At 33.3% G+C, this 72,089-nt stretch overlaps 1 protein-coding gene across 1 annotated transcript; it reads right to left on the bottom strand.

Moving 5' to 3' along the window:
* Positions 1-26,599: 26,599 nt before the first annotated feature.
* Positions 26,600-60,853, bottom strand: LOC128987924 (uncharacterized). The gene is made up of 9 exons (XM_054409019.1): positions 60,794-60,853; positions 60,232-60,273; positions 52,748-52,777; positions 49,029-49,124; positions 44,810-44,953; positions 43,720-43,746; positions 30,238-30,372; positions 29,178-29,330; positions 26,600-28,220 (listed from the first exon to the last, which is right to left on the bottom strand). The coding sequence occupies exons 1-9, from the start codon at positions 60,830-60,832 to the stop codon at positions 28,164-28,166; spliced, it is 723 nt and encodes a 240-aa protein (XP_054264994.1). The 5' UTR covers positions 60,833-60,853; the 3' UTR covers positions 26,600-28,163.
* Positions 60,854-72,089: the final 11,236 nt, after the last annotated feature.

Here is a 72,089-nt window from a genome sequence, read left to right as displayed (position 1 = left end):
GAAGAACATTTTACAGTCAATACTAACTCAAATACTCAAATTTTAAAAATTCTCTCAAACATTTTGGAAACGTTGATTCTTATTAATAATAACCTACACCAATATTCACCTACTCATTAATATAAACTGCAAAAGAACTCTCCTTAAATTGCCATCTCCGTCAACGACATTCATCAAGAGACATTTCCATTAAAAATGGCATTGCATTTTGTTGATCTATTTCCTACCTCCCCTAAGCTGGAGTTGGAGACTTAAACCACTTCAATAGTCAAATAAAAAAAATTTTCTTGGCCTATAGAGTTACTACAGGGTCCATTATTGTGTTGATGGGATTACAGTAGTTAGTTTTAAGAGAGTTTGTCATTAATCCAGTTTGATTAAAGCACAATTGTTTTATTTTTAATTTTATTCGTAAAATAGATTGGCTTGACTAAATCAAATTTGTATTTGTTATTTTGGTTGAATAAATGTAGTTATTGAGTTAAACGTTGCATCATTTTACATCCTAAAATGTAACGGAAACATGATAACAAGTATTTTTGGAAGTTTCTTTAAGAAATTCAAATGTGTAGGATCCAATAATAAAACAAAAGTTAGCTACCTTGATAGTAGCAAACTCACGTTAAAACCGAGATTCCCTAAAAATGTACCCATGGCATTGACTGAATATATATCATTAGTTAATGCCCATTCTAAAACTGCTAACAACCTTACTCTTTTCTGTCAGACAATTTTTATATAAACCTAAAATCTTTTATCACCACGTGGTGTCCCACTCGCTTGCACCACCGTTCCTCCACAATACACCACCAAATATCTATTATCACTTTAGGTACTTGGGTTTCTTTAGATTGACAGATTGCTGGCAACCTGTTTATATAGCTTAAAGGAAATACGTATTATAAAAATAGAAAACTTAAAGTTGTATAAGACATTTCGTTTGGTTAGTATATAGTTTCGCTGTTTAACTTAAAAACTTGATAGTTTAAAACTCTAACATTCATTAATGATCATAGATTTACTATGTATAATATACAGAGATAAGATACAGAGTAATTATTTTATTGACAATATTTTAAAATTCCAGTTTTGTTTAAGAGATTTTTCAGTCAGATTCCGTCTCAATATAAAACGAATCTTGAAGAGACGCCTAAGTGTATCATAATTGAGTCAGTTGTCCTTACAAAGAATGTATCTCCGACCAAAGCAATAATTTAAATATAAAATAACACACTTTTGGCCTAGATTATCTTTATTAGAGCAATATTGACTTGAAATTCGTCGCTTTCCAGACTCTGTTTATATAGTTTTACGTAATAATATTCTTATGCAATAATAAATAATAATAATAAATTATTGAAAACCTTCAACCAAGAGTATCCAAATTGATTAAATGTCATTAAAAATGGTGTTATATCAAATAATTTTTTTTTGTGTCAAACAAATCAGAAGTTGATATGAAGTACTAACAAGATGTGCATAAAACTTCTATTGCAATTATATATTTCTTTTTACCTTACCGTGAAATTTTTTTTCCAATAGTATGGTAAACCTGATCTTATTACTATGGTATTTGGTGTTGAAAGCTAACTTACTTTGTACACAAACATAAAGATACTTTGCTCGAAACTGATTAGTATGTATTTGTACACATATTAAATATATGATAATTTAAAGCATGTGTTAATGAAAACAACCCATTACATTTCTGTTGCTGTAATTTAAAATAAATCTAGATAAATTCCACTTTATCAATAAAGTTTCCATGACAAATGTGCATGACTAACGTAAGCTTGAATCAAAAATGCGGTAGAAAATTAATAAATTATATAATATAAATATCAGAAACCTGAACAAATTTGAGAAATAGAAGGTATAAAGAGTCAAAGAAGGAAGGAAATTATTTTTCAAGAGCCTCGTAAAAGTTAAACATTAGATCCTTACAGTTTTCATTTGCAATCCTTTTAAGAGAGGGCAAATATTAAAACTAAGCAGTGTCATTCCACCAACTCAAGTAAAAAAGTCACTAATTAAATTAGTTTGACATTTCTTCTATAACTTTAGTTAAGAAGTTTTACAAGTTTCTTCTGTACCAAGTATTTATTAATGTGACGCATTTTGTATTTTAAACATATCATGACTTCTCTACAGAAAATACGATGTTTTTTTTATTATTTTCGAACGATAATGAGTTCACTATACCACGGTATATTTAAACAATGTAACCAGTGTTAAACATATAGTTTTTGTATAAATATTGTTACTTGAAAAGCTATTCCCTAGAGATTCAGTAAATTAACATCTCTTTGTTAATTATTAACAAAGAGATGTCAATTCACTGAATCTCTAGGGAAAAGTTAATAACGCAATTTTAACAAAATAAAAACCGATATCGATGCGTAGGTGATTATTATTTAAGCTCTTCAAAGCGTGTTATTTAAATTATATCGCAGTTTGTTAGTAGCTGAAAATCTATTATACTTCAAGGTATTTTATCAATTGTTAGTATTATAACAGTAGTGTGAGATATATGTTGAGTATTATGCCTTTAGGTGTGTACTACGCTTTTGGTGTTTAATTTTCTTTTTTTGTTACTTTCCTTTGGATGACAATGTTGTCCATCCGTCATTGTCGTAATATTTAAAGTGCAAATTAACTAAAGAAAATAGAAATTTCATGAAATAATAGTTTTCGTTTAGTTTATAAATGTTTTAATACGAAGATGATTAAAAAATAACTTCAAACAAAAATATAAGTAATCATGTTACGTTTCTTGTCAAACATTATTATCAAAGTAATTATTACCAGGTGTTTGCATTTATCAAGTGACCCAGTGTAGTTACTCAGTTATTGGAGGATTCCCACCATTCCTAAGGCACGATACCTTCTCGGCGGGTTCGTATTGGTTTATTGATTGAGGAATTTGACGCATTCACGTGAAATAATCATTTTATCCCAGGTTAAATTACAGTATAACCAAATACCATATAATGTATCAAGTAAATTACATCAGTATTATTTTTAAATACTAGAGTAAAGTTTACTGTTGGATTGTTGTATTAATATAGTATAACATAACTTAATTAGCAAGTGCATAAGTAGTTTAAAACACTGTAGCCTAAATATCACACAAATCGGCAAATCAAGTTTTAAATCAATTACAAAAGTGTCATTACCTATCTATTCCTTTTGATAAATTACGTCATGCTTATCAATTCTTCCCGTAAATCAAATTTATATAAAGGCAGGTTCTGCCCTTCATACAGCTTTAAGTAATACTCTTAAACTATTTCACGAGGTAATGTTTTAAATATTGAATTAATAATTTAATTGATAAAACCTCGTTTGGGCTTATGCTTTACAAATAAACTCAATGGATAGTTATGTAATATAATCTGTAGGTCAGTATACTAATCGTTTAATGAAATACATTGATTGAAAAGATTGTCTTCTATTAGTATTTAGTGGTGTATTTGCGTTGTGTTATATTAATGTACTGTGTAATGATTCCTTACCAAAATGTCAATAAGGACATTGAACAGAAGGTGATGTAGCAAAATTAAGTGACAATCAATTAAACTGGCATTAAGAAAGTTGCATTTTTCAATTGCAATAACAAACATTTTTTTGGAGTTACGTTATTCCATTAGATTTCTATTTCTATTTCAAGGAGTTTTACTATGTAACCCATCCCATTTATCTTAGGATATCTTAATTAGTGGTATTGGTAAGGTAGGTATGCAACTAAAGTATAAAATAATAATAATTTTAACACATTATTAGTTCTTTTCAAAAAACAAGTCAGTTTCAAGTGAAAACAAAATACGAAATAAGCCTAAATATTTGTTTACATAACCTTTTTAAAGCTTATGTCATAGCTTAGGTATAAAAATAAGAAAAACGAGGTCCTACAAAAATGTTACAATAAGATAATATGATATAGATAATATGAACGTCAGTTTTAGTATTATCAACAAATACATTAGTAAACATTATTTTCAACGATAGAGTAATTAATTATTAATTTAGATATACAATACTTATCTTATTTTGTGTTGTTCATTTACACTTGAAGCTATTTATATTATATATTGTTAGCCTATGGATAGTTTATATAAAATTACTATATCTACAAAAAAGCTTGGATATCATTTTTATCGTTGAATCAAATAAAAAATTTCGTTTTATGTTAACAATATTGATTGTAAGGTGAGTGTAGTGTAACAAGACATTCAGTTTGGCCACTGTTGCCAGTCAATGCAGTTAATTAGTTTAGACGTACAAATCCTCTGTAATCCCCGCATTTCTTCAACTAATTTGTAAAATAGTTCTGAAAGTTTCTGCTATATTAGTACTTCCATTAAATTAAATTAATTATATTACACATTAAACCTGAATCTTTATCTACATATAATTTAAGTAGATTTTTTTATCTGTTATAGAGATTTGACAATGTTTTGCACTTATTATACAAAACTTTTAATTTATCATAAAATGTTGGATGGTTGGGATTTTGATAAAATATATTGATAAACACTTTCCGGATATTTCATTAATCTGAAAGTAAATAATCTCACGGTTTAAAATATTTTATTTGAAACATATTGTTTGGAAACATTAATGTTTATCATAAATATAGTCATTAGTGGAATATAAATCATTAATATAGTGGACTCTTTAAGGATACTATTTTCCAAAACAAAAACTTGTTCAACTTTTACTAAATTCATGTTATCTATGCAAAAATAAAAATAGTAGCTTGGAGTTGCGTATGAGTACAGCAAAAAAAGCTAAGAAAATCTAATTATGACTGAGAACGACAGATCTTGTCCAGGGAAAAGCAATTTTAACAACCTTTTAAAAGAAGGTTTACGTTCACATCAAGTGTATGTTTTCAGTTCGTCTTTGTATCTTGTTAGGTGATATTAAAAATCTGTTTAGAGATTTTTTCGTGTTAATAATTATAATATTTCTCAGACTACAACTATTTCATATTATTTCATAACCACATACTTAGTTTCATTACTTTTACACCATTTTTTATAAACGTTACATTTCCTTTCCATCATAGAAAACTTTACGAAACATAATAATGGATTATGTTTTTGAGCTGTGTGTAATGCAATTGTGACCTGTTTCTCAAGACACATTAAAGTACTGAATGGTGAGAGAAAGGTGGTGTCGTCTTCATGACAACCGTCTAGGCAACATTAGACCATTAGAAATGGACCTAGAACAAAATCTTGCGAAACATATATATTAATGGTTAGTGTTGAAAACTGACATTTATTTAAAGAAACGTATTGGTTATTAACTATACGGCTCAATAAGTATTCGAATTCAATGCATGTATTTAATTTTAAAAAGATGTAGCTTTTATAGAGCCTAGCCTTGACAAAGTTCCATAAAAAAATACTACATTAACGAGAAAGAAAATTGATAGGAGTAAGTATTTTTCTAAGAAAAAATAAATTTATAACAACTTTATATCAAGTAACCTTTGTATGGTGAAATAAATTAAATATTTCTTACAAATAACTTAATTCTGTTGATACAATGCTTATATTTATAAGGTTTTAGATTGTTAACGCTAGTCAAGCCTGAATATACAATAAGAACAATAAGAGCTGAGAGATAGTTGTATCGTGGCGATGTTCACAAAGCAGTTCCATCAGTTACAATAATGATCCAATTATCTGACTTGGACTTGAGTGACTTCAGTAATTAGTGAGGCTCTTCTCAGCTGTTTGTAGAACTTACAAATAGTTTCAACATTTTTTTGATTCCCTTCCAACCAGTTTGTGGGTGGCTATTGTCCAGAAAACTTGGCTGGCTCAAACCAAAGGAATCAATCTAACATAAAACTCCGAAGTAATTGGAACTTTTGTGAAACAGTCGTACATTTTTTTATTGAACTATTTACTATGTTAACATTTTTTAAAACTATTTATTAAAGTGTATAAGTCAGATAAAACCTAAGTCAATCATCTATACAGTTTTACTAAACGATCTGCTCTTTTGTAGTGTAATGACATTGCTTATTTACCTTTCGACCCTAAATTCTATGGTTGCATACATTTATATGGAATTCAGTACACTGTAAAAAGTAGTTTTTTTTAAACATTATCTTAAGAGTTCATCATATTTAGGGTCAAATACTGTCCTTTTCATTAATTTGATAATTGTGCCTAAATACGGTTACTTGAAAACCAGTTTAAAACGTCTAGTGTTTTATATAGTTAACTTATCTTACTAATATTATAAATGTGAAAGTTTGTGTGTTTGTTTGTTTATTTGTTCGTTCGTTTGTTTGTTTGTTTGAAGTTCAATCACACATAAACCACTGGACCGATTGGGCTGAAATTTGGCATGATGATAGCTCACATTCCCGATTAACATATCTAGGCACATTCTTATCTCAAAAGTCCTTTCGGGCTCCGCTCCAGTGGCTCTGTAGTTCCCCATGTTAACCTTATGAGTATTCATATTTAAAGGGATCCAAAGAATTTAGTCAGCTGTTTCAACTTAAAAAAGTTGGTTGTATGATATACAAAAGCATTAAAAAGTTATAAGATTTACCAACAGGGTGCAGCGCTATATTTTTTTGCATTTATGTAAACAGCTAATTTGAACTAAGCAGCAACAAAAAACTGTTATACGCAAGGAGAACTGTCAAAGAAGTATTGTTTACAGTTATGTTTGTTTTTAATGTTATGAATAATTTGTGATTTTTTGTGAATTCGTAATATTTTCTTTTTCTTTATTGTTTAGGTAAAGTGGTAGAACATTTTGGCTATGGTAGATGTGTAATACCATTAGTATACTGTCAATTTAAAGAAGCAAATTTTATCTAACTTTGTCCTCCCACATTGCTAACGCAAAGCTTGAGTGTAACTGCAACAAGCATTTTAAACTTATATGCCAATCCCGTACGAAGGACGGGTACTCTGCTAGTAACTAAATAGATAGCTGTCTACTTGCAAGTACAAAAATGCTCTGTCGTTTATTCACAAAATATCTGTTTGCAGTACAATATCACACTACGGAAATTAACGAGAGTTACGATGAAACTTTAGTGCAACTGTCAAAAGTACAACTGTTATTTAATTTTTAGATAGATAGTTAACGCAAATACACTCCATAACAGCAATAAATAGAAATAAAAATATATGCCCAAAAAGTACATAATTTTAATTTGGTGACATTTAAATAAACAAGGTTTACAATGCTGCTGGGAATCAACATGTGCTTGAACAACTCTCATTCGATAATTTGCATTTGTATTTTAAATAATATGTGTTTGTTTCGGTTACGAGGGCTGTTTCAAAACATGTTCGTCTAAAAAAGGCATCATATTTTACAAATGTCACTGTACCAGTTTATTGATATATTCATTTATGAGAATATCCAAATGTTATCGAACGACTAAATTACTTCATGATAATGCATAATAAGTTCGGAATTTGGTTAGGGATTGCGTCATCTGAGATTGAAGTCCAACATTACATTTTCAATTTTTAAGAGCGATACTTAGCTTTCCTCTAGTGACCGTATGCATTTATCCTATTCACAATTAGAAACCATTTTCGCGTTTTACAATATAACATAGCATGCTATGTCAGAAGTTTGAATTATACCTTATGTAAGCAACTTTTTTGTTGGAATTGAAAGACACTATAATATGTATCATATAGTTATGAGATACGCAATTTATTTCAAATATGTTTTTATTATTGAAAACCTCATACAAATTACTCAGCCTCGATGTGTTTATACTTTTTTATAATTGTATTCAGAATATTTTAATAGTGCCGTGTTACAATTTCTTTACATTATGGCATAGCTTAGCTTATAACTATTATTATTATTAGACTATTAGAATTTACATAAGATTATTGATGTAGTTTAAACATATAAACCTACTCATAAAATACAAAGATAAACCATAAAAATTTGATCGATGGTATTAAACAAAATGTAGTTATACTATGAAGCTGACAAATGGGAAACAGTAGATCCAACTAGATTGTAAAAACATAATCTACGCGAAAATGTTTAAAAATGTTTAATAAACAGTAATTATATTTAAATATTATCTTACCAATTGATTTACATTGAATATGCAGCATATATTTCTGGAATTATCCATGTAACAAATCTTTACCAATCTGACTGAATTTATGTTCATAATCTTATATAATATAAGGTTCCACATATATAGTTATGAAATGAAGAATAACCACGAGAAGTTAAAGTGATTATGTATACCGATTGAGCCAAATGACGCGAAGAATATTACATGAATATTGAAGCGATTCAACAACTTCCGTTCCATCTGCAAGAGTAATCAATTATTGATCGATTGAATCTATGTTCGGAGCTAAGTGATCGTGCATTAATAATATTATCACCATGAGAATTAAATTTGATAGTATTACAATAACTTCTGTCAAAGCATAACCATTGGGTGTTGAATTGAGTAAAATATTATATCGATACTAGATTGTATATTTTAAACAATCATAATTGCCTCCAATCTTAATATTATCCTGGTTTTACATACTTTAAACAATGTGTATATATTAGATTTGAATAACTGAATCTAGGGTTTCAAAAAATTCTCACGCCAAAACATTATGAGGTCCTGTATTAGGAACTCTATCATTACCTTATAAATTTAGTAATTCCTAATCCAGGCAATTTAATATAACTTAAAACTTTCATTTGAGGGAAATAACAAATTGAATAAATAATATCAAATATTTGCACGACACTATATGTATAAATATGCAAAACTCACAACTCAATTTTCATTGCAACCTTTTTAACCTTATTTCATTTTAAGTTTCTACTGTCTATTTACTGTTGTTATTCAGAGATTTTTCTCCATACAGTTTTGAGCGTAGAAGGAAGAAAACATGGTTCATACATTTTTATATAGCGACAATACGTGGTGGGTCAGCATCAGCTGAATTATTTGGTATTCATTCAGTGTTTTGAATAAAATATTCCACTCAGGTAAAATCCGCATGTCTCATATTTTTCTTGAGTTGATATTTCACCCAATATACTTGGAAGCTGTGATATAACCAATCTATCTCATTCTTATTAATTATGTTTAATCAATTTAATTTTGATTCTTAGTTATTGGTAAGTATAACAATCAATTTTAGACCTAAGTATTTGTATACTTATAAAGCACTATTTCAAAGTTAAATGGTCAAAAGGTGTTACGTATAGTGGTGCTTCAATGTAGAGATATACGTCCTTTTTTTAATAACTAAATGAAGTTCTTGTCTTTTTCTCAAACAAATGAACCTACGATAGTTTAAGGATTGCCTTCCAAGTCCTAAATAATTACAACAGCCCTGTGATCGCTGGCAAGGGAGTCATGCAGCACAAGCACCGTTGTTACTAACAGTCACAAGACAAATGCTTCTCATTGGTCCACTTAACCAACGCGTCAATCTTGGGCTGATCACTCCCGTATGTTTAGCGTTGTCTCACCTGTAAATGTGGGTGTTTTTACTTTCTCACCTAATACATATAGTATATGGAGAAAGAGCTTTTTAATGTTTTAAGTTTGAGTATTGCGGGAAATATTCTCATATTAAATACATACATTCACATATTAAATATGTTTTAATTCATATCCGCCGTAAGAACTTGGCTTTTATCTATTTTCACTTTGAAATAATTCTAGCCTTATATTTTAAAATGTATATTATATTCATGTACTTGTTGTGATCAAATCAAAGTCTTATTTACAGCGAGGGGAAGCAAAAAACATTTACCACTTTTTTATGATTTTTCCCCTTTGAAGAATATGAAAATCAATAACAACATGAAAAGGCAATTCCATTGAAGTCATTTTCTTATGTTTTCTTTTTCAAACAAAGCCTCTCAACCAGAACAATAAAGAGCTTCAGCAGACACTTGTAGTATTGTGTTCACTAATCAGTTTCATCATCTGTTTTGTCTGTAGTTCTCTACAGGTTAAATCGTGTTTACTTTAATACCTTAAACTCAACTTATTTCACCCATCTACCGTAGATAAGAAATATCTAATCTTATTCATATACCTCTATTAAGTTTATGTTAAATACATGAGCGAATCTAAAGCTAAATGTCTGTCAAATCCAACTGCAACTTCTGGCAAGCTTGTTATGAATAGTTTAATTGTAAACAAGTTTTGTTAAATAATTGAAAAAACTAATTTAGTTTCACAATTATGTTTATTATGATTAAATGAGTTTAAATAAACGCATTATAGAATATTATAATTAATCGTATTTATCATGATAAGAAACATGTTTAAAGCATTGATCAATAATAAACTAAACAACGTATGTTTTTAAAGGGAAGATATTTTAAATAAGTGATCCAAAAAAATGTGTGCATTGTAAATTTACCCAAACATATATTTACCTACTGTACCACAAAAGTATGATTATTATGCCACCAGATCGGTAGTTGTTAAGTCTAGGTGTTGAGGTGTTTGATACAATATTACTGAATAAATTAACAAACTAAAGAAACTTTTATAATCAATTTATAGTTATGCAGCAGTATTTTCGGTTATGAAAATAAATGTATAATTTTCAATGATACCCATGTAGATATAAAGAGGAAACGCCTTTATTTAGCCACAATAAATTTTTATAAATTTACAATTAGGTTTCAAATATTAAAACGTTACGTGACCAGCAACATATACAACAGTAATATCAAACTTTTAATACACTTACAACGTCTATTGTAACACTAAACGAGCTTTCCAGTTAAAATTAAGTTGGAAGTATTAATTGGATCCAAGTAACATCTAAACTCTTAAACTCGCCAATATAATGACCGAAGTTTTAAACGGCCAATTATAAACGAATGTAAAGTTATATCAAGCCAAATAATGACCCTAATTTTATCCAGAGATTACAAAGTCAAGAAAAACCAGAGAAAACTATAATCCTAGATAATTTTTATAAGCTTTGTAGACATAAAAAGTACTATAATGACGTTTGTTGAATAATTTTCATAGACTTAAAGTGCATTTAGATTAAATATCAAATAATTACTATAGAATAATAGTTATTTGTGGCACAGGTAATTTAATAATTTCTCTAGAACTAAAATATCAGCCAGCTGTTATGCCTACGCTAGAAAAGAGAATGTTTGGATATTAATGGCGAGTTGCATGGTGTTGTGGGTTCTTATCAAACAAGAACAATAGTTACCTTCTTTCGAGGCTCTCTTTCAGGGAAATATTTTTTGGCAGAGACACTAACGTGGGAAAATTAATCACTTCCCCAATAACAGAATGAAGATTAGAATGAGTTGCTTAATGAATTCAGACAAGTCCAAAACTCTACAATAAACTTGTTCAAGTGGTTATGAATATTAAAAAGTAAAGAGTCATGAAGAGATAGAGGATGCCTTTTTATTCCTGAAAAAGTAGGCACCTGGACCTGGTGGGGTATTCGGTGAGTCCCTCAAAAAGGTGTACCAATACTCTAATCCTTTTGTGCACGATTACGGCCTCTCTGGCCAAGGTGTTTCCCTTTTGCTGGCAAGGGAGACCCATAAGTTCCACCCTCTAATATACATCTTTGTATGTTGGGCATAGCTAGGAAGGGCCTTGAGGATTTAATCCGTTCTCAACTGAATCCACCTGAAGTTGCTGCACGGGACCTATCACCTTGTCCGGGTTTTTTCAAGAAGGTGTGAGAACACCCCTTTTAACGCTGTTAAGTAGGTGAAGCAAGCCATAGTTATGGATCCACCACTTTTATTGAGATGTGCTGCTTGCAACATCAAGTTTGGAACATCAAGTCAAAGAACCATGTCGGATGTCCAAGTAGAAGGCTATCGATGACCACAGTCTAATCCGTACTCTTGTAAGGTGTGCAAGCGTGGGCAAGGGAGATTATTGAAGCAGGATACACAGGATACGGAACGCGCGTGTACTTTGTAGGCAGCACTCTGAGGATCATCCACCTATATAGAATATCCGTACTCGCCGTTCTGTTTGTTCTTGGAATTATTCTCGTCAACGTTTTGATGGTGGATATGGAGACAATTCATCAGTGGCAGAGGGAAGTCTAGGAAGAAACCATGGAGTGCAACCGCATCTACCGGCTGCGACAAAAGAGCAAGGAGCAGGAGACATGGAGACGCTGGACTGGTTGGTTGGTCCAGCAATTCCAACTTTTAGGTACCCAGTGTCTGATTGAGGTCACACCTTTTTTCTGTCATCGTACTCATTCAAAAATCCAAACATCACGTTGTGACTAAGTTCTAACTGTTTTATATACGTTGGTAGCTTAATTGAGGTGAAACATATCCATACGTATCGACTAAACGTGTTTAAAACGTTTTATCTGGTAAAATGACGTTAATTATGTCTTTTGTTGAACTTCTCATCAGTTTTAGCTACGTAGCCAACTTTGGATCAAGAACGGCCCTACAAACAGCTCTGAAGAGCCTCACTAATTACTTAAGTACTAAATTCTCTTGAGTCCAAGTCAGATTATTGGATCATTATTGTAACTGATAAAACTTCTTTGTTAACATCCCAACAGTTGTCTTACAAGGACATTATTTTTATTCGTGCATTCGAATAAAAAGTTATTAGTGGAAGTAGTGAGCGAAGAGAAACTAGATTAAAGGACAGAAAAACTTTGACGCAAGATAACTTTGATCAGATTAGAATTTTTATAGAACGTTTATACAAAAGTTAACTTTCTCCGTACTTCCTATTGTTTTAAAATATTATTTTCTTAAAAAGAACAAGCTGAGCACAACTAGTTTTTTGTTTAGTTGTCATCCGGAGTGAGGATTAAAGTGGTCGGTAAAGTCAAATCAGCTGTTTGGCAAACTAATTCTAAGGAACAAATACTGCTTTGCATAAAAATTGTAGACAATTTAATAGTAGATTCAATTAATTTACTCATTTGAAACATTATGCGCCCTAATGTTCTCAAATTCCGCCAACATCCCAAATTCATTTTTCACCATGAGTACAAAGGTAAGTTTTCACTTTTGGAAAGTAAAATACTTAAAATTGTTATTTTATTGTTGTTAATTTTATCATGAAGTCAGTCATCATTATGTAAATTTTAGTTCATAAATATATAATTTGGGAACTTGGGGAAAACTCCCCGTTTGGAATTTTGGGCTTAAACTCACATTTTTGTAATGACTAAAAGGATAAAACTCAAATTCATCAATGCTTCTACCTGCATTAGCATTGAGTTAAAGCCTTCCAAGTCATTTGCGATCCAAGAATTAACTTTTCATTTTCAGCTCTTGCCATTCCAGGTTAATTGAAATGTGATACTCCATTGCCTTAATATCTCTTAGAATAGTTTCAAAGTATGGCCAATGTTAAACATAGCTTTACATTTTATCTTTTGGATACAATTAAGTCACTAACGAAACACTATTTATCAGTAACAAAATACACCTTAAACTTGTAATAAAACTGTAATACAATAACTTAGCACTTTGTAAAATTAATGTCAGTTTCGAAAAATATACTATATTTATTGTGTTTGCCAATATGTATAAAAAGCTGGCGTAAGTAACAACCATTGTAGGATTACGTATAGTAAACTCAAATATAACTTACGGTTAATTAATACCAGTTGGCCCATTTAAAAACGTTACCTCGACCCGCCAGTTATATTTGATCTGACAAGTTGCTGGTTAAACCCGATGACTGTCAAATACGAGTAGTATTGATATGCAAATTAGAATTTTAACAAACAAAGATAAAAATAAGATAATGATTGGCATTTTAAAACTATGATACCATTGCCAAAATATCTTAGTACAACAAAATGACATGTTTCTGCAAAGTATTTACAGTATTTAAAGGTATCACATCAACATCGAAATAAAAGGTACAGATTTCTTTTCCTTCGACATCTGTGGAGGGCTCTATCGCAACTATTCTCCAATCACTAATCTTCCAGTGAAATATTCCAAAACATTACTGCGATTGGTTCAGATAACTATTGCTTCTTTATAGTGTCAAACTGTAATACACCAATGGGTTTTCACATTTTGTTTGACTTGGATAGGTCAATTTTTTACTATAATTTTCGTAAAATGGTAAATTATATTTACAAATTACAATGTGTTGTTTATCGAAAACCTTTAAAAAGCTTACCGTGAGAAAATGTGATATGTGAGCTTGTTAGTAGCCTCTTTCGTGTATCCGGATTTTCTCGGAAAGAGGATTTCTGTATTTGTTTGAGCCTGGGACACACTCGGCAATGTAACCTATTCAGCTGTGGAAAATTTAAGTTGAGAGTTTAAGTATATATCGATGAAACAAACATGCAACATCCAATTCACGAGGTATTATGTTTTATCAATGGTGTAACTAAACATATCTAGACATAAAATATTTTTTTCGTGGATGTGTATTCTTAGCTTGAATAAAAAACAGCGCATAGTTATTTTTCCGTAAGCAGCACACTTTTAAAATACCAGTAGTACATTTTAATCTACAATAAATATAATCTGTAATTCAGTCAATGTTAACCTGGTGGAAAATTAAAATACTTCGGAGCATGAAATTGAAAGCTAAAACCGCGTAAAACACTTGTCAAACTGACAATGAAAGGATTCTTTTGTTTGTATTACTCATCGTTGGCCAGAATCTTTAATATGCCCATACAAAACTAGGCTTATTTCTAAAAACTTACAAACAATCACTAAAAGTGTATAGAATGTAGGATTCGTAAAGTGTAACTCGCATAATATTACTATGTAATGAAAAGTTAATGTTTCAGATAAATACTTTAGTGCATATTATAAAATATAGTGATAAGTTTTTTTGACCATTACTTTATATCAACAACTGGAGCTTTTATTTGAAATATATTTTAGAAACAAAGAAAAAAATATGCCTACTAATTAAGACCTATTACGAAATAAAATAGTTGAACTGAGTCTTTGTTTAGTGGCCAACAATATATTCTAATCACAATAACGTTTTGCTCAACAACAACAATGGAGAGGGCAACATAATACATAGGCCTATAGTATAATTCTTATATTTAGTTTGTAGATAAATATACATACCTTTTTCCCTTCCAAAAATTCTTTCTATCGTAAAATTTATTATTTTTTTATTGAGTCAAATAAAATGATAACAAGCTCAACCCAACGTTCATAAACCTGAAAAGTGTCATAACCTTTTGATGTAATGCTAGACTATTTGAGACCAAACAAATTAAGGTTTCGGGCTAAACATAAGCTATTAGATTATTGATATCAATGGTCTTTTTATTTAATAAATTTGATAGGCGCAGAAGAATTAGTAGTCAAAATACAATGACAAAAATTGTTAAAGACGGGAATCTCTCATTCGTCTGATCAAGAAGAGTTATCGATATCTTAGGTACAGTTTTACTGCAAGAGTAATTTACTTCGATTAGGAAGGAGGACAGTTGTAATTACACCAGACTGTCCAATCACTGTTCCGATGATTGCATCGTTACTGCAGCTCTTCAGTACTAGGTAGACTGTTTATTTGTTGGACATAATACCACGTATGTTCACCTTAACAGAATAAATGAGGATTACAACAATGTCATGGATCATTTTCCAAATAACTTCCTATTATACTTTGTTCTGTGCAGTTTGTATGTCATTGTTTTTTTTTACAACTATACAACTAGCGTATATTGAAATTAGTTTTATATTTTTGTTAAATGCACTATGTTTTATGATATCAGAAATGTGATAATTAGCTTCAATTTGTACAATATAGTACAAATTTAAGTACTGACAATTAATAAAATTGAAATAGTATATATATAAACGCAGTTAAGTGTAGACATCTAGGATATTTATATTCACATTATTCGTTTCTTCTTGTTGGTTGATGGATGTAAGAGTGACATTATACGATCATACCAGTCTAAAAAATCAATTTAAAACTAAATGCACTACAAAATATCAGGGTCCATGACGACAGAACAGAATTGCGATTGCCTCAATACTTGAACTTGTTTGGTCGGGAATAACGGCAATTTAGTTTCTACAGAAAATGTTATTACACAGCTATCAATCGAATAATAATAATCAAAAGCGTTATATTTGATGCCTAAAAAGTTAAATAGTTGTCATAAAACATTATTCAGGTAATTTTTGGCAATTAGTTTTTACAATTAAATCCCATTGTTTTGTCATAGCTATAGTATAAATGCGATCATATAAAATAATAAACTCATATAACATTTTTAATACTCGTATTAAAAAATAAAAGTTAAAAATCTAATTATTTCAGTGCGTGGCTTTGCGCGTGCTTAATGTTCACTTGCCAATACAAATTATGGTTTTGTTTACAGTATTTTCCAACGTTGAAGAATTTAGTATGAGGAGTTTTTATAAACTCCTTAGCGCTTGTACAATAGATACACAGAAAATGAGCAAAGTCGTAAAGGGGTTAGGGTTTCTTGCTAAGACGAAGCAAGATAATGAAACCTTTGTATTTAAGTTACATAATTAGTCTCATTTAGTAACTCTGAAGTTGTGTCTAAAATGTTGAAAGTTTAAGTGTTGTTGTTCGTATGTAGTCACTGATGTCAAAAAGGCTTTGTTGTAACCAACACAAAAGTGGATAGACTTTCTAAATCTGTTGGTAAATCTTAAACTTTAATAATTAGACACACAGATGTAAAGGTACATAAATGTTTTTCTGAAAATTTAATTATTGTGTTCAATGATATTCAGTTGGAAATTTTGGTAGATCTTTTGTTTTGGTCGCGTTAAAATGTGATTTTATAATTTCGGATACATAACTGATTATAATTTGCACGATCTTTTAAATTATAGTATTTTCTACTAGTACGTACTTTCATTTCCTGTTTACTATAACACCCAAGAATATGTTATTTTGCTAAATTTGTACGATTTACTGTCAGAACCATGAACATTACAAGGATATTAATTTAAGCGATCTACTGCTATACTACTTTTCCCCAAGGTTACAAAGGGTCAGCATACAATGTGTTCAGCAATACTATTAAGATTTTTTTAGTTTTACCTGTTATAGAAGAATTATTTTTTATATAAGATCAAAGTCACATTATTTCACCTATGTCTTGTTCAAGTAGATGTTGAGTTAAGCTTTATACTGATCTTGACCTACTAAAGCTAATAGTATAAAGTTTCTATTTTCTTCGAATAGAGGAATAATTATTTCATGATGCTAGTTATGAGCACTAAAATATCCAAAGGCATGTAGAACGTTTCATATTTTTATTGACTCTAGATCTACACGATAACTATTAGACATATCTGATTAATTAGTCTAATGTACAATGACAATTGGCAATCTCATATTTCATACCTGTGCAATTTTTGTAACTTTTCACTTTAAACGTTGTTAGGCTACAACATGCATCTGGAAAAACATAATATTTGCTCCACTATGCAAAGATAACATTTATATTAATCACTACTCATCACCAATGTTTCAAAGTAATTTAACAGCTTGCAAGTACAATGTCTTACACGTAATGATGATTCGATAAAACTTTTAAGTAACTTATATTTTGGTTGACACATAGTATTTTCAACAAAAATGTAGTGTATTTGAACAATGAAATACCTAAACCAAACATGTTTGCCATCTTTAGCTCTGTTGCAAAATACAACAGAATAAAGCCACATGTAACGGTAAACCCATTACTGTAAACAATACAACACAAGTCGTAGGTGATAAGCCTAGAGGCTGTCTCCTAAGAGAAGTGTTTTATTTGACAAAGCACAATAAATCCCGAGCCTTGCCGCAAACCTCAAACTCCGTGATTTATTTTTTTACAAAGTATACATTTCGACATAATTGTATCTCCTCTTCCTCTTTACTTACATCTAAAACATGAGATCATCTTTCTATATTAGAAATCCACCACTGAAACAGAATGCCTACGAGGAACTAGAGGTAGTGAAGCCTAGCATTATAGTAGTTTTATGCTGTTCATATATTTCATATGCCCATAAAAAAATCCATAAACCCATTTATACTATACAAATTTGCTAAGTTGCCTTTATTATTTTTGCATTTTTTTATATTCCACATACATTATGCATTTCTTGATCACATTTGTGAATTGTTAAAACGTATTACTAGTATTTTTATTGTATTTTGAACTCGTCATCTTTAGTTTGCTATTATATTGTTCTCCCAGTTACATTCCTAATCACAATATAAATAGCATTTAATTTATTATTCAGTTAATTATGAAGAACATCACAACAGGCTAAGTGTAAGGCTTACAAGAAGATGTGATTTTTAATGTCGTTTATATTATTCATTACTGAAGCTATTAGTCACATTAAAATCAGTTAACTGAATAACTACACGTCTGTGAGTGCCTCTGGGACAATAGATAAGAGAGAGTGATGAGGTACAATGTAGCGAGCCGAGACTTTAGTCAAGTCTCAGCGGAGTGTTTATATAGCATTACGTGACCTCGCATTTAGTTATTCTGATTTTTAAATGAACAACTACACGTCTGTGAGTGCCTCTGGGACAATAGATAAGAGAGAGTGATGAGGTACAATGTAGCGAGCCGAGACTCTTAGTCAAGTCTCAGCGGAGTGTTTATATAGCATTACGCAACCTCGTGAACTAATCATACTACTGGTTGACTGAATAACTACACGTCTGTGAGTGACTCTGGGACAATAGATAAGAGAGAGTGATGAGGTACAATGTAGCGAGCCGAGACTCTTAGTCAAGTCTCAGCGGAGTGTTTATATAGCATTACGCAACCTCGTGAACTAATCATACTACTGGTTGACTGAACAACTACACGTCTGCGAGTGCCTCTGGGACAATAGATAAGAGAGAGTGATGAGGTACAATGTAGCGAGCCGAGACTCTTAGTCAAGTCTCAGCGGAGTGTTTATATAGCATTACGCAACCTCGTGAACTAATCATACTACTGGTTGACTGAATAACTACACGTCTGTGAGTGACTCTGGGACAATAGATAAGAGAGAGTGATGAGGTACAATGTAGCAAGCCGAGACTCTTAGTCAAGTCTCAGCGGAGTGTTTATATAGCATTACGTGACCTCGCATTTAGTTAGTCTGATTTTTAAATGAATAACTACACGTCTGTGAGTGCCTCTGGGACAATAGATAAGAGAGAGTGATGAGGTACAATGTAGCGAGCCGAGACTCTTAGTCAAGTCTCAGCGGAGTGTTTATATAGCATTACGTGACCTCGCAAACTGGGCATTCTACTGGTATAATTTATAATTTTTAATTAGGTGGTAAATATGCATGAGGTAGTAGTTGGAAGTGATTAAAATGAGCATGGCTTATGATAGAAGCAAAGAATAGTTAGTTACTTATAAATATTTATCAAAACCTTGTACATTGTCTATTGTCTATCTTACTGAAGGCTGTGGTAATGGTGAAAGGCGATGTTGAGAGCAAGTGCCCGGTGTGTTCTAAATTGTGTTTAGACGACGAAAAAACCCTTCTCTGCGATGGTTATTGCGTTTCGTGGCACCACGCTAGATATGTGAATATATCTGCGGAAATATTTAACGATATCAGGAAGATTGAAGAGCATGTTAAGTGGTTCTGCAGTCCCTGCACTAAAAGGATCAAGGACCACATTGTGCATGACGAACCTCCGTTGACAAACTTGTTTGGCGAACTTAACGACATGAAAAGTAAGGTAGCAGCTTTCCATAAAATAGGACTAAACCTTGAGAAGAAAATTAATATTCTTATAACGAATAGCATTAAGACTAAGGTTGGACTAAATCAAATTATGGATTTACACAAAGTTGAGGTTAGTTCTATGCAGGAAACAGACATGTTAGATTCAAGTCAGAGAATAGAAGTTACGTTGACGTCACCAGCAGACATCGACAACCTGACAGCTACAAATTTGCCATTGGTGGATGCAAACGAAGATGAAATGCAAGTACCAGTGAATATACAAATAGACTCTGGACGGGAACTGAAGGAAAAAGGAACCAAAACGGACTCATGTTTTCGGATCGGAGTGAAGCTGAAGCTGTAGTTGAAACCGATGTTGGACAGATAAAAAGTGGAAATGAACCTTTACCAGGAATTGAAACTGAAACTGCAAGTCATCGTCATGAAATCGAGATGTACGAAAACAGTGGAATGAGGAATATCAATGGTAATAAATCAGTATCGACCAATTCTCGAGTCTCCTATTCTAATGTGGTGGAAAATCATTTTAAATCAAGACCAACTGATTCAGAAAGAACTAGGCCTACGCAGAACCTCAACCACGGGAACAAGCAGAATCTAAACACTGTAATAATTGGGACGAGCGGAGCTGCTGATAACCTCAAGTCTGTGCGTCAGAAAACATTATTTCTTTAGAGATTATCATTTAGATGTGTCATGTGACTCATTATTGAACTTCTTGGCTTCTAAAGGTGTTTCAGACAGTGAGTGCATCCAATTAAAAACTCGCCACAACTCCTATTGCTCGTTCAAAGTGGGAGTTCCTTTAGATGTAGCTGGTGAGATATTGGACCCTAGCTTTTGGCCTAGGGGAGTGTTGGTGAGAGCATTTCTGCCATCGAATCGGGAGCCTAGGGGGGAACGAGTAACTAGGAATTATCCTTTTTTAGGACGAACATTTCACCGAACAGTACAACATAAGTCTAAGCCAGAGAGGTCTAGGCTTAGGCATTAAGCAACCTAATGAAAATTCTAGTGTAAGCCTAGGTCCACACACATAACAGACAATATTGACTCTAACCTACACCAACATTCTGTGACCATTGCAAATCTGAATGTCCAGTGTCTTAGGACTAAGTCTGCCCTAGTTTCCTTACTTGTCAATGAAGTGGATTGCGATTTTTTGTGCATAACTGAACATTGGTTAGATAGAGTTGAATGTGACTTCTACAATTGCCTTGATAAACTTCAATTATTAAGTGCCTACTGCCGTACAGAACACAAAAATGGGGAGTGGCAATTTGTGCGGCTGCTGCTTTCACCTATAAGAATATCGATCTGACCAGATTTTGTGTTGAGCAAGTTCTCGAACTGACGGCTATTGAGATAGTGGATATTTCCACCATCCTAATATGTGTATATAGGTCGCCTGACGGAGCTTTTGAATCTTTTATCTACCAGCTCGAACTCTGCCTCGACTATCTTAGCAGACTCTGTCCGAGGAAACTTGTTATCTGTGGGGACTTTAATGTTCACCTTGAGCGCCAATCTAGGGAGGAAGCTACTTTTGTCAACTTATTGCGAAGCTACGGCCTCTATGTAACTTCGAGACTTCCAACCCGTGGACTGGCTTGTTTGGATGCAACAGCCACTAACATAGACTCCTGGGACTACGAGGTAAAGGTGGTGAGTTCTGTGGTTGCCGACCATGATGGAGCAGTTCTCTTGAAGATAAAAGCTGATGAGGTAAGGTCAAATACTTCCTATGCAGATAAGAACGTAGCCACTAAGAGATTTATTGATAAGGATAACCTGCCTTTGCTCATAGACGAATTAATATCGTGGACTGGAACTGTTTAGGCCTACAACTCACTACAGAGCCTAATACTGCATTCAGGTTATTTCTTGACTTGATCCAGGATAAGTTTGATGTAGTGTATCCGGTGAAAATCTATAAACTTGGTAGTAAAAAGACTAAATGTACAGCCATTGACAAATCCTGGTACTCCTCAGACCTTAGGAAATTGCGTTCCTTAGTGATCTTAGTGCACGATCATTACAAACTTGCTGTTGACCTAAATCAAAAAGTTAAATTCTTTGCTCTATATTCTAAACTAAAGAAAGACTACAGTGCTAAAGTTAAGGAAGCAAAGAAGTCAGCAATGTAAACAAAATATTCTAGATATTATATAAAAAAAATTATATTAAAATTATATTATATATTATATTATATATTCAAAATATATCTAAATATTTCCCACAACATCCTTCTAGAGAAACTGAAAAAATGTGGTATTGGTGGTACAGTGTTGTGCTCTCTGCAGAATTATTTAGAAAATCGTAGGCAATTTGTATCAGTGAACGGAGTGTCCTCAAATGTCCAGGTTGTTCCCCATGGCGTTCCTCAAGGTTCGGTGTTAGGCCCTACGTCTACTGTTTAGCATCATGATAAACGACCTTTGGCTAAACGGCTGCACCCTCCTCTTTGCAGACGACACCACCCTTGTGACTAGAGGGAAAGACATTAACCTGTTGAGGGATACAGCGGACGAGCTGTTTGTTGAGGCCTAAGTCCTGGTTTGTTGCTAATCGCTTCAAAATAAATGAAGAAAAGACTCAATTATTGATGTGCACCCTCAAGTCGAGGACTGATCATGAGGAAGCTGTGAAGTTGCTTGGGTTTTGGCTGGGCTCTAGGCTAAACTGGTCTAACAACATTGATAAGGTATGCGTTAGGTTATCCAGAGTTCTCTATCTGCTAAGGAAACTCCGAGATGAAATCACTAAGACCTATCTGATAACCATATACCATGCCTTATTTCATAGCCATTTGATGTACGGAATAGTGCTCTGGGGACACTACCCTGCATGCCATGAAATACTTCTGCTACAAAAAAAAGCTGTGAGGGTGATAACATCTAAAGGCCCAAGAGAACATTGCCGACCCATCTTCAAAGAATTGGGAATCCTCACAGTGGTGAGCCAATACGTACTTAATAGTCTGGTCTTGCTAAAGGAAAAACTAAGTGATTTTGTGACCCGAGGTGATAGGCATGAGTATGGAATAAGAAGGGCCCATGACCTGGATATGCCTCGCTGCCACTTGAGCCATACCTTAAGCAGATACCCCCGCTCGGCTATCAAAATCTACAACTCCCTTCCAAACCACCTAAGGAACCTTGACGGTACAGCGTTTAAGTCAGAGCTGAAGAACTTGCTCACAAATAGGCCCCTGTATAGTCTTGACGAGTTGTCTAATGATCATTTAATGCCAGGATGAGAAACAGACACGCTTACCACAGATTAAGTTTCAAGTTTTAAGTTTTTAAGTTTTATGATACTTTGTAAAACAAGTTTTGTATATAATAATTTTGTAAATATTAGTATAACGACGCAATCTATCTGATATACTTCGGTCAAAGATTAAGACAACAAGTATTCAAGTATTCAAGTAAGTATTGAAATTACGGGTAGTTTCTCGTCAACAGACATTCATATCAAAGTACGGCCGTAATAGTATTGAGACCAGTTTATTACAGTTGAGGAAAAAGGGTTGAATAGAATCAGTTTTATCGTTGTTTTCGTTTCATTTTCACGCCAAAGAAACTACTTTCATTCACAAGTTATTTCATTGGACAGTTACCGCCCAATCACGGTCCAGATGATTATGTTGTTACTGCAGCTTTCCAGAATAAGGTGGACTGTTTATTGCAGTAATTTAATTAGCATTGCAAAAGCCACACGTATGTGCTTTAGAACTGGGCTTAATTAAGATAACGAAAATTAGATCGTTCGTTAGCATAATAAATATATATTTTTAAGTGTTACTGGATCTCCAAGCTATTTTATAGATATACAGTACCACATTTCTGTTGTATGCAAAAAAGAAATGGGCTTAGTTCAATGAATGCTATTTCAAAAACAATATTGTAATTTCTACCAATATTATTTATTTGTTTAATGTAAAACATTACTTATCTTTAAATTTGCCTTATTGCCCCTCAAAGTGTTGGCAGATTCGTTTTAGATATTCTTCCCATATTGCCCTAAGCGTGGAATGTAATAATTAAAACACTGGTATAGTGCAAGGAACAACAGTTTTTTTTTTTGTTTTTTTTTTTTAAGACATGTTTTTAGGCGAGGTTTGTAATACTGTATTGATCAGCTTGTGGGCTTCACTCACCTTATTTGTTAATCCAGGACTCGTCAAAATGTAATACACGAAGACACATAACACACACATACACGCACATAAAAAAATTGTCCTCTGATTTTCTATGACGTTTCGCGGGACCAAAACAACGTCCCTCTTCCTCGAGGAATTAGAATTAGAGAAACATAAATTTTTGATTCCCTGAGGAAGCGGGACGTTGTTTTGGTCCCGCGAAACGTCGGAGTAAATCCAAGGACGATTTTCATGTGCGTGTATGTGTGTGTTGTGTGTCTTCGTGTATCACAGTTTGACGAGTCCTGGATTAATAAATAAGGTGAGTGAAGCCCACAAGCTGATCAAGGAACAACTGTTTGTGTTAATAAATAAAATTCAAAATAAGATGCAAGATCACAGCATGTTGCTGTGGTTATTACGTTATTTTCAGAACCAAAAGAAAACATGACATTATTTTTATGAAAGTTTTAAAAACAGTGGCCCAACAAATCAGGGAAGACACAGAATGCACATTGTGGTTTTCATAACGGCGATCCCACAAACATATTCACGAATGATTGCCCCAATACTAAGGCTGGAATATTCGATAGGGATTCTAGTTTTCACCGATAGGTGGTATAGTTGTACATAATTAACTTTGGCTCATATTTAAACCGTTTTTATCATGAACAAGGTCGCTCTAATGTTATAATAATTCAATCATGCTTTGTTTCCCGCAAAAGTAGTCTATTGTTTGCTAGCAATATTATAGGTATCGAAAGTCTTTGCTTAGAAGGGGTTGCGCTTGAGAGAATTATCATGTTTTGTTTTCTAATTAGGTTAGGATACGTATAGGGAACCTACCTACCTACGTCTATAATGGGGCTTCACACAGATGGGTCGTGACATTATAACAAAGCATAAAGACGTGATTAAATTGGCATAAGGTGATTAATAATATGTATTATTATGTTTTCAGGAATCTTTTTTTAATTTTTTACTTTTGCAAAATGTAATGTTCTAATTGTTGCATGTTATGGAGCCACTTTCCCACACCTGATGTACGCAGAGCTAATGTGGGGGTGTGAGTATGGGAAAATGTATTTTCTCTTCTGGCTCCAGAAGAAAGCAGTCAGGGTAGTCTTTGGTTAGAATATAAGAACATTTTACAGTCAATACTTTGCTTTATGTTTTAAAAATTCCCTCAAACATTTTGGAAACGTTGGTTCTTATCAATAATAACCTAGACCGATTTTTTCCTACTCATTCATATTCACTGCGAAAAAAACTGTCATTATAATTCCACCTCCGTCAACGACATTCAAAACATTGAGACATTTCCATTAGAATGGTATTTCATTTGTTTATCTACTTCCTCTCTCCCAAGCTAAAGGATTATTTAGCTGAAGTTAGACTTGAACCACTTCAAAAGTCAAATTTAAAAATTAATCTTGGCCTAGAGTTACTAAAGTGTCCGTGATTGTGTTGCTGATGACATTAGTTAGTTTTAAGGGAGTTTGTCATTCATCCAGGTCGATTGAAGCACAATTGTTTTATTTTTAGTTTTAGACGTAAAATAGATTGACTTGACTAAAGCAACTTTGTATTTGTTATTTTGTTTTAATAAATGAGTTACTGAGTTAAACGTTGCATTGTTTTACATCCTTAATAAACGGTATCAGCATTCTGATACATACTTTCTCCCATAAGTTTGTCAACAACCTTTATCATGTGTAAGCGGTGAGAGTAAATATACGTAAATGGGTTTTGTACAATTTTGTTAAGAATTTAATGGACTATTACATAAAATTATTTTATTAAAATCGTTCGGGTCATTTTTTGGAAAAACCCGATTTTCTGTTTTTTAATGTGGTTTTATGGGGAAATAACATAATTTACAATAACTTTTGAACCGTATTTTTTACAGAAATAAGATTTATACCATTTTTTTTAAATATAAAGGACTATAACATATTAAATTTTTATCAAAATCGTTCGGGCCATTTTTGGGGAAATCCGATTTTTCTGTTATTTTATGGGGTTTTTATGGGGAAATAGCATAATTTACAATAACTTTTGAACCGTAATTTTTACAGAAATAGGATTCGTACCATTTTGTTCAGAATTTTAAGCGCTACAACATACTAAATTTTAATCATAATCGTTCTGGCCATTTTTGAGAAAATCCGATTTTTCCGGTTTTTATGTTTTTTTATGGGAAAATGCCCATTAAAAATCTTAATTTTTTTAAAAAATATTAAAAAAACGCCTGGAGATACCATGGGTTAGAACCTATATACCAAATTTCATCGAAATCGGACCACAGGTGAAGTCCCTAGCTCTGTACACATCCCGACACACACACACACACCCACACACAGCCATCACTTCGAAAGCCCCTCTTTTTGGTCTAGAGAGACCCAAAAATTATATATCCACTCAAAGCTCAAACTCAAAATTGTTGACGAAAACAATACATTCTCCATATACTATGTATAGGAAGAGAATGTAATAGTTTCATCCGGTTGTTATCTTTGTAAATTATTGAGAAAGTTAAGGTAAAATAACTTTAATTTGAAAATTGGATTCAGAGGTGCTCATCCCCCCAAACCCAGTGGCGAAATCCCCCCCCCCACAATCTATGCTGCCATCATTTCAACCTACCCTCCCCCCTTCATTTTACCTGGCAACTTCACCTTTAACACATAAAATGAGCATTTTAAGTATTCAGTAAACTTGAGGTAAAGAAAAACAAACTTAACGATAATCAAAATTAAATGTTTAATAGGAAACGTCATTTAACAATACAAAGTTATATCTAATTATTGGATAGAATCTTTATCGTCAGCCAACACGTGCTCAGTATTAAAATAGGCAACGTCTTCAAAACGTTTAACAATATACTCGGTGAATTACTCTACTCCAACACAGCACTGTAACGTAACTGTAAAATATATTTAGGTTTTGTAAATTTATAGGGCTTAAGAATTAAAATAACTTTAAGTGTACGAATAATACTTTGGCAAAAAGTATCTTGTTTTAAAATTAGGTCACGAAATAGGGCAGACTAGGAGGCGTTGCTCGCCACTCCCAAGCTGCCTTCTACAATAATCGCCGGGAAAATACCCACAATGTGCCACCAGCACTACAAAAGGTTTTGTGACGAAGTACGGTAATTTTATAATTCATTTTGATAGCCCCAGGTTTGCGTTTTATGACTAATAATGGTAGTGTTTTGGCAGTTCTTTATTCCACCATCGCCATGCTTACAAAAGGATCCAATTTTGGAGGTGTCGTCAGAATATGTTACAAACGTTAAACACGAAACGATAACAGATAGGCCTATCATTCACGCGTGTACATTGCCGCGGCAGAACTGGAAGTAAACTGAATCAGGTTATAGCGGACCAACGTGGTCTCTGGGTTGTCGTCTGTGTTATATACAGCTTATAATTGACTAATTGTAGTGAAGTGGCGGAGGAGTGTTGAAAATATAAAGGGATTCATAATTGAGTTTTCCATTCAAAATTATTGACAAAAATAACTAATTTATATATGCTGGATATAAATTATGGTATCGAAATTCTTCATTACTACGGGAAAGGAAATTTATTAATAACTTTGGAAGAGTTTGAAATATTTAAATACATAATACTTGGGACAGCACACAAATTTGGAATGAAAACACTCGATTAATTATGAATCCAATTATATCTTTAACACTCTTCTCAGTCACTACAATATTCCAATATCAGCTGTTGAAAACACAGACGACAATACAGAGACCAAGTCGGTCCATCCAACTTAACCTGATTCGGTTTACTTCCAGTCTTGCCGACGGCAATTTAAACGCGTGAATTGATAGGCCAATCTGTAATAGTTTTGCGTTGAATTTTTGTAACGTACTCTGACGACACCTCCAGAAGTGATTTTTTTGGAAGCCTGACGATCGTGGAGTTAAAGAACCGCTAAAACATATGTAGCAAGTAAAATTTGACCCTATCGTACATGTTAAGGATCTAAGAAGGTGCGTTTTTACCATTCTTAGAAGCAATTTAATTACGAATGGCAAAATATTGTTGGTGTTTATAGAAAACTACCGTACTTATAAAACCTTTTTCGGGCTGCATATACAAAGTTATACATTCATTATGACAGCTAGCAAAAAAATCCCCCCACCCCCAAAAAAAAGCCCCCTCTTAAAATTCTGTGGCGCAGAGGGGGGGCTCTGGGAACCCTTGATTGGATTTCTAACACGTTTAAGTAGTTTGTCTTGCTCAGTACATGTGTCGTTTTTCTAGGAGTGTGCTTGTTGCTGGATTTAGCAGTTATATTGATCAAAAGTGTCAATGGCTCCTGGTTCATGTATCTCGAACAACTGAAAAGAAGCAAATAAATGAGCTGTGGTCAACCCACAAAAACGTAATAGAGTGATTAGTATACATTGTTTAGAACCTTGCGATTTGGAAATGTATTCGCTCCAAATATGATCACATTCCACTTGTTTGAAAATACCCAAGTTTACTCAACTTACATACCTAAGAGTAGTATTATTGATTCAGGAAGAATAATAATAAATAGTCCACGGATGTACGTGATCAAAAACCCACCATGGTGTCCAGCTGCCTAGTAGCAAAAGTCAATGCTAGAAGCAAGGAACTATTGCCTTACACTTCGGATGACCCAGGTTCAAATGTCTCCTATAAATATGATGACAACTTTTATGATTGCGAAATCAAATATATTTGTTTAACTTTCTCCAAAATATTGCTCAATGTTCACATAAAATTTCAGCTTTCTCGTAACGAGGTCACATAATACTTAACGACATTCTAGACACACATGCATCTTGTACACATGATTAGTAAACCAGATCTTAGTTTTTCCACACCTATGAAATACATTAATAATCAATTTACAATGAACAATTATACAAATCATACAATGGACATCATGATAAGGGTACGAAAATAATTGATTGTTTTACTTATATATATTTTATCGTAAGGATTCTCATTTAAGCTGAAGTGTTTCGCTTAAAAATAGAACCAAACCAAAATTTTAAATACTACAATATTCGGGGCGAAAATTAATTTGAGCATGCATATATAAAAATCAAGGAATTTTAGCGAGTACCAACAAATAAATACATTTTATGCTCCTTAATGAGTTTAGAAATTTATATATTATCTATTTGGATTTAGTTACAAGTAAGTTATTTTGCAAAAACATAGTAATACCTATGGACTGACATAGGGTTATTTTGTATATACTTTGTAGAGTTTCAACTTTCATCAACTTTCCAAAAATAATATTCAAGAGGTTTCTAACATACCTTTGACTTGAGTTCATCGAACAATGCAGGGTACAGTTTCGGCTCTCCTCGTTCTGGACAGAGGCTCTTTATTGACTCTTTGCCGACGAGATCCACATGAACGACGAGCAAAACGACCGGGACAGCTTGAGATTCGTACTCATCGACACACAGCTTGTAAAACATAATAAAACTCATTATCTATAAAAGATAAATTTTTGTGCACCATATTTTAAGTGCCTTCTACTGATAGTACCTTCTACTCTGACGGTGCATTCAACAGATAGTACATTCTACTGATAGTGAATTCTACTCTAATAGTGAATTCTACTCTAATAGTGCATTCTACAGATAGTGCACTCTACTGACAAGGAATTATACACTGATAGTGAGTTCTAAAGATCGTTCACTTTACTGATAGTGCACTCTACTGAGAGCACATTCTACAAATAGTGCGTTCTACTCTGATAGTGCAATCTACTCTGATAGTGCACCCTACTGATGGTGCATTCTTATGATAGTGAATTCAACTGATAGCCCACTATACAGAAAGTGCACTCTACCATAGATGGTTAGTCTATGACTCTACTATGACAGTGCATTCTACTCTGATAGCGCATTTTACAGATAGTGCATTCTACTGATAGTGCATTCTACCGATAGTGCATTCTACTCTGATAGCGCAATCTACTCTGATAGTGCATTATACTGATAACACATTCTACTCTGATAATGCACCCTACTGATAGTGCATTCTACTGATAGTGCACTCTACTGATAGCGCATTCTACAGATAGTGCATTCTACTCTGATAGTGCATTCTACTGTGATAGTGCATTTTACAGATAACACATTCTACTCTGATAATGCACACTACTGATAGTGCATTCTACTGATAGTGCACTCTACTGATAGTGCATTCTACTGATAGTGCACTCGACTGATAGTGCACTCGACTGAGCACTCTTGGCTTCTTGTTGATGTAAGCCCATTATCAGGGTGAGCTACAACATGTTATAGCTTGTTAAAGTCATGCATTATGCTTACTTAAAAAATTCTAACCATTTATATTAATACTCACATAGAGTGCACCCTTTATTGCTAAATCCAGACAATCCTCTTGGTGTTGTTCATTCATGCAACCTGGCTCGAAGTTGTGAAACATAGTAACTATAACTCCATCGTTGTACTGTTCATGTCTTTTTTCATATGCATTCTAGAAACCCCAAATAGATGAGATTAATAAAACTTCGGTTTAGATGTAAGAGGTGTTTATGGTATACATTTTTCACCACACTATGATGTTTTTGGCTGTACATACGTTAATTGGTGGCTGAAAGCAGCGATCACATAATAATAATAATAATAATAGAGAGGACACGGCGTTGAACCAAATGCACTGAAAGTGTGGCCAAATCCGCCATCTTGGTCCGTCATACAGCCTGAATCCAAGACCCGCGAGCACAGTTCGCATTAAAAACCCCGCGACAAATACTCGATCATAAATAACATTAATAGTTGACAAAAAATTCGGAAATTTTGCACACTTGTAGATCTGATACTGAGGATAACGATGGTGTTACTATAAAATTATTAGTTATGATAGTAATTGTTTTATAAATATTTGTATTACTTATGTAGTTTAATTTTTCACATTCAGACATGAAAAAGTTGTATTGCGAGGAAATTTTTTATTTTTTGGTCAGAGTAATTTCTTCAGCGGGAAAGTTGTGGATAAATAACCAAATTTAACTATCCGATTCACCAAAAAATTTTATCGTGCTTGGTTTTCTAAAGATATCAGGTACAAAAGGGGTCCATTGCCGCTGCTCCGCGCCACGCCCGCTGCCCCGCCCGCCGGGCCGTCGTCTATAAATTTAGCGTGCAGTGTTTAATGTTTATTTATACTGTTGTACTGTAATATTGTTTATATTAAAGACATTTTCAAACATATTGTCTATGAAGAATTCTCAACCGTTTAGCACGGCTTTTTAAGGACTAATTTACTTTCAATATAATCCAAGATAAACTACAGATAATTATGTAAGTTAAATAAAAATTCCCAAATATTTGTAAAATTACACTCAATTTATTGTCCCAGAAAAATTACAGTTTTATTGAGATGTTGCCTGACTTTATTTTTGTGAAGACTTTCGTTACTTATTTAACAGTAGTAGCGAACTCTAAAATTGAAATGTTTTTGAGTAATCATTTTAATTACTAAACAAAAATCATTGTTGTCTATTTCATATCCTGAGAAATGTGTACTATTTGGGAACAAATTTACTCCTACACATTGTTCAAGTACAATGTACTAGTGGTTTGGTCGTTAGGACCTCAATTACATTGTTTTCCTTTATACTAATGTTCTCATCAAGCAACTTAAACTTACTGCGAAACGAATTTTCGCAAAACCCACATATTTTTACTACGCTTTCGGAGGGTTGTATAAGTCCTCCTCTATCCTTACTAGCTATTAAACTTAGTACATCAGGGGTCTTATTTCCTCTTAAAGTTTATACACATTCATGGCATAATAGCTTAGTAGATATAGACCTAACAATGTAACCAGCTATGAAAATATAAAAATATTTCAATAAGCATAAACTGACGACTAACTAAGTGAAATAAATTACAACCACTTAGTAATTTCCGATAAATAGTTTAATCATTAGTAGTACCCTACTTTTGTGTGTGTTAAAGAATTTCTCTTTTGCGATTGCCACGTAAAATCAAAACAATATTTAAGTTGAAATTGAAGGTCAAAAACTCGGGTGAACTAACCTGAATGATCCGACACCCCAAAAACTGGAATGGGCTGTCGTAAAAGGGAAATCTAAGAAATTGCAAATGAAATCCATTCGGAGTAACGTAAGGATTAACGGGACATCCCTGTACAATGTTCACTTCTAATTCATTTACATGTCCAAGTATTGACTTTTTATGTTTTGGACCAAACAATAGGTCGAATAGTTTGTACCATATGCCTACGACTACAATTTACAACAGGTAGTACGTTCACCTTTGCCAGAAATAAATTCATGGTTTGTTCCTCAATTAACATCGAGGCAGATTGTGTTATTGTTCTAATACAAATGAGAAAAAATCACAAAATTTTACTGTGTAATCGACATTTTAAAAATCAACCCCTGAGTGATCAATACACAGCCTGAGGCCGCGTTTAAGTGAGACCAGTAGAGCAGTCAGGTTACTTACCTATAATGTAGTTCAAGCTACAGTACAGAAAGAATGACAATAACTTAAGATTTATAAATCTCTTATTTGATTCTAGACTCAAAAGAATGATTATTATCATTTTCTTCATAAATTATTAAATTATTTTTAATAAATAATTTACTTCGTAACGAGTAACACTACTTAAATTAAGACCAGTTTTAATTTTTATTATAGTTTACTCTTTTTTTATCCGTCCAGAGTACATGCTGGTTATTGTTATTTTAATTTATCATTAAAATAGAGTAATTATGTTTGTGTTTTGCTACACACCATAAAGCTTTCTATAGACTTTCATTAACTTAGGCCCACAAAATTCCTTCGGCTATTAAGTTAGCCCACATTGAACTGCAAGTCATTTCTTTATTAATAAAGATAATTCCTAATTTGTGTTTTATTTCTGTCTAATGAGGTAAGTCTTTATCTTAAACTTATAATAGGCCTATATGAATTATTGAATAAAGAGATTTGGTATGTTACAATATATAATTTATTAATGAAATACAAATATTAGATAAGTTATTGGTTGAATTTAGCTACAGGGTAAGTTAACAATGGTAAATTTTCAAAATGGTGGGGTTCCAAAGTAGATCAAAAGATTCTAGGCTTATATTGGGCTGGTTTCTTCTAAAGTACTAATTAATATTTAAATAGGCTATGAGCTCTTAATCCAGGGAGGAGTGGTCGTGCCGGTTCGAATGATATATTAGGCTTCTTTAAAATGCAAATAATTTAATTTAGTTATTGTTCTGAAATAAATTAAGCTAGGTTCATGATGCTATTAATATAGGCTAATAATGTTAATGTCCAAAGAAAGATTCCAAATGGTTTCACTGAATTTAATGAAATAAAATAGAATTTGAAGATTAAATTTTGAATAAAAGTTCAATTTGAAATATGTATATCTTGATGAGTTGAGTTAATTGGGCCTAGTAGGCTATACTGATTAAATGTCCAATGAAAATTAAATTTGTCCTTAGTTAAACAAGATGGATGATGGTTACCAAATTTGGAGTGTCTTTTCTGTCTTCACCTTTGTAGCATTAAGTGTAAATGAAATAGGGGTTCGTTAAAATTTGATACTCTTCAAGTTACTTGTCCAATACTTTTGGATGATGAGAAATTTAAATTTTAGGTTTTACTTTGGGATTATGAATTTTAGTTTAAATTAAACACAATTTCCAATAGAATGATGTTCACACTGTGAAGAGTTGGCAGGATCTGGGGAGAGGCAATGGTAGAAGCTCAGGAAGTCCATGTCCATTGTTGAAGTGATGTACAGCTGGTTAATTTACATGAATGACACTTGCCACAGTAATTTTGATTTTCTTTGGATAATTTTGAAAAATGATACTATATTTAAGATGTTATTATTATATTGCAATTTTCTTACAATTCTATATTATTCTAAATAAATGATTATTGTTGGTTTTTGATGAGTACAGGATAGGTATGGAGAGAATTTGCATAAATATTATATTGTAACATAAAATAGGATGATGTTTCTGTGGGGTGATGGGATACTATATAACATTGAACAAAATTGGATAAAATAACATATTAACAAGGGGAACAATTTAAATAACTGATAACACATTATCAGGGGCATTAACAGACATTGTGAGAGAAAATATACAAAATAAAAGAGTAATTAATGTTAATGATGAATGAATGACATGTAATATTACAAATTATCCCCACAGAAATCTGTATGCTATGAAATGATATACAGATTTCGACAAAATATGAAATGGAATCATGAATCATTAATATGAATGATACTTAAAGATAGGTATGAATAACATTAAATGATTGATTTTCTGGATGATAGAACATTGAGTGATAATACAACAAAATTATAATCTAAGTTAACAAATGTGTAAGACAATAAAATTAAAATGGGGAAATAGAATAGAGTGTTCATGGCCTGGCATGGGAAGAAAGGGATATTATGGCTGTTGTTCCATACTGTTCAATATCAAATAACTTTATTGTTTCTTTGTTATTAAGGAGATCACAGTTTATTAGTAAGTGAGTATTGTCTATAAACTTTATCACCTGGGTATCAGTTTATGGAAACACAATTTATGGGGTCACGCACTCGCGATTAAGGTCCATGGCACAATTTGATTAGAGATGATGATGCACAAAAGTCTATTGATGGATGAAACACATTATGAATTTTATTGATATACAATATCTTCGAAGGTAGGGTCATCATTATCTATCTCGTCGATCACAGCTTCTATTGCTCGGGTTGGTTCCAAATATTTCTTGAGGGCTGATATATGGTAGGGGCCGTATAAAACATCTTCATCTTCTTTAGCTGGTATTTATTTAATAAACTGCTTAATGTTTCACGTTCTTCTGCGGTTATGTGCGTATTTGTTGCTAGGGAATTATCTATTTCTTCTTGGGTTAATGTTTCATCTTCGATTGGATCTGTTTTTCTATTTTTGAAGTTATTTATTGTGCTATTAAATTTATTATATATTGGATCATCGTGATATACATCAAACGTTTCATCATTAAAATATTCATTATTTGGCCTATGGCTATCATTAATTATTAAGTGACATATTTGTCCCTCTTGGTTGCACATACAAAACTTCAACGTAACATTGTGATTATTTATCTGCATGTCTATTTCATTTGTGTTGAAATTCAGATCCATTTTAAGATTAGACAAAACATCTACTCCTAGTATTATAGGTTTTATTAGATTTGGTACAATAAGATATTCCAATGGCAAGGTGTGTTCTGCAATTGTGGTGGGAACGTAAATAATTCGAGAGACTCTTTTAGATTTCTCATTTGTAACAGTTTTGATTACTGTATTATTAACTGGAAATTCTTCAAATGGTGAAATTTTGGATTTGTTTTCACTGAACCAGGATTCTGATATATAAGTTATTGATGAACCAGTGTCGATTAATGCGTTTACTCTAATATTATTAAGTTTGATGCTAATTTCTGGGCAACTTATTTGAGTGAAATTTAGAGATTGATTATTTTCTGAATCATTTTCTAATAAGAAGTTCTTATCACACATTATACTTTGGGATTGAAGATGATTTATTTCATTACCGAGACTTTCATAAATAGGCGCTGTAATTTTAGAGTTAACTAATGATAATTGACCCTCTCGGTTGTCGCTTACAGCGCCGAACCGTTTTCCTGTATATTTGGTGCAGGATGAGTCTGTGGCTCGTAACTGTGTGATGATTGGTTGTTTGGAGGAGCACTTGGCACGTAGTTATTTTGTCTTATTACTGCGCAGAGCTGAGCTTGTTCTTGGGTTGGGTGGTTTCTGTAGGTCCGTTGGTTGTTATCACTGTTACGTGCAGGATATATGCCTCGTTGATATGGTTTGTTTTCATGGTTTCGGTCGTAAGTAGGGTGATTGTGGTTAGGAAGGTAATTTTGATGATTTGGATAATTTTTGTGTTGGTGATTGTTGTTGTATGAATTGTTGTGATATGAAGGTATCTTGGGTTGGTACGCTCTCTGATTCTCGTAGCGGCCGTTTTGATGATAGGTGTGTGGTTGTTGATTTGGAGTTGTCGGTCGGTTGTTGGATGAGCTGTTGTGATTCTGGTTGTTAGTGCGTGTCTTCTTTGGTCCGTCTTTGAGATCTTCACGTTGTAGAAGTCTTTCTAAGGCACGTACGGTGGTGATGTTCTGTACATTGATGCAGTCTTGTATGATGGAGTCAAATCTCTCTGCCATCAGTGTCACGATTTCTTCTTCGGTCGGGCAAGGGCTCATAGATTGGAGTGAAATTACACGTTCTGTTAGGTATTCGCTGCGGCTGAGGGTACCATTTGACCGATATTTTTCTGATTCAATTTTGGCTCTTAAGCTGCGTTGTACTTCTCGTGACCAGTATTTGGCTTCAAATTCGTTGGAAAATTGTTCCCAGGAACTTAAGTCGGTCTTAACGAGTTGTAGCCATCTTGAGGCGGGACCTTCGAATGAAGTTTCTAGCAGGTCTTTGAGATATTCAATCGGGTCATAATTGCAGTTTCGCTCAAGTCCTCTGTCATAATATCTTTTAAATTTATTAAGATATTCTTTTGGGTTGCCACTTCGGCCGTTGAATTTTGGTAGTTGTCGGTCTTTCTCTTCATTTCCATTGCATATAATTTTGATTGGGCCTTGGAAGTTTTCAAATGTTTTGTTCTGTTTGAGGGTTTCCACTTCTTGTTCACATTTAGTCAGATTTTGATTTAAACTTTGGATTTCAGCTTGCTGAGATTCTAAAGTTTTGTTTTGGATGGTGAGTTTTGGGAGAATTTCGTTTTGTATGATGGCCAAATTAGCTTTAGAATTCTGTTCGGATTCTTGCCTGGTTCGTTGAGAAAGTTCTTCAATTTTTTGGTCAAAATTCTGTTCATGCATTACCAATTGTGTTTTGACAGCAGATAGGATGTCATTTTGTCTCTGTTGATTTTTATTATCAGATATTGATTGTTGTTGTGTAAGATTATCAATGACGAATTGTCGCATTTGATCTTGTGATTCATCAATTTTTTGTGTGAGTTTTTCATTAAGTTTAATAATTTCCTCAGCTTGTGTTGTCTGAGTGATCTTAATTGAGTTAATTTCGACCTGGAATTTACTTTGACTTTCACGATTTTCTAAAATATGAGTTTCTAGTGCATTTCGGCAAGCTTGAATTTCTAGGCTATTAGCATCAATTTTATCATTGAAGCTTTGAGTGAGTTCAACTTTTAATTCATTAAGTTTGCTGTTGATTTTATTATTAATTTCTGCTTTAATTTCCGTATTTGATTCGTCAATTTTGTTGCTCAATTTAGTATCTAGTTTAGTCATGAGAGCAATTAAAGTATTAATATCTGATGGTGCAATTAGTGCTGACGTGACAGTAGTATTTGTAGTCGCTGTTTCACCGACAGTGACGCTAGGATTGTCAAGTCGTTGCCGTGTTGGTAGGTCTAGGTGGCGTTCGTCGGCTATATTCGGTTACGATCGGCTGTGTTCGGGTGTTGTTGATCCGCTAATGTGACCTTGGCTTTGGCTATCACCTGGCATTTTGGAAACATTCAGACTTTGTTTACTGGACAGTTCAGTGGCAACATTTGCAAACAGACTTGTAGGAATGGGAATACTAGTGTCTGATTGGTCCATGGACTCGTTGTTTTCTTCCTCTGTGTGTTTTGATGTCTGCTGTGGATGTGTTTTTTGTTCTGTGTCCGTGCGTGTGATGTCATCAAGATGGCGACCTTCTTCTTCAATTTCGCTCTCGCTGTCAGTTTGAGTGTTGTATTCGTAATCGTAATTCGGGTTTAGGTTAGAGTTTTTACGGTTGGGTCTTAAATTATAACCTTTCTCGGCCATGATTAATTATTGTACTAATTATGCGAATTGTGCGTGATTAGTTAGTGTTTTGTATAACGGCTTTGTGTTGTTATTGGGGTTAGGGAATGTTAATTACGGGACGTACAGTACAATAGGCTATGGGTTCTTACGATCTAGTACAACTTAAGGTTAACTTAGCTTAAATCGAAAATTGCAATATTTTATGACTACCGTAATATATCATTCGAAAGCCGACACGTTGGGTCGCCAAATTTGCTACACACCATAAAGCTTTCTATAGACTTTCATTAACTTAGGCCCACAAAATTCCTTCGGCTATTAAGTTAGCCCACATTGAACTGCAAGTCATTTCTTTCTTAATAAAGATAATTCCCAATTTGTGTTTTATTTCTGTCTAATGAGGTAAGTCTTTATCTTAAACTTATAATAGGCCTATATGAATTATTGAATAAAGAGATTTGGTATGTTACAATATATAATTTATTAATGAAATACAAATATTAGATAAGTTATTGGTTGAATTTAGCTACAGGGTAAGTTAACAATGGTAAATTTTCAAAATGGTGGGGTTCCAAAGTGGATCAAAAGATTCTAGGCTTATATTGGGCTGGTTTCTTCTAAAGTACTAATTAATATTTAAATAGGCTATGAGCTCTTAATCCAGGGAGGGGTGGTCGTGCCGGTTCGAATGATATATTAGGCTTCTTTAAAATGCAAATAATTTAATTTAGTTATTGTTCTGAAATAAATTAAGCTAGGTTCATGATGCTATTAATATAGGCTAATAATGTTAATGTCCAAAGAAAGATTCCAAATGGTTTCACTGAATTTAATGAAATAAAATAGAATTTGAAGATTAAATTTTGAATAAAAGTTCAATTTGAAATATGTATATCTTGATGAGTTGAGTTAATTGGGCCTAGTAGGCTATACTGATTAAATGTCCAATGAGAATTAAATTTGTCCTTAGTTAAACAAGATGGATGATGGTTACCAAATTTGGAGTGTCTTTTCTGTCTTCACCTTTGTAGCATTAAGTGTAAATGAAATAGGGGTTCGTTAAAATTTGATACTCTTCAAGGCACTTGTCCAATACTTTTGGATGATGAGAAATTTAAATTTTAGGTTTTACTTTGGGATTATGAATTTTAGTTTAAATTAAACACAATTTCCAATAGAATGATGTTCACACTGTGAAGAGTTGGCAGGATCTGGGGAGAGGCAATGGTAGAAGCTCAGGAAGTCCATGTCCATTGTTGAAGTGATGTACAGCTGGTTAATTTACATGAATGACACTTGCCACAGTAATTTTGATTTTCTTTGGATAATTTTGAAAAATGATACTATATTTAAGATGTTATTATTATATTGCAATTTTCTTACAATTCTATATTATTCTAAATAAATGATTATTGTTGGTTTTTGATGAGTACAGGATAGGTATGGAGAGAATTTGCATAAATATTATATTGTAACATAAAATAGGATGATGTTTCTGTGGGGTAATGGGATACTATATAACATTGAACAAAATTGGATAAAATAACATATTAACAAGGGGAACAAATTAAATAACTGATAACACATTATCAGGGGCATTAACAGACATTGTGAGAGAAAATATACAAAATAAAAGAGAAATTAATGTTAATGATGAATGAATGACATGTAATATTACAGTTTATTGGTAATCCGGAGGCTAACATCAACCTACACGAATTTGTGCTTGTCTAATCAGTTAGGAATAATTCATTATAGGAACTTAAGGGTAAAGGTTTTCATTAGATAAATTTTATGTCGGCAATAATATAGTAAAAACAATCGATTTACTTTAAGATATTTCCAACAATATACTACTACGACAATGCACTTCCAGAAAAACCTAAGTAATTTTTATACAAAAGTATTTTTACATTTAAACAATGCCTATGTAAACAACACTGACTCGAAGCATAGCAGACGACCAGCGCGTTGCAGATGCCGGGACTAGGCTAGCGCCGCCATCTTTGTCCGTTTCGTCGGCTAGTCAGACTGCCACGCTCCTGCGCTCCGAGTAGCGCTTCTATTTTGTTATGTGTTCGCTGGCTGAAAGTTACGTTTTGCTGGCCATGCCAGCTGTCATAGAAATTTGGGGACCGAGCAGGTTTTTACAGGCCGGGGCCGCAAAATCAGCTGTCCGCTTACTTACTTAAAACATGAATGCATTTTAAATACACAATCAAAATCCATAGAATTGCAATTGAATTGTGTTATTGTCGCCGTTGCCTAGCAACTATTTATTTTTATTTTTGCTGTAAATTATTTCTTTACATAACCTTAATGTTGTAGTTGTGTTGACTATCAGTTTGCATTATTATAGTGGTGAATAGTGGTAATAGGGTATAGTGTGGTGAAAAATAGCGTTCGTACCACGGGCAGAAATGGTTTTGCAGCTCTCGATCGATTTAAGTTCTCGACTTCGTCTCGAACTTAAAAACTATCTCGAGCCGGCAAAACCTCATTTTCGGCCCTAGGTACGAAATATACTATTATTCAATGTATATATCGTGGTATTATAACTTAGGATCTATGAAATCTTCTGAGAAAGTTTTTTTCTTCTATAAAATGTATTTATAAATCATATGATTGCAATTTTGATAGATGGACAAATTATAAAACAAACGAACGGAAGTTAAAAAATTATAGAAGTCTAGCTGCTAAACTCGTGCCTTGCAACGGGGTCAGGATAAGACAATGTTGGTCCTTTCAAAATTCCGTAAAATGGCGTCACATGAACCATTGAATTTAGAAACTAAATTAACCTCCACTACTTACCTTGATAAATGTCTGTTTTTTTGTTAACTCAGGTGGTGAATACTTACATATAATACATGTGATGATACAACATATGGTGCCGATGCACCTATGAAATCATTGTATCTAGACCTATATGATTTTACTAGCTGCTGTACCCGTGCCTCGCAACGGAGAGGACACCGAACAGAAAGATTTTATGTTTAAATCTGTTAACTTATATTAGAGATATTGGCAATTAATAATGAAATGTATAGTTTTTTGTACCAGTGTACTAGTGCCTGAAGATGTAAACCTAGTTTCTGAAAGCGCTAATGAATAAAATAAAATAATTATGTATTGGTCTTGTTGAACTTGTAAATTTAATTATACATTTCATTATTTAAATCTGTTGTATAAAATAGTTAGACATCCACCTTTTGTTTAAGGTACAAAATTTCATTGGACCTCTTAGTTTGAAAAATGTCTTTCTTTAAAGCTAGGCTAACTTATAAGGCCGTCTAGTAGAAATTATATGATGTGCTGATGCATCTATACTATAACATACGATTTTATTTTCAAATGATACGCTTAAGTTAAAGGGTGAGAAAAAATTGCACAACATAAGGCACTGTATTACAGAGAAAAACAATTTATACTGATTTCACATAAAATAAATAGGCCTATGCCGTACCCTAACTACTGCACTTTTGACAGGAATCTTTACCTGCAGCTCATTATGTAAATATCACAGTAAGCAAAAATGAAATAACGGAAAACTTGTATTACATTTTGTAAGAAAGCCAACCCTTAATATCGTTTACAGGGCACCAATTTTATCAATACAAATAAGAAACAACAATATAAAATACATACCACTTCTTATTTTTACTTGTTCTTTAGTTCATTGTATTTACAGTACATTAATTTACACACTAACCATAGAGTAAAGAAATATAGTTAAACATATTTTATTGATTTTAGAAGCAAAAGTTAATTGCGTACAGCTCAGTTTTGTGATATTCTCCATAGTAAAATTAAAGCAGTGTTGCAGAAAACACAACTCCTTTTCTCTAAATGTGTCTCTAATGTGAAGTACAAGTTACAAGTACATATCATATACATGTATGCCAGTTAGTATGACAACTCGACCTAAAATTATCCTATTTTTATGAAATTTGCTACAAACGTGTAAAACTACTTTTATCCGAACGAGTTTGAAAACCAGTATCATCGGACTATGGTGACAGGGGTTTATGGGGTTTTTTGGGGTAAAATGGATTTTCCCCATTTTCATCCAAAAAAGATGAAATTTGGCAATTGCTTTCCAAACCATTTTATAGAGCTAAAAAAATCATTTAGGATATTGAAGCGTTGTTGTATGCCTTGTCAAAAAATTAAATTAAACATTATTATGTAATTTTAATGGAGAATAAATAAACTGTTGTAGCTTGATTGTGGACATATTTTAATGAAATTTGGAAAATTTATTTCCTTCATACTAAGCTTTACACATATTCATAAAAAAAACCTTATAGTCTTCCCTGTAGTAAAAATCCTACGTTACGTACTCATTAAAATTAATAATATTTGAATAGGGAATAAAGCTGACAATATTTATAAAGAATAATTCAGTGGGATTCCAGCCATGATATATGTTTATTTATAGTTAGTATAAAAATGTGTATTAGATGAAGTTCTTCATTTGTAATTAATTCATTTTATATTAGTCAGTTTAAGTGTAGGAAAGAGCCATGTGGCTATAACTTTGCCTGAATAAATGAAGGATTTTTTATTTTATTTAATTTCATAGCTGAGAAATACTAAAGTAAAACAGTATTTACTCAAAGACAATTTTTTGTTGATTTAGCTGAGTTGAAACACTTGAAGAAATAACATCATTTAGTGAAAATGAAAATCAAAGAGAATGTTCCAACAACAAAAATAGTGTACACGTGTATTAATAAAAATAGATTATTTGATTCTTAGTTAGCTTGTTTGAAACTATAACAATAATTTATTTTATATTTGGGGTTTTAAGATCTTCTACCCCTACAAGCCACTAGTTTACATTTCACAAACTTTGCCTCAGAACTTTGAAACCCTACGGGGCGGAGTTCTAAGTAGGTTAATATCGATGCGGGAATACTATACTGATAGTTGCAGGTCTACAGTATCTACGGTTTTTTCACCTAGCAGAATGTACACGTATAAAAGTGGCCTTTCTCAAATCTCTAGTAAAAAGCATTATCAAAAAATTGCCTAGTCTGAATGTTTGCTGCGGCGGGGGTATTATTCTCTGCTCTGTTGTGGTATCATAGATAAAACACACTCAGTCTATTGTGATATTTACCTTTTAGCGAATTTCCCTATAGGGAAGTAGCTATTACCGTAGGTGGCACGGTAAGACCTAGACCCGGGACCGATTTACTTTTTCATTTTGATGTTCCCAGAGGCCAAAAACACTATTCGTTCAAAATTTTATATATGTATATATATATATATGTATATAGACTTATATATATATATATATATATATATACGTCCGTGAACGCGATAACTTGAGTAATTTTTGTCCGATTTTGATGAAATTTGGTTTAAAGGTGTAAAGCGGGATAAACTTGAATGAGTTCGCGAACCAGCACGATCGGACCATGGGAACGGGTCTTTACGGGGGGTTTTATGGGGTAAAAATTGGTTTTTCTCACTTTTGACCCTCAAAACACAAAATTTCCCAATTTCTCTTTAAAGAGCTTAAAAAACAAATAATTTAGTATGTAAAAGTATTTTTGTTCGATTATTAGTAACGGAGAAAATTAAAAAAATTGTAAATTTAAAATTCCCATGTTATTCTTATGGAGAATATTGTCAAATGTTGTAGTTTGCTTGTTTATGAATATATTTTAATCAAACTTGGCAAATTTATTTATTTTGTACTAAGCTATCAATATTTTACTCAAAAACACACTTTATTAGTTTCCTTGTAGCAGCAAACCTAGGTACTCGTTAATCCTAATGTTATTAAAATATATTTAACTGAAAATGAATTCAGACAAATGGAAGCATAGGCAATTCGCTTAGTCGGCAGGTTTGCTGCGGTGGGGGTATTATAAGTATAAATAGTATCACAGAATCTAAACTAAGCCATCGGCCAGAAAAAGTTGTCAGGTTTATAAACATAATTGACTAGTTGATAAAATTACTTTATACTTACTTTGTCAGTAATACGGACATGTCTGTACTGTAAAATAAGTATCAATCATTATTTGAACAAAATATGTGACAGTAATAGCTTGGTACAAAATTGAAACAACTTATATTTATCGAAATGATTTCAATAGTAGCAGTTTTTAAAGTTATTTAGATTATTCACTATTTTAAGGAATAGTGGTATTTATCTACGTACATGTTTAATAATCTTTAGGCATACTATACCTCAGACCCGCTCTTCGCTCCAGAGGATTTTTAAACTGAAAAATAAATTCACCACCTCTGAAATCACCCAGTCACAGTTGCGAATTATCATTGGATGATAGCAATTAACAACCAATTAAGTTGTAGAAGACAATGAAACCATAGGTGGTGTAGCAGGGGGGGGGGGTGGGGTGCAATGGCAAGATGTGTACGATAATTTATCTTTTCAACTAAATCTATGGTGTAACCAACAAGTTTTAAGTTCCAACACATCTGCCTGCTAATTCACTAAAGGAAATGGCGGCAATAAGACTGTATGTAGGGCTTCAATGCTTGACTGACTTTGATGTTAGGGTGAAATGAAGAACTTAGAATTTAAATATAGTTTGAGCCGTTGCTTAAACTAAAAGTAGATACCAAACCCAAATGAAACCCCAAATGAAAAAAGGTGAAAACCCAAATGAGGTTTAAATTATCTGAGAGACTTGAAAGCAGCCAGTATATGTGGTTTAGTTAGTTTGTCCATAAGACTAGAATGTACTTAGTATTTATCATTTATGCATATTATGGACATGTAATAACATAGATTAAACATACTGTGTGTTTAATCTATGATAATACCTAACTTCAGAGCTGAGCCTAAGGATTTGATGCATAAGCCATGTGCTCATGTAATAAAGGCAGGGAAATATACACTTCTCTTGGAACTAAATTGACTTAAATGTCAAGTGAAAGATTTATATCATCTAGCTACTAAACCAAAATTTAAAGGATTCAATTTACGTAAAAATAAGGCGGATTCCATAGCATCTTAGTTCAGCTTAAGTACTTATTACATTTACATAACATTATTATTATACTATTTACAGTTAACAAAGCCCCAGGTTTACCTTATTTTCCCATTGGAAAACCAAGCTATCCTTCGATGGAAATATGTATTTCTCTTTGATGTCAGCAGATAGGCTGGCTAGGTGCACAACTAAGTAAACTCCGTTTTTAACACCATGCAATGCAAACTCCTCCGCAGCTTTAGCCTGTAACATTCATAAACTATTTTTATTTAGATAAGTACAATAGTAGTCCTTCAGTTATTACATCGAAATCAAACAACATTGTTTCTAACAGGGGTATATAATATAAAATAATTGAACCTTCTAATGATTAGGCAGCCAGATTCTGGAATCTTCCTTTCGTGATTCTCCAGACCCGAGAGCTGAATCACCACTGAACTAAACCCTACTAGACTGTTTTAAGGACTATGTCCTCTTCAGCCAAGGAAATGATCACAGCTGCGGCAGGGACGTGTATATAACAAATTAAAATTATGCTGCAAACGCTGGCTATGGTAAGGATAGTTGTTTTTAGCGAATCCCCCATTTGGAATAACCTATTACCATATGTCTCATGGTAAGACCTGGACCCGGGGCCGATTTATTTTTAATTTTGATGTCCCCAGAGGCCAACGAAACCATTAGTTAAAATTATTATATGTACACATACATATGCATACAGATAACAGTTTATTTATCCTCCCATAACATAATATGGAATTTTAAATTTTATATTTTTCAAATTGCCCTAACCAATAACTGTACAATAACTCTTCAATGTACTACATTATTTGTTTTTAAGCTCTTCTAAATAGTTTGGATACTGCTCAGGCATTCCCGATGACGTGGAACATACCTTTTTCCACTGCCACTGGCCCGCCTGGAGGCTCAACAGTTAGTAGGACTGCTGTCAGTGGACACGGTCATACCGGTGAGGACAATTGGACCTGTGTGTCACATTACATCCAGGGTATTCTCCGCGCCAAGAAGCTCGACCTTGACCGGGATGTGGTGTAGGTCATGAAGTATCTAAATGCCAAAAACAGTGAGAGCCCTGAGGGCTTAGGTCACATGTTGCCCTGGCAACATATAGTACAATGTATATGTAACAAGTAATGTGACAAACAATTCCAGGTCTGTGTCCAACAGAGTAGAGGGGGTTTTATAGTGAGTAGTCTGTGATAGATTCAGGAGTCTCACACTAAAGGCTGGCTACCTGTGTGCGTAAAAACATTTTCCTCCTCTCCCTTGAAAAAAATAGTTTTTAAGAGACATCACTGAAATCAGGAAATTTTATGTTTTGAGTGTCAAAAATGAGATAAATCCATTTTTACCACATAAAACACCCCATAAACCCCCGTCCCTATAGTCCGATCATGCTGATTTACAAACCCATTCGAATGTACACACGTTTGTACCAAATTTCATCAAAATCTGATAATTTCGCTCGAGTTATTGAGCTAACGGACACACACACACACAATGATACCCGCCTGGTTTTATTTTGGACTCGGTCGTCCGCTTAAGTTCAAATTTGCGGCATTGTATTCTACCAGTAAAGCCTTTAGTTTGATGAGCATATATCAACATATGCTTACATTTAAGATTTTTTTCTGACTCCTATCGGGCCGTTCCCTGAGGAGGAAGTGTATAACTGAATAACGTGTTAAAATTATTTTAAAGCCCAATGACTGTGTACCAAGTTTTGAATCTCTGTATTATTGCTTTCCCTATAGGGAAATAGCTATTACCGTAGGTGGCAAGGTAAGACCTAGGCCCAGGACCAATTAACTTTTCCGTTTTATGTCCCCAGAGGCCAAAAACGGCATTCGTTAAAATGTTTATATATATATATATATATATATATATATTTATTTATTATGGTGGTGGAGCATTTGATAGAGCACCGAGGAACGAAATTTGAAGAGTTTTGACAAAGCTGCAGGCTACAAATGAATTGATACATGCGATCAAGAGCTTATATAGCATCTTGTGAAAACTATGCTAGAACCTGCAATCAAAATTCAACTGAATTTATCAAAAAACAAGGAGTTAGGCAAGGAGATAACTTGAACCCTCTTCTTTTCATTCTAGTGCTGGATGAAGTAATGAAAAATGTGAAAGCTAAAGCTAAAAGCCTTGTGGTGGGAAACTATCAATTAAGAGCTGTTAGAATTTGGGGCACACCAAAACTTCCACGACGTTTTATGATCATAACCCTAACGAAACCACCACAGCAATTAGGAAGGATAATGGTGTTTTCGAGTGGGGAGAAATACCGAAACTGCCAAATCAGATTCCTCAGGTAGATGGGGAGAAACGGGAGACTTATAATTCCCATTTCTGTTTTAACCTTTTTTTTACGTCAACGTCCTAACATCTCTTTCATTATAATACGTAGGAAAAAAAGAGTTTTTTTATGTTAGTTTAAGTTTTTGGTGTTGCGACTGTTAAGATATTTACATTTTAACTATAACATGTTAAAAGCTTTCATATAAAACTATTAAAAAGAGTAATTTTTAAATCCATTACAGTCTTAATGCTTCAGAATAAAATTATTTCTACCTTCATCAGTAAATTAAATTACTTCTTCTATTGTTACTTAATTTAAATACAAAGTTAGTACTGTATGATCTTTTAAGTAGCGAGATGAAAAGCATTTAATTAAGTTATGAGCAATGTAAAGTGTTCTGTTTCAAACTCGTCACTCTGATAAATAAGGGGATTAACGGATTTTCTCATTCCCGTTTCTCCCTGCACGTTGCCAAACTGACCTCCCCTACGTGAGGAATCCACTGCGGCATTTTAAGTATTTCTACCTTACTCGAAAACGCCCTTCCTAATTGCTGTGGCGGTTCCGGTATGGGTTATAATCATAAAACGTCGTGGCAGTTTCGGTACAGCCAAAATTTGCAGCCTAGCTTTTGCAGACGACATAGTGGTTTGGGGAAAACGAGGAACGTTTGCAGCATAATATGAAAATATGAGTGGATAAGCTATAAAAAAGGTATAACAATAAATGCAAACAAAACCAAAACCATGGTCTTCAGTGGGGAAAAGGTCAACCATTAAATCTCAGTAGGAAATAGCCCCTTGAAACAGGTACCAACATTTAAATGTGAGGTTGCTCAGTTATCACAGAAAATGGAAAAATATAAGAAAATAAAAGGGATGCAGCAGCAATCTTTTGGTGCATAAGAAATATATTTCTGGCCAAGAAAGAAATAAAAAAAAAAAAAATAGCAGTCTATTAATCTACCTCTGTGCCTACTCTGTGACCTATGGATGTGAATCCTGGACTTTGACCAAAAGACTTAAAATCAAGCTCCAAGCAAGCAATGGAGATGAGGTTTCTTAGGAAAGTATAGAACAAAACAAAAAGGGATAGAATAAGAAATGTTGCAATAAGAAACACCTACGATGTTAAGCCCTTAACTATCACAATACAGGAACAGCAACTAAAATGATTTGGGCATGTCCACAACTCGGCTTCCGAAGATGATGAAAGAGGTCATGTTGAGGGAAAGAGCAAGTAGACCGAGAAAGACATTGAAGGAAGAGATATACATTTAGGATGCTTTGCGTGAGAAGGGCAGCTCCGTACATGGCCACTCACTGAGACAGAAAGTCATAGAGGCGCCTTGTTGTAACCTCGACACCAACCGGTAAAAGAGGACAGGATTAAGTAAGTACCAATTCATTTTTATATAGAACTAGCTGGCCCGACAGACATCGTCCTGTCCTATGTGGTTTTATGTCAAATGCTCGTTCATTTTCAAGATGAGCTCGTTCGCATGGCTCAATCACGTCCTGGTCGAAGTTCGTTCGCTACGCTCACTCACCTTTAGGTTGGAGCTCGTTCGCTGCGCTCACTTGCCTTTAGGTTAGCTCATTCGCTACGCTAACTCGCCTACAGGTTGAAGTTTGTTCGCTACGCTCACTCACTTTTTGGTTGAAAATTAGCTGTTGTCATAAATTTAAAAAAATAATAAACACTTTGTGAAAATCTAGTTTAAAGTTTCTTGACTCGATTGTAAAATATAACTGCGAAACCTACCACGTATCCAATAATTGAATAATATGCATACTATAATTGCAATAATTGCATACTTGATTATTTCATTTTCATCAAATTATACGTAAATAAACTTGTAGTAGTTGATTAGCAGGAAGGTTATACCGATATTAAAGAAGTAGAAAGGGCAATTAACACTCAACATACATTAAAGGAATCCCATAAATTTTACAAAAACTTTAAAACTATAAACAGATTACTTACCTTGTACTCGTCTTCGTCAGTAATGGTGCCAGAAATGGCGTAGAAAATAGCAAGTTTTTTGTCTTGGTGGTTTTTAAACCTGTCTTCATAGTCTACCTAAAACACAAATGTAAAATTCTTTCACCATTATATTTTTAACTAGGTAAAAATAATGGTTACATTTAAACAAATAACATAATGAATGTTGAAAGTGAAGTATTGTGTGCGCTCTAACTGATTATACAGGGTGGAACGAAGTTAGTGTTAAAAATGCGTATGTGTTGAACAACTTAGTGTTACTGACAGTATGGCACCAGTTTATTTGTCCATATCTTCAAACGTAGGCAGCAACAGACAAAATAAGATGTAGTTTTTATATTTGTATTTGCTTGGATAAATAACGATAAAAGCACTCAAGATTGCTTTCATTTCAACTTCATTGTCACTTTCAGAATCCTCATTTAACTTCCAATAATAATAGTACAATATCATTGAGATCAAACAGAATTATAAGCCCTTGTTTAATGGAAGTTTGAATTTGTGACTATTGAAAAACAACATTAACTTTCCCGTAGGATTTTCTATACTAATTTGAGCTATAGAGACTGTAAAATAATCCTAAAAACTTCATCTTTTAATGGTCTTTAAAATAATGTATAAAAACCTACTGCTTCATTGATTTATCGTGTTTCAATCTAGAGTTTCTCTTAGATAACACGGTTAAAGCTGCATTTTCTTTAAAATGACAATGTATTTGGTTAAATAATATGGCAATAGCTGCATTAAAAATTTTGTTTATATGGGGTTTATGGTAATGTTTGGAATCCATGAGACATTTCTCACAAGAAAATCAATAATTGAATGAACGAAGTGAATTCTTATACTGGTGTAAAATGCATCTTCTCAATCTCCAATAACTCGAATATAACTTCGTATATCAAGTTGATGTTTTGCACAAAGGTTCTTTATCATATTATCACGGTTAAGTTCGTTATTGGAGATTATTTGTTCGGTAATAATTATAAAATCCTAAAAACCATTTTAATTTTCCACGATAAGAATAATAAATTTTGAAGAATAATCGGAGGAAATAAATATGGGACATAAAAATATCCACCGAAATGTATTACATTCGATAAAAATGTTTGGGTAGTCACATGTTTTAACTTTTTACATGTTTTTATGGTTGTTAGTTTAGAAGACCTAGGCTTAAATTAATTATGACCACAGTTCTTGGGCTACTTGTTAAAATAATGTGTGAACTTTATCACTGTCTTGAGCTTTTTATACTATTAATTTTCAACATTATTGTTATAGCATACTCTGCCTAATCCAATCAGATTGTTTTTAATAGTTATTTTTTCAAACATAAGCTAAGTTACATAGTTTCCTTTCTTCTTATCGTCGTCGGTTGTTTGTGTTTTCTGTTGGGTGTATTTGTTGTTGTTGTTAATGTTGGCTGTAAAATAAAAGTGAACATTTTTATACAATCATTTAATGAAAAAAAAACGCAAATATAACTCCTCGTAGTTATGATGTAAGAGTTATTTCACTGTATACCTATCTTTGTGACTGTTGTCAATGGCAAACACTAGATCTAGGTTAGGAACAAAGAGATAAAAACAATAACAGTTGGATAAAAGAAATTAGTTTTTATTTAATTTAACAAAGCCCATGTTTTCCTTCACGAAGACACATTTTTTCTTTAGTTACTTTGAAACTAAATCCTTTCTTCACTGTTGTGCTGACTGACATCAGTTTCGTTCCTAGCTTGGGAAATTGCCATACATTCTCTAAAGTTGTGATGTATCGGTTCTTCCCAATATTCACACTTACTCGAATACTTCCCTCTCCAACTGCCTCAATATCTTCACCATTTCCACAGTGACGTTAATTGGTGAAGTAAACCTCTGATATGTGTGAAAGAAGTCCCTTGGGAAACACATATGCTGCGATGCTCCAGAGTCTGCAATAAACTTGTCTTTCTTGTGCTCCTTTGCTACAATACACAAGAATGGACCACTGTTACCGTTTCTAGGCTCAGTCTTGTTCTTGTATTCTTTTTCTGATTTCTTTGGACACTGACTAGCATAGTGTGGTCCCTTTCAAATCAAACACTTTATTTTCTTCTTTATAGAATGCCTTTTGCCTTCTCAGAATGAACTTGTGCTATTTCTTGTAACCTGTAAGGCTTGTCCATTATCAGAATTCATAGTCCTAGGTAGCCTGGACTCAATCAGACGAATTCTCTCCATTAGCAAATCAACACTTTTGTCCTTCACTGGTATTATTTCCCACACACTTTTGAACTCAAAGAATTCTTTAGGTAGTGTACTCATAATCCTTGACATCAACACAAGTTCTGGCAGTTCTGAAGCTTTATGCTTTTTAAGTTTATCATTCACTTCTCTGAAGTTTAACTGCAATCTTGAGATATATTTGATCAAATCTTCTCCATCAGTTATACTAGACGTAAAGAACTGCTCCATTGTTCTTTCTAGTCTCTGACTTGATGATTGTTCATAATACTCAACAGCTTCTGCCATCGATATATAACTACTACTAATACTATTAATACTATCGATACTATACTATCGATATATAACTAGTTATATATCGATGGCTTCTGCCACATTTCATGTGCACTATCACAAGTAGCTGTTAATTGTACATTTGAATCGTCTAGAGCATTTACAATAAGTACCTGAGCTAAGGTGTCACCTTTCTTGAAATCCTTAAGCTTCTGCTCGTCTGTTTCTTCAGGCCTTGTCCTTTCACCAGTAATCAGATCACTAACTCCATGATGTCTCAAAACTAATTCCATCTGGCGTTTCCACCTTCTCCATGATGGAGAATTGCTTAGTTTTTCAACATTCACTCTTAAATCCATTCTTTTTACTTTCTGTAGCCCATAACCAAATAAAAAAACTAATTTCTTTATCCAACTTTTATTGTTTTTATTTGGGAGCCAGGTCATTGGTTAGTGACTAAGCAAGGAAAGAACTTAAATCACTGTATCTGGTTAAGTGTTTCAAAAATTAATCGTAATTATTGATATATGATCTTTCACGTGTTATTTTGAATTTCATATTAGGCCTATAACTTAACGTTATCCGGTAAGTTATAAGGTATTTAACTTAACGTTATCCGGTAAGTTATAAGCTATTTAACTTAACTTAGTTACACTATCAAGTGTAACTGACAGAGTGTTCCCTATGAAGTTAGGGTGGCCTGCAATCAAAGGTAATAGGCCTAGCCTACCTTGGCCTTTTCTACAGTCTAGCCACTTACAATTAGAATTCAATCATTTATGTAAAGGTTTCCTATGTCATTTATCAACAAAAAGCAGAGTCACGACTTACCATCCACCGGTGCCGTGTCTCGTGAATCAGCGTCTGGTCGACCAGTTTATTAAATGTATTTCGTGTGCGTCATGTTCGTATGTGTCCCCCGTTTATTTATTTGTTTATATTTTTGACGAACTCCACATGAGGAATTAGCAAGACATTCTTGACCTGAAGATGTGCTACTTTTAAAAATCACGAAACAGCTGTAGTCTTCATACTACCAAGTCGATCGTTTTTACCGAAACAGGTAATTTAAACCTATATTAGTTTATTCAGACGATCTAGAGGCCATTCCATCATGAAAACAAAAAGCAAATCTCAAACTTTGTGACAAGTTTTAACACATAAAGCCCTGTATAGATTTACAATAATTCAAGAGAATTTAATACTCACATCTGATGTCACTTTTTCCCCAACTTCAATCTGAAAAATATAAGTAGAAAAAATTAATATAATTGATAACTAATGTCTATCAATCTTATCAGCCACAAGAGGTAGTACAATACCAAAACTTAATGACAATTTGAAAACATGTTTCTCGAAAAATGTATATATTTACTAGTTGTTCTGCCCGTGCGTTAACAGGGCAAGATTACTTCAGAGAATAATGTGGGCCTCTAAATCTACTATAAAAAACAGTTACACACTTTTACTATGCGAACTATACAGGCAAATCTCAATCGTACTTAATGATATTTTAAATGAAAATCTCTTGTGTATTTTTGTATTTTATTTCATTTTGTGTGTATTTACGCCAGTTGTATTTTTTCCGTTTTGAAAGGAAACGGCCCAAACTCGGCTCTTGTTACTATCTAACGTCGACCTTTTTGTTAGATAGCATCATTAATTCATAGCCCAATGAAAAGTGGCATCTGGGTCTGGAAAGGATCTCACTTGAATTCGAACCAGCGACCTTCAGATTTGAAGGCGAGCACTACAACCACTCGGCTTTTGCTTTAAATATATTAACAGGGTGAAAGTAAACAAACTTTAAAGCACATCTGATGCATCTTCAATATTGTTGTGTTCGTTGTTAACACTTTACAACTTATATTGGACTAAGGTGGACAGATAAAATACAACGGTTGCATTATTAATGACAAGGCCACATGCAGGGTGTTAGGGTTAGACTTCAACTGATATTCTCATGATATATTACAAATATCATTTTACTTTTATACAGTATGTTTTGTTAGTAAACATATCCATCGCTGGGGTGGTTGTTATGCCAACCGGCTTGCTGACTACGATCTTAGCGGGGGAAGAAGTGCGATGCCTCTGGTATTGCGGCTTTGCCAAATCTGGGTCTGAGCTAGCGGATGTAGGGGTTGCCACATTTCTATGTACAATTACAATATTTTCAGCAAAACTCGTATCTCCGTGTAGCGGACTGTTATTTAAACCGATCAGCTGATAAATGTGACGCTTAGTAACAATGGCAGAACTTTACTCCAGTTCATACATAACAGGACTGAATTGCTTGTCGGAATTTTCGGAATGTAAATCAACAGGTAAACCAAACCTACTGAATAATTCTCTTAAAAACTGTATAGCTAGTTTTGCGGAAGTGGAACTAACTTCACCTACTTCCAACAACTCAAACAGCAACCCTGGGGCTGGCTTGTGGACTGACCGGTGTACTCCGGTGTAATTTTTTTGACCAATTATGAACTTTCAATACAAAGAAAATGTAAACTGTCAAACAATTTAAATTCTGGATTTTTGTGACTCCATTGTATTTCTTAACGAAATTTTAAATAAAGGAAACTGTCTATTGTCTAGTGTCTATAAACATCTCAACTCTTTATACATTTCCAGAAATCTTCGCTGTTATTTGTTGTAGATAGTATGATGAAAAAATCTCTTATTTGCATGCCAAACCGTTAAATTTTATCCGTTCTAGTCTCATAATACTGTCTCATGTCAGAATCACTTCTCGATTTCCTATATCTATTTCCTAATTTATTTTACGAACGAATGTTTTTTTTTTTTTACTGGCAAACACTACTAGTTTTTTACATCTTAGAATATAAACTTATACTTCACCACATTGTTTACTTACTTTCCCGCGTTGCAGTTTTACTTAAAGGACTGTAATAGTCCAGTAAATAGAGACAAAAATAGGGGGGTTAACTTGCAAACGGTCCGGTAGTTCTAAATTTTTTATATGTTGTCTAGTATGGTAAGTAGTTGTTTAAAATGCAAAATACACAATTCTCCCCCCTCCAAATTAAATCATGAAATTAAAGCCCCATTTGTGATTTATGCAGATTTTGAATTATTTATATACTCTAACAACCATACTTCATCAGGATTTGCATTTGTTATAGTGAGAGATTCTAAGATTATTTCTAATGAGTTATATAGTGGTGCAAATGTTACTGATGTGTTTTTCAAAAGGTTGTTTGGGACTTATGACTTAATTAAAAGTCAAATGGCAATATATATTCCCCTTGTAATGACTTCTGAGCAAGAAGCATATTTCAAAAACTCAACACATTGTCACATTTGCGAAAAGCCTCTATATTTTGATAGGGTGAGAGATCACTGTCATTCATCTGCCCGATACCGTGGAGCTTCCCAAAATGATTGTAATTTAAAGTAACAAAGAAAATCCCAGTATTTTTCCATAACTTAAAAAATTATGAAGAAATATCCACTAATTGTAATAGATTGTTCCAGACAGAACGAAACGGCGAAGGAAGGAACTGTTGATATTAAATTAGAGATTGAAACTGCAGAAAATGTGCCAGCAAATACATCTGCATATTGTTTGATAATACACGATAAAGTGTTTGAGTACAATCCTTTGACAAATGAGATAAATAAAATGTAAATAAAAGATGAAAAACATTCAACAAGAATTGGTTGACTCTGCAAATCAAATACAAGAAAAATATAGAGCTTTTTAAAACGTGGCAAGTTTCTAGAGGCTGATGAGAGGTTCCAAACATTCCAACTTTTAATAGAGCCCTTACAAGAATTTAAAAAAATCACTACTACTGTCTCCAAATCGGAGAGGCCTCGAATGGAGATTCTCCCATGACTCCATCTAGCATACCAATGATACCAAGATTACAATAATCCACTCCACAGAAATTAGATTTTGGTCTTTTAGCATCAGACTATTTAGGAAATTACCTCAGTAAAAGTAGTATGACAGACTCTACATATGGTATTAGACGAGAAGCAAATAAATTTTGTATTGGAAATAAGGAAGTTGAAATTGCCAGTGATGATGTTACAGTTGCAAATAAAACCTACAAGGGGACAAAAGGTTTGTGAGAATTGTTAACTTTAAAAGAACCTGAGGATTATACTCCGGCTGACTTGCTAAATTATAAAGAGATTTTGGAAGCTACAAATGGACATTTAAAGAGTGACAAAGATGGTGCACCAATATCAAGTAATAGACATACTAAACATCTTAATATAATTAAACCTCTTTTTAAGTCTGTTGGTGAAGATTTGAGACTATATTGAGACTATGATGAGAGAAGACTTTATTTATTGGAATGATCCTAATGAGCTTGTAAATAGGTTAAGACTTCTTTGGCTAAGTCGCCAAGCCGGTAACTCGGGAGTGGATATTGAAATAGATTCCATTATTGAGGAATTGAGAGAAAGTGGAATAATTTATTAAATAAAAATATGTTTATAGAGCAATTTTATCGTTTATATAATCCATATAATAAGCCTGCAAAACCCAGGGCTAGTAATTTAAAAGACGATAGTTGGAATTGTTTAAACCATAAAATTGGTAATGTTAAAGATGGAGAGTTTGTAGATGATGTATTAACTTTGGGTCAGACATTAACTAGAAAAGGTGATGTCTTTTTACAAGGTAAAACTAAATATGAGTTTTTAGAATCCTAGAATAAAAATTGGAATGCTATAAAACTGAAAATTACTAACGTGGAAAAGGGTGAAAGTTTAGATGATGTGCCCACATTACAACAGACTTTAATACGAAAAGATGGTGGTACAATTGTACAAGACAATAATAATTATGAATTTTTAGAATCAGAGAATGGTGTTTGGAATGCTAAGAAACGGAAAATTACTAATATGGAAAAGGGTGAAAGTTTAGGTGATGTGCCCACTTTACAACAGACTTTAATACAAAAAGATGGCAAATTTGTACAATGTGATAATAATTATGAATTTTTAGAATCAGAGAATGGTGTTTGGAATGCTAAGAAACAGAAAATTAGTGATTTATTGCCAGGTACAGATAGTAAAGATGGTGTGAATGTTTCACAAGTTCCATAAATGGAAGCAAGCTATTGGGATTTTAATAATAAAAGGTTAGTACGTGTTAAACCTGCCATTGATGACTCTGACTGTGTTACAAAAGAACAGACTATAACTTTTGATAAAAAATCAAAATGTCGGGATGCCAAAAAACAATTTATAAGGAATCTACCAAAGGGGGAATATTTGGATGATATTTGTTTAATGTCACAAGCTATGTATTTGATGGATCAAAATTTGTATACGCAGGAAAAATTTTATTTGATGGAATTCAATCCTGATTTATTAGTTGCTAATCCTACATCTTTTAGTGGATTTAAGTATATAGATAATAGACCATAGATACCAGAAAACTATGTATTTAAAAGAAAGGAAGATAATCTATTGATTGGGGCTAATGGTAATATATTTACAGTTAAAGGAAAGAGTGATCTTATTAAAAATGAATGAAATTGCATACGAACTTCATAAGCCTGCAATAAATAATTTCATTAGAAGGCCTTTTAAAGTATTGGGCTTAAAGGAAACCGTACAAATAGATTTAATTGATATGCAAAACTATGCTAGAGAGAATTCTGGCAATAAATATATTTTCACTTTAATAGATACATTTTCTAAAAAAGCTTATGCTGCTCCACTAAAGAATAAGACAGGGTTGGTGGTTACAGAAGCCATTAAAACCATTCTTACAAAGGGGGTTAAAAACATTCAATACAAACAATGGAAAAAAATTTTAATCAATATTTTAGCAAACTAATGAAAAAATTAAATATTAATCACTATCACACTTTTTCTACAACTAAGGCTGCAATGGTGGAGGGGTTTCAGAGAACTTTAGAGAATTGGTTATATAGGGAATTTAGTGCTCAGGGGAGTTTTAAATTGTTAGATTTACTTGCAAAGTTAATTCAAAAATATAATAATAAAGTGCATAGATCTATAGGAATGAAGTCTAACCAAGTGAGTGTTAAGAATAGTAAATATGTGCATGAGAAGTTGACTGCTAAAGTAATGCAAATTAAAAATCCAAGATATAAGGTGGGTGATAGTGTGAGAATTTCCAAGTATAAACATGTGTTCAGTAAAGGATATACCCCAAATTGGACAGGAGAGCTATTTTCAATAGCAAAAGTTAAGAATACAAAGCCTGTGACTTATATCTTGAAAGATGAAAATGGTAATATAATCAGGGGAGGGTTCTATACAGAGGAGTTGTTAAATACCGGAGGTATAAAGACATGTATTTGGTAGAAAAGGTGATTAGGAGGAAGGGTGATTTATTATGTCAAATGGCTTGGGTTCCCAAGTAGCCAAAACTCATGGATTTCCACTAAGGATGCCATTTCACCATGTCACCACTGAAGACAAGAAGTGAGAAGACTGAGCCTGACCATGGGTCGGGAGTATGCCCGCGCCTATGAGTCGGGAGCGCGGTCAAGTTCGTGTACAAACCTCGCACGATTTTGAAAATATACGTGTGAATGGATGTGGATTTGAATTTTTAATGGAGTTGTACAATAGTATAGAACATTTGTATAGGGGTGTATAGGCCGTGGGCAGGATTTTTTTTTAAGTGGCTAAAAAAGCCCACCATGTTATTCTTACGGGGATAACGTGCCTAAAGTGGCTTATAACCATCATTTTGCCTCTACTGATTCAATAGGTGGGTAATTATTATAGATATTAGAATTGATAACGGTATGGATTATTAACATTGATAATTACGTCACTAGCCTTACTAGCGTGTTTACTTTTTAAATTCCTTCAACATGTGACAAGTTCTTTTTTTAAATGAATGTTATTTTAAACAAACAGCTAATTAAAACGAACTATTTGTTATTGTTTTTACTTTTCTTTGTTGATTCTTGTTTATTTAGCAATTGATTCAGTGAAATTGGTACGTTTAATGATGTTAGGATACCAAAGTTATATTATGTTGTTAAATACTGTGAATTTTATTGGATAATATCGTTTTATTTTAGGCAGTTTCTCTTCAGACCTACTGGAAATTGTGTATAGTACAAGTAATTGTATTGTGGTGATAATAATTATGGAAGAGGCAGGTATGCGATGGAAGGTGGTATTTTTGACTAGGTCTATACACTTCTCAATTGACTATAACCATTGGACTATTGGATACTGAATTATTATCTTAATAGTCAAAGCTATTACTCTTTACTGTAGGCTACTTATAATCAGTGTGCAAATCGGCCGCAAATCTCACTTCAACGCTTTTCACATCGTTACAATTGCTGTTTTATTGTAAAATTATCGGATTTAAAATGCATATCGTATAGGCCTATGATGGAATAAAACATATTTGGCCACGCAACATTTGCTTACAAGATGATTTTTCACATTAAAACTGCAAGAAAATATTTTGTATTTATGCGTGTAAACTAGCTGTACTGAATTGTACATAGTTTTAACTGACTACTCAATTCCCGTACGTAGGATGGGCTAGCATCTCGTTAAAAATAAAAATAAAAAAGATAAAACTCCTAGAGATACCATGGAATGTTACCTACTAACCCGATTTGATCAAAATTGGACCACAGGTGTATTCTGTAGCTCTATATACATCTACACATACAGACAAACACACACACACACACACACACACAGACATAACTTCGAACCTATAACTATCATTCGCCTATTGGGTCTGATGATGATTGGAGTGTCCAATCGAAATCGATCACCACTTACCATCTTTTTTGTATATTTACCGTCTTGTGATTAACACTATAAGTGTAAATATATGTTTTAAGTGTTATAAGACGTTTCTTTTATTTACTTTCCATAACTTCGAAAACCACTTTTAGGGTTCAGGGGGGGATACAAATATATAACTGTTTATAGTATTTTGAACCGTAGTCGATTTTGGCCTATGGGGACTTAAACACGAAAAAGTAAGTCAGTCCCGGTAGGTCTAAGCAGAGATTAAAAGACTAGACGGATGCTAGATTAGAATAGAGTAGCAGATGCTACAAACACATGGACTGGTGGTCGATGGCTAGGAGAATCCTCCTAGGTCGGTGGTCGCTGCAGTGCAGGCCCACTGCAACTCTATCTCGCTCTCTGGGAAATGGGGATTGCCGGGATCCCCGCGCTGCACGACGTGGCAACACGGGGAGAAAGGTTAGAAGGGTTGTGGTACTACTACTAAAACCCCGAATGCTTGTAATAGCTTCGTTTACGTATTAATTTCCCTATAACCTAATCAATATATCTCTAAAAAAGAAATCAACATCATAATTCGCCATATGTAATGGATATAAAAACTCAATATTTGATATGCTAGTAAACAAATATGAAAATACAAATTACTCAAGGGTGTCAACACTGATCTAGAAATAGTTATGATTTGAATAAAAACTGTACTGAGCAACATCCTGAAATATGATATGTCAAAAAACAATATAAACACTTAATTTAAAACTTCCTAAATGGAAAATTATATAACTCTCCTATTAAAAAATATTCTTCTGTTACGAAACACTTGATTAAACACACTTTTACATTTATTAACCCCATAAACTGATACGGGCTCTGTTTATATTTAATATATTTTTACACACAAAAATAGTTGAACAAAACTTAATATAAAACCAGCTCCTCACCTCTGCACCTGCTTCTGCACCTATCTCCCATACTAGACATGCCTGAAAAAATATTCGTTTTAGGTCTAGTAAAATTTACTTGTTTAGTGAAAAAAACTATTTTTCAATTTTGTGTATGTCTACGGCACGTGGCGTTAGAATCTATTACCTTTTTTTGTAAAACTTGTAATTCCAAATCTTGGTCTCTTTACGTCTAACATCTAACTTTATTCTGATAGCATATAGTTAAAGCCCAAATCCAAATGGCATTGCGAATTCAGGAAAGTTCCGGATGAGGAGGGGTGTATGTCGGAGAGGGTTTTCACAGGGCAGACAAAAGCAATGAGAACAATATGTAAAAACAACCACTGGATCATGAAGTTACAGTTTACCTTGATACGTGATTACTTGGTACTTATTATATTTTACAAAGCATATCATCGATTATATTTTGTAACAAATAATTTAAATCAATTCTTGAGATACATTAGATTTTGTAATAAAATAATTAACGGAAATATAAATCATGGGAGTCTGTTAAGATAAATCGAGCAAACTAAAGACTAAGGATGTCTAAACTTACCAGCACGGACATCTCAAAACTAAAAAGGAAGATCTTCATGTTGAAAGCAGTGGAGCTGTACTGAATCGTACGCGAATTTATACAATAGCATCGACAGCTTTCGATTTAGGCCCTATTACATCAATTAATTACAATTATAATCGACGAGTTAATGAGCGCGGTAACATGTTGGCAAGTGTGCTTGTGAAAAAGTATGGTTTTTGCTCCAATACCCGAATCAGACTTAACATAAGTGGAATGAAACAATGTTTACAAAAAAACGAATAACTTAGTACATTAAAATGTTTTTGTACAATAATGTATAAAATTTATAGCAACTATGCTATGCTACAACATTATGTATGTACATAATGTTCAAACGCTTTAATTGGGTGTGGAGGAAATTTAAAAAAAATCAGTTCAAAATTCCCATCCCCATTTTATGAAAAATAGCTGTTGTAGTTTACTTGTTTATGAATACTAGCAGAGTACCCGTCCTGCGTACGGAATTTGCATATAAGGTATAAAATGCTTATTGCAGTTATACTCAGGCTTTGCGTTTGCAATGGGGGAGGGCACAGTTTGATAACATTTGGTTCTTTAAATTTACGATATGCTATAGTATAACTACACATCTACCATAGCCATAATGTTCTATCACTGCACCTAAACAATAAAGAATTAAATTATAAAACATTCTCATTACATGTACATTATAAAAGTCACTAGGAATATAACCATATTAGCTGTCATTTAAAATAAAATCCTAATTAGCAACTCATTACCTTTGGAATTTTAGTTCAAAAAGTTATCCATACGAAGCTGTCTGTAACTCCTGTTTGATCCTTCTACATGTTCTTCAGGTATATTTAGGTACCATATATGTATTAACTAGCAGAGTACCCGTCCTTCGTACGGGGTTGGCATGTAAGTATAAAATGCTTATTGCAGTTACGCTCAAGCTTTGCGTTTGCAATGGGCGAGGACACATTTTGATAAAATTTGCTTCTTTAAATTTACGCTATACTAAAGTATTACACATCTACCATAGCCATAATGTTCCACCACTTCACCTACACGATAGAGGAAAATAAATTATAAAAAATTTTCAAAATATCACAAATTAAAAACATAAACATAACTGTAAACAATCCTACTTGACAGTTCTCATTGTGTATCACAGCTTTTTGTTGCTGCTTAGTTCAAATTAGCTATTGTCATAAATGTAAAAAGATAACTAATAATAGGAACCGTGTTGCACCTTGTAACTTTTTAATGCTATTGCATATCATAGAACTAACTTGTATAGTTGAAACAGCTGAATAAATGATTTAATTCTTTTTAAATATGAATGCTCATTAGGTTAACATGGGAAAGTCCAGAGCCACTGGGGTGGAGCACGAAAGGATTTTTGAGATAAGAATATGTGGTAATTATTCCGAATAGGTATATACGAGAACATTAATCTCGTACGTTAATAGGATATGTGAGCTACTATCATGCCAAATTTCAGCCCAATCGGTCTAGTGCGTGACTGCACTTAAAAAAAAAACAAAAAAAAAACAAAAAAAACAAAAAAAAAACACGCAAATTTCACATTTATAATAGGTATTAGTAATAAGTAAGATATAGAGTTCCACCGTTCCACTTAGTGTTAAATATTACATTGTTAAGGTTAAGTTAAGCTGAAAAAAACAAAAGAGAATACAGTAATACAAACAAATAATTACACCTGATTTTAATAAGATAATAAGTTGAAAGAATAACATACAAATAAGTCCAGCTAAGGTATTTTTAACATTAGGTATATGGAAAGTTCCCTTTAGAAAAGAATGACAACCTTAAAGGGCTATTTATGAAATGATGGATAGTTTTGCGCAGGGTTACTCGTCATGACGAACAATTTAAGTATATGGTTTATGGGGGTGTGACTTGTAGTTTTTTTTAAAGTTCATGGGTACTTTGGAATTTATATACGGATATTTTGATCAAATTTGGCAAATTTATTTATTTTTAAATAATTGGAATTTGCTAAGTCTGCAGCTTTGCTGCGATGGGGGTATTTATACTTTATTATATTTTCATAAGCTTTTTCAAATGCCTTTTTTCATTTTCAAAGAGTTGTTTAGCCTCCGGATTACTGTATTATACTTGAAATTGTTAAAAATATCTGAATATAGTAATCCTTTGTTGCTGTTTTAACAACTAGTATCGGCCATTCTGAACCATTATCAGGCCTCAAGATGTCAGATAACCACTTCATTCGAAGGTTGTTAACAGATTTCAATAAATAAAACATATACGGTACCCGATAACATAGAACGGACACACGTTTACAAAAAAAAAAAAAAAAAAAAAAAAAACGAAACACACGATGGGACATTGACAAAATCTCACGTGACCGGGCTGAAGTAAAGTCTAGACTGGCGGTCAAGGTGGTCTGTGACATCTGTATCTGTCTTCTTATCAGCAGTTTTAACTGCTCTGCATATTTAAACTCTTCATATGTGTTTCTGGTTAAACTGTCCTCTGTGAAATGTAAAACTTCCATATTATGTTACGATTGATGTCTGAATAATTGTGGTTATGTAACACCATCATTAAGAAAAATGAATAATTTTTCCTAAAATTGCATGCCCATACCATAAAAATGAGACCTCTCCCAGCTTTCTACGGCCTCCCGTTCGCTCACAAATTAATTGTAAAATTTTGGGCTTACGGATATGGAAGGTTGACTTCTGGCTACTCTTTCAATAGAGATCCAAGTATCTTGTTCGTCTTGAATGATACGGTAAACTTATTGTTATACATGATATTTTTAAATGTGTTACTGATATGTGAACAAAAAATTGCTGAAATTAAATGTTGTAGTTTTTAACATAGCCGACTGTTAGTTCTAATCGTACGAAGCTACAGTGATGTCAAGCAAGTTAATTGCGAACACTTGCACGTTATTAAATGGTGAAGTGCTTAACCCAACATTCCTAGCAAATAACCTTTATAAAGAAGAATATTTGGTGTGATAAGACAATAGATGTATTGAAAATCATCATTAATCTACAATGTCAAACATTAATAACATAATTACTGTACATAAAACATCCAAAATTAAAGCTAACTTATGACTCCGAACTGCTCAATATAGTACCCGCAATGTATGGTAAAAGGTTACACCGTTTTGAAAGTCAATTTTAAAATCAGTTAGTTTTTTTTGTTTTAGTTAAGTATATCGGAAGCCAGGTGGTTAAGCACTATATATGTTATTTACTAAAGTGATCTACGATAACAATTTTTAAACAAGAATGGTCCTCTTTAAAATATTGTTTAAGTGCATGGTTATAGAGTTAAAAAGTTCCGGAGCAGCTAAATATTACAAGCAATGATGAAGATAGAGCTACAAAACATGAAAAGAGTCACTGAACATAACAATTATATTAACACATTATTCAGTGATACGCCACCCTCTCGGGGGGACAGCTCACTAGAGACAGAAGAAAAGCTTTGGTAAGCATAGGTTGATGCAAATAAAGTTAAATGTCTTTGATATTAAAACACAATGCCGCAAATCTCAACTCTGGACAACAGAAAAAAATATAAGAAGTTGAAATATTTGTTGAATTTTTAATTTTTGGGGGGGCAAAATTGAGTAAACTCAGTTAAACACTCTATAACGAGTTCTGTTCACAAAGTAGATTAAAAGGGTGAAGCCCTTGGAAGCGCAAAATCAATGGTGGGATTCCGCCATTCCGGCAAAATATTGTTAAGAGGTGGAGGACCAAACAATAACAAGACAAGAGCTGGCTGGACACAAAATACAATTCATTGAGCAAATAATATTATTCATAACAACAATATAGCAAGTAAATATTCTTTTTACAAGAATGCCCTACAAGGCAATTCCGTAACCAAAAGAATAACCTTAATTTATTTAAAGCCGTCAAATATAATAAATAAAATTTCATATAAATGCATAAAAGATTTAATTTAAAGTTTTAAGTGTTCATTTTTTTATTAGGCCTAATTAAGCTAAAATAAAAGTTTAAGTTACAAAATTCAAATTCAAGAAAAAGTTAGGTTGGGTGGCCACCTTGAAATAATTCTTAAAAAAAATTTGCCTATACATTGAAATAAATAAATAGCCGACATAAATAACATACATTGACAAACACAGAAGTTACAAATATCACGGATTATTAAACAAATCGCCTCGCATTTACACCAAGCGGTTTATCACAAACCGGCCAAAAAATAAATACAGTAATATACCCTCACTCAAAGGGTGATACGCAGAAGTTAAGAATGGATGGAAAGAAATTGAATTAACACACTCACTCCCGTGTGTCTGGAGACTCTACGTACAGAGAAGTGTGATGGCCGGTACTGAACCTGGTAACACTCACACACACGCGCGCACACCGACACACACACACGCACACATACACACAGACATCACTTCGAAAACAACTTTTTTGGGTCCAGGGGGACCCAAAACGAATATATCCACTCAAAACTCAAACTCGAAAATTTTGACGAAAACAATTATTTCTCCATATACTATGGTATAGGGGGAGAAAGTAAAGAGTAGTGTAAACATGAAAACAAGTATTTTTTGTAAGTTTTTTTAAGAAATTCAAATGTGTGGGAACCAACACACATAAAAGTTTGCTAACACGATTTTAAATCATATCGAAGTTAATTTAAAACAAATTTTTCAGCGAAATTGTATTGAATTAAAATTAGTATAATTTTTAATACTAAACTTATACAAAAGTACTCTAACGCTATTTTTCTTATATTTCGTTGTTGAATCTTGGGAATAATGAGTAAAGTTTAAAGCCAATTAGGAGTCAATATAAAGTTCTTTCGTCTCAGCAGTTTTCCTTGGATATAACCAATAAAGGTCGTCTCTTATCATTCAATAATACATCAGGTTTATGCTTATAATTGTAATTTGTTTAATATATATCTCAATATTTTAATATGCTTGTTTAGGTTAAGAAGCATTACATTATTAGGTTGGATTCGATTATTTGAATGGCGACTTATACCAAATACTATTAATACTATACTATTTTTGTTGTGGTACTGTACGGTAATGCGTAAGTACTTTGGAAATAGATTCACAATGATTTCTGTTTGTTATACCGTTAAAAACCCCTTTTTTTGTATCTTGGCGTTGGCTTGAACAAAGATTTGGACGTTTTTTACACAGTTTCAACTTTCAAACATTCATCGTTGATATTATATTTGATTTTAGAATAAAATATTATTAAAAAAGTGCCACTTCCCTTAATAGTTACACGAATAACTTATTGCAATTGCATCTGAATTATCAGGAATCAGAACTCACAACATTTTGTGGGTCGTGTGGTTGACACAGAACATAAAAACCCTTGGAAGGATGGACTGTAAATTGGTTATGACTGATAATCCGTAATAGTCTATTGTTTTTTTCTTAAGAAATAGTTTTTTAGATACTTTTTGGGTCTTGCTATTTTGGTTTGGTTAAAATGGAACGTAAATTAATATTACAATATCATATTATTGAGGAACAATCCATTTATGATGTAGTATTTGTATTTCAGCATTCTTCTGATAAACAATCAACTATATTGAATTAATGTCGAAATTCGTATAGTTTCTCTATGACGTGTTACAACATGATGAGTCGATATAATGATCATTGTATAATATTGGAACTAAACCTGCCATCAAAGGATAAGATTGCTCAAAGCTTGGATTAGTACTTTTTGACGAATTAGCTCGACAATGGTACAGATTCTAATTACAAATCAGCGTGCTCATGTTTCAATAACGACCAAGGGACTCTTAGTCGTATCTTCGAGACTCTCTCTTCAACTGAAATTTGTAGCTTATGTTATTATTTTTGTTTGTTTTGATGTATCGTTTTCTTTAGGGTACTAAAACTATTTACTAGGGTAATTAAGTAAATTATTGGTAGTAATTATACATTTTATTTTGTCGAGTCACTTTTAGGTATAATCAAAACTACACAATGCTTAGGAAACCGCAGTTTATTTTTTGCATTATCGCAAGCAAGATATTTTACTTATTACATAAATCCATACTTAGAAATTTGTTGTAAATATATATTTATGATATGTTTAGGGATATTACAGTTGTCAAGAATTATCATAAACAGATTTAAATTTTACAGTTATGAATAAAAATTGTACTGTTATTATTTGACTTAATAAAAAAAAAAATAATTTCCTAAAATTAACCTCTGATAGTTATGAAATTAGAGCAATAGACTTATTTATTATACTTTATAGACCTATATCGGTTAGGTCACAATGTATGAGTGTGAGATATCAAGTTGTCATCACAAAGATAATGAAGTGCCTCAAAAGGGAGCCAACTTGGTCTTGTAGTTTTTAATCATAGGTGTGTACGCATCTTATCTTGTTATGATATTTACGTAGGAAACTATACCTTACACCTACAGGATGATAGCTAATAATTACACTTTTTCAGTATGACCATACTTATGCATAGGTATCGTAAGAATCTCATTTTATGGCCATTTTTTTTTTTTTTAGTATGAAAATATACAAATTCTAGTCGTCTTCTTGGATAGTAAGCCATAAATTGTAAACCAAATATATAACAATATTCACTGGTTGAGGGGTCTATGCCCAATTATTTTGCATATTATTTGCACCGGGGAATTTAAACTTCACTTTAACAGTATTTGGTCTCAACGGTGAAGTCATTCTGATGAAAAGTAGTTCAACAACTGCGAAACAAACGCGTTTTGGTATAAATGTCATATTTTCGGTAATGGCGACATTTTTGGTATGGGATCTTTGCTAACCTTGATGTACAAGGTCCTCACTCTCAGGTAGCTACATGAGCGAGAGGTTGAGGTTTTGTGATGAGATCTCTCTTAGATCTAATTGTGAGCCAAAGCTTCACTGCGAGGTTAAATCTTGGTAAATAATGGAAAGACTTAAACCCCCCCCCCTCCATACACGGTCCGACATGTCAGCAGACATGTACGGTCTGTGGTCCATCTGCCAACTCTGTCAAGTCTGGATGTTACCATACACTATCCCACCAGTGTTCCGACCGAGGCTTACGGTCCGACGGGGGTAGCGGATTTCTACCCCCGGATATTTACCCCCATGAAAAAACGCCTACGTTATTTTGACGTCACGAGGGGCGGGGCCTATACACGGTCGAGAAACAGCCCGCGACTGGAAATTTACCCCCAATATATTATTAAATAATCAACATGTAATTGTTTGATTATAAAGTGATTTGCCATAGCACGGAAATCTACCCCCGGATATCTACCCCCGGACATCTACCCCCGGATATCTACCCCCGGACATCTACCCCCGGATATCTACCCCCGGAAATCTACCCCCGGACATCTACCCCCAGATATCTACCCCCGGACATCTACCCCCAGACATCTACCCCCGGACATCTACCCCCGGACATCTACCCCCGGAAATCAACGGCTCTTCGGTTAAGCATTGTCTTGTAATATCCAGTATTAAGCATGCGATATGGCATTGACTTGTTTAACATTATCTATCTTCCTAATTCAATAAGCTGTAACAGTCCTTTTTTCACCCGACCTTCTTCGCCGATTGTTACGATTGAGGTGTCATTTTAAAGCTTAAGATCTTGCGCAGAGCAAAATGGTAATTAAAAAGGATATTTCGATTAGGGCTTCAAAAGGTTGACCCCTAAGCCTTTGATTTATTCCTAGAAGGTGCTTCTAATGGTTGACCAACTTTCACACTATACAGTAACAGTTATAAAGGTGAAATGTGAGCAGATTACTAATCAGTTCCATTTTTAAGTCAGGTTGAAAACCAGAATAGATCGTCTGCAACTGTAAACAAGAGATGGAACACTACCCCAAAACGACTTTTCGTTCTCAATTGGACCTCTATCAATAACCTGTGTTGCCTGTACAGCGAGGCATTTTGAGAAGGAGAAAACCCGCCGGATGAATGCTTTAGGTTTATCAATAACGAAGATAAACATGGTTTTAGTTACACACTGGTAATCTTTGAATTGACTCATTCATTTAAACTCATTGTAAATATTCATTGTTATTCATTTTGAAATAACTCCTTTAATACTTTGCAATTGCTCGAATTCGAGCAACATGTACACTAAATACATATTATTGCACTTACGATTTATTTGATTCGTTTATTTACGTGAGTCACAACGTTTTTAATCTTACTTTTTTTATTTTATTAAAAAACATGATCGGAAATGGTTGCAGTACCGGTATTTGTAAACTAAATGTAATAACAAATTTCCAGTGACAGCTAGAAAAAAATCATCTTTATCCAGCTTTTCATCTTTCACAGCTGTTCGTTATTTCATCGATGTCGTATTCTCCAAACAAATTATTAGTATTTCATTAATTACTGGTAAACATTAAGAGTAGCCTAAACTTGACAAAAATGCAAAAAATTGGGGGTTTGAACCAAATTTATTTTATTTCAAAAGTAGTGAGGCCATATTTTAATGGCTTAAGTTACTCGTGTCAATCCACCGAATCCAAAAAGACTTAAATCGAATCACGATCGATGCTCTAGTTTTTGAGAAGAAGGCCACGTAAAATGCCTTCTGGGCCTTGACAGACAAGATAGAAATTGAGATAAAGACTTGTTTTGGCTTCTTTAATGTATAAAACGTAAAAATGACAAAAATAAATAATTTTAAGCAATGTTCATACTAAACTCTAATTTCATTAAAATAAATTCGTAAAACCAAAAGAACCAGGAGGTAAAAATACCTTCCCTATCCCGAAATATCCAATTTTATTCTTTTACATTATTCTCCGTATTTCACAACCAGCATTGACAACCAGAACCAATCATAAAATATGTTTATGTGTTATTTTTTACGATTAATTATTTGTGTAAACAACTAGACTTTTTAGCCAATGTAAAACTCCGGAAAGTGTCTACGACATAGGAGGTAATTACTACTTATTACTATTAGGTAATTGATAGTGAAAAATTATTAATTCATTAATCAACCTGTGGCAGGCTTTTTATCAACATTTAATTGCATTTTTACCACTAGTAATCAGAAAATAACCTCCTTCACTGATATATTTAAATTTCACGATCTGCGCTCATGCATGTGCCGTTAGCTATGAACGTATGTTAAAAATTGGTTAACAATTTAAATCACTGTCTGAAAATAAATCAAATGCTTATGGGTTACACTTTTGGAGCCCTTTATCAAAATATCCTTTTTAATTACCATTTGCGTTGCACTGAATCTTAAATGTCCGACCACTGGGGGTACATTTCTGGGGGTAGATTTCCGGGGGTAGATGTCTGGGGGTAAATGTCCGGGGGTAGATGTCCGGGGGTGGATGTATGGGAGTAGATTTCCGGGGGTAAAGTTCCGGTGTCAGGTTTATACGCATTTTGATTAATTACAACTGTTAAGTGAACCGTGAAATGCAAGTTGATTGAATATACAATAATTTATCCATCCTAAAAGTTCGCGGCCGGAAATCTACCCCCATACATGTGACGTCAAAGTGACGTAGGCGTTTTTTCATGGGGGTAAATATCCGGGGGTAGAAATCCGGCGACCCGTCCGACGTGGTCAGAGTCGGATGAGTCAGCAGACATGTCTTTCAACATGTCGGGCCGTGTATGGAGGGTTTAAGTCTTTCCTGCCTCGGATCATAGTTGTATGGTAACATTCTTTTCTTTTTCGTTTGGTAACATTGCCCTAAAAACTTGCAACCAATACTTTCAACAAAGATCTTGTAAAGTTATTTCAAACATCCAAAGTTGGTTATGGGTTTTGATTTGTTATTATCTCTACGTAAAAAGTGTATTTCAACAGTAGAACGCGTTTTTAAAATTTTGTTTCACTTTCAAACCGTTTATTGGTTTTTGGTGTAGGCCTGAGTTTTTTTTCAAACACAGGATGAAACTGGTTTACAGTTTAAACTAGCTGGCCCGACAGACGTCGTCCTTTCCTAATGTGGTTTTATGTCAAATGCTCGTTCATTTTCAAGATGAGCTCATTCGCATGGCTCAATCACGTCCTGGTTGAAGTTCGTTCGCTACGCTCACTCATCTTTATGTTGGAGTTCGTTCGCTGCGCTCACTTGCCTTCAGTTACATTTTACAACAAATATTCGTAAAAAACAAATGGAATAGAAACCTATTTGATAGCTCTCATATATTTGTTTAAAAAAATTAGGTTATCATTACAACAGCTGTTTCCTTAATTTAATTTAATCAAGAAATGGCAAACATGGCATGGTAAACAAAATAAAACATTCCTCCATAAGATTAACATGTAAACTGCAAAGGGCCATAGGACGCCAAAATAACCAACAATTACCTTAAGGGTTTTTGAAACGGAAACAGGCTATTATGTTATTCTAGTACCTAAGGAAAATCCCTGTAAATTTTCATGCCAATTGGTTCAGTAGTTTTCTAGTTATAAACGCTGTAACTAACACAACTTTCTTTTATATATTAAGACTAGCTGAGTGCCCGTCCTTCGTACGGGGTTGGTATATAAGTTAAAAATGCATATTGCAGTCACTCAAACTTTGCGATTGCAATGGGAGAGCAGGACACATTTTTATAAAATTTGCCTCTTTAAACTTACGGTATACCATAGGATTACACATCCACCATAGCCATAATGCTCTACCACTTCACCTATACAATAGAGAGATGTAAATTATGAAAAATTAGCAAAATATTACAAATTATTCATGGAATTAAAACCATAAACATAACTGTAAACAACTTTGACAGTTCTCATTGCATGTCACAGTTTTTTACTACCCCTTGGTTCAAATTAGCTGTTTTTATAAATGCAAAAAAATATAGTGCTGCCCCCTGTTAGCAAATCTTATAACTTGTCATGCTTTTGAATATCATAGAACCAACTTTTTAGTTGAAACAGCTGACTAAATTTTGTAATTACCTTTAAATATAAATACTCATTATGGTTAACATGGGGAACTACAGAGCCACTGGGGCGGAGCTCAAAAGTATTTTTGAGATAAGAATATGCCTATATGTTTATCGGGATTATGAGCTATCATCATGCCAAATTTCAGCCCAATCCGTCCAGTAGTTTATGCGTGATTGAACTTCAAGCAAACAAACACACAAACTTTCACATTTATAATATTAGTATAGTTTATGCGTGATTGAACTTCAAACAAACAAACACACAAACTTTCACATTTATAATATTAGTGAGATTTATAATATTAGTAAGATAAAAGACGGGGTTGTTTATTCATATAATATTACTGTTATGAAAA

Source organism: Macrosteles quadrilineatus, unplaced genomic scaffold (assembly GCF_028750875.1).
Source record: "Macrosteles quadrilineatus isolate MER2022 unplaced genomic scaffold, UCM_ALF_1.0 Scaffold_2__2_contigs__length_208266976, whole genome shotgun sequence".
Lineage (NCBI taxonomy): Eukaryota > Metazoa > Arthropoda > Insecta > Hemiptera > Cicadellidae > Macrosteles > Macrosteles quadrilineatus.
Note: the sequence above shows the minus strand (reverse complement) of the source record. Positions and strands in the feature narration are given on the sequence as shown.

Bases quoted from the DNA above. Each gene is read 5' to 3' on its own strand.
- LOC128987924 (XM_054409019.1), bottom strand. From the start codon at position 60,832: ATGAAGATCTTCCTTTTTAGTTTTGAGATGTCCGTGCTG. The intron at 52,778-60,231 runs GTGAGGAGCTGG...TATATTTTTCAG, and splicing joins GTGCAGAAGCAGGTGCAGAG to ATTGAAGTTGGGGAAAAAGT. The intron at 49,125-52,747 runs GTGAGTATTAAA...TTTGTGTTTTAG, and splicing joins GGGAAAAAGTGACATCAGAT to GTAGACTATGAAGACAGGTT.